The sequence below is a fragment of the Salvelinus fontinalis genome, chromosome 40 (genome assembly GCF_029448725.1).
Source record: "Salvelinus fontinalis isolate EN_2023a chromosome 40, ASM2944872v1, whole genome shotgun sequence".
Classification (NCBI taxonomy): domain Eukaryota; kingdom Metazoa; phylum Chordata; class Actinopteri; order Salmoniformes; family Salmonidae; genus Salvelinus; species Salvelinus fontinalis.
The window spans coordinates 3,790,026-3,861,917 of NC_074704.1; the positions used below are offsets into that span (position 1 = coordinate 3,790,026).

General features: G+C 45.6%; 2 protein-coding genes across 2 annotated transcripts; both read right to left on the reverse strand.

The window, feature by feature from the left end:
* Positions 1-4,462: 4,462 nt before the first annotated feature.
* On the reverse strand, positions 4,463-45,406 carry LOC129839841 (zinc finger and SCAN domain-containing protein 2-like). Its single transcript, XM_055907509.1, has 2 exons — positions 44,741-45,406; positions 4,463-9,328 (listed from the first exon to the last, which is right to left on the reverse strand). Exons 1-2 carry the CDS (start codon positions 45,126-45,128, stop codon positions 8,541-8,543), a joined length of 1,176 nt encoding a protein of 391 aa, XP_055763484.1. The 5' UTR covers positions 45,129-45,406; the 3' UTR covers positions 4,463-8,540.
* A 592-nt stretch (positions 45,407-45,998) lies between these two features.
* LOC129839839 (zinc finger protein ZFP2-like) lies at positions 45,999-58,594 on the reverse strand. Its single transcript, XM_055907507.1, has 2 exons — positions 57,871-58,594; positions 45,999-50,340 (listed from the first exon to the last, which is right to left on the reverse strand). Exons 1-2 carry the CDS (start codon positions 58,148-58,150, stop codon positions 49,352-49,354), a joined length of 1,269 nt encoding a protein of 422 aa, XP_055763482.1. The 5' UTR covers positions 58,151-58,594; the 3' UTR covers positions 45,999-49,351.
* Positions 58,595-71,892: the final 13,298 nt, after the last annotated feature.

A 71,892-nucleotide genomic window follows, 5' to 3' on the forward strand; every position in this document is an offset into this window, starting at 1 on the left:
GAGGTTCCCCATCTCCCAACATTATAACTCTCTACCCACGATGCCATGTGGTGTCTGTGTTGTTACTACTAGCCACCTAGTGATGTGATGAAGTCTTTAGCCCAGAGAGGTTCCCCATCTCCCAACATTATAACTCTCTACTAGCCACCTAGTGATGTGATGAAGTCTTTAGCCCAGAGAGGTTCTCCATCTCCCAACATTATAACTCTCTACTAGCCACCTAGTGATGTGATGAAGTCTTTAGACCAGAGAGGTTCCCCATCTCCCAACATTATAACTCTCTACTAGCCACCTAGTGATGTGATGAAGTCTTTAGCCCAGAGAGGTTCCCCCATCTCCCAACATTATAACTCTCTACTAGCCACCTAGTGATGTGATGAAGTCTTTAGCCCAGAGAGGTTCCCCATCTCCCAACATTATAACTCTCTACTAGCCACCTAGTGATGTGATGAAGTCTTTAGCCCAGAGAGGTTCCCCATCTCCCAACATTATAACTCTCTACTAGCCACCTAGTGATGTGATGAAGTCTTTAGCCCAGAGAGGTTTCCCATCTCCCAACATTATAACTCTCTACTAGCCACCTAGTGATGTGATGAAGTCTTTAGCCCAGAGAGGTTCCCCATCTCCCAACATTATAACTCTCTACTAGCCACCTAGTGATGTGATGAAGTCTTTAGCCCAGAGAGGTTCCCCATCTCCCAACATTATAACTCTCTACCCACAATGCCATGTGGTGTCTGTGTTGTTACTACTAGCCACCTAGGGATGTGATGAAGTCTTTAGCCCAGAGAGGTTCCCCATCTCCCAACATTATAACTCTCTACTAGCCACCTAGTGATGTGATGAAGTCTTTAGCCCAGAGAGATCCCCCATCTCCCAACATTATAACTCTCTACTAGCCACCTAGTGATGTGATGAAGTCTTTAGCCCAGAGAGGTTCCCCATCTCCCAACATTATAACTCTCTACTAGCCACCTAGTGATGTGATGAAGTCTTTAGCCCAGAGAGGTTCCCCCATCTCCCAACATTATAACTCTCTACTAGCCACCTAGTGATGTGATGAAGTCTTTAGCCCAGAGAGGTTCCCCATCTCCCAACATTATAACTCTCTACTAGCCACCTAGTGATGTGATGAAGTCTTTAGCCCAGAGAGGTTCCCCATCTCCCAACATTATAACTCTCTACTAGCCACCTAGTGATGTGATGAAGTCTTTAGCCCAGAGAGGTTCCCCATCTCCCAACATTATAACTCTCTACCCACGATGCCATGTGGTGTCTGTGTTGTTACTACTAGCCACCTAGTGATGTGATGAAGTCTTTAGCCCAGAAAGGTTCCCCATCTCCCAACATTATAACTCTCTACTAGCCACCTAGTGATGTGATGAAGTCTTTAGCCCAGAGAGGTTCCCCATCTCCCAACATTATAACTCTCTACTAGCCACCTAGTGATGTGATGAAGTCTTTAGACCAGAGAGGTTCCCCATCTCCCAACATTATAACTCTCTACTAGCCACCTAGTGATGTGATGAAGTCTTTAGCCCAGAGAGGTTCCCCATCTCCCAACATTATAACTCTCTACTAGCCACCTAGTGATGTGATGAAGTCTTTAGCCCAGAGAGGTTCCCCATCTCCCAACATTATAACTCTCTACCCACGATGCCATGTGGTGTCTGTGTTGTTACTACTAGCCACCTAGGGATGTGATGAAGTCTTTAGCCCAGAGAGGTTCCCCATCTCCCAACATTATAACTCTCTACTAGCCACCTAGTGATGTGATGAAGTCTTTAGCCCAGAGAGGTTCCCCATCTCCCAACATTATAACTCTCTACTAGCCACCTAGTGATGTGATGAAGTCTTTAGCCCAGAGAGGTTCCCCATCTCCCAACATTATAACTCTCTACTAGCCACCTAGTGATGTGATGAAGTCTTTAGCCCAGAGAGGTTCCCCCATCTCCCAACATTATAACTCTCTACTAGCCACCTAGTGATGTGATGAAGTCTTTAGCCCAGAGAGGTTCCCCATCTCCCAACATTATAACTCTCTACTAGCCACCTAGTGATGTGATGAAGTCTTTAGCCCAGAGAGGTTTCCCATCTCCCAACATTATAACTCTCTACTAGCCACCTAGTGATGTGATGAAGTCTTTAGCCCAGAGAGGTTCCCCATCTCCCAACATTATAACTCTCTACTAGCCACCTAGTGATGTGATGAAGTCTTTAGCCCAGAGAGGTTCCCCATCTCCCAACATTATAACTCTCTACCCACGATGCCATGTGGTGTCTGTGTTGTTACTACTAGCCACCTAGGGATGTGATGAAGTCTTTAGCCCAGAGAGGTTCCCCATCTCCCAACATTATAACTCTCTACTAGCCACCTAGTGATGTGATGAAGTCTTTAGCCCAGAGAGGTTCCCCATCTCCCAACATTATAACTCTCTACTAGCCACCTAGTGATGTGATGAAGTCTTTAGCCCAGAGAGGTTCCCCATCTCCCAACATTATAACTCTCTACTAGCCACCTAGTGATGTGATGAAGTCTTTAGCCCAGAGAGGTTCCCCATCTCCCAACATTATAACTCTCTACTAGCCACCTAGTGATGTGATGAAGTCTTTAGCCCAGAGAGGTTCCCCCATCTCCCAACATTATAACTCTCTACTAGCCACCTAGTGATGTGATGAAGTCTTTAGCCCAGAGAGGTTCCCCATCTCCCAACATTATAACTCTCTACTAGCCACCTAGTGATGTGATGAAGTCTTTAGCCCAGAGAGGTCCCCCATCTCCCAACATTATAACTCTCTACTAGCCACCTAGTGATGTGATGAAGTCTTTAGCCCAGAGAGGTTCCCCCATCTCCCAACATTATAACTCTCTACTAGCCACCTAGTGATGTGATGAAGTCTTTAGCCCAGAGAGGTTTCCCATCTCCCAACATTATAACTCTCTACTAGCCACCTAGTGATGTGATGAAGTCTTTAGCCCAGAGAGGTTCCCCATCTCCCAACATTATAACTCTCTACTAGCCACCTAGTGATGTGATGAAGTCTTTAGCCCAGAGAGGTTCCCCATCTCCCAACATTATAACTCTCTACCCACGATGCCATGTGGTGTCTGTGTTGTTACTACTAGCCACCTAGGGATGTGATGAAGTCTTTAGCCCAGAGAGGTTCCCCATCTCCCAACATTATAACTCTCTACTAGCCACCTAGTGATGTGATGAAGTCTTTAGCCCAGAGAGGTTCCCCATCTCCCAACATTATAACTCTCTACTAGCCACCTAGTGATGTGATGAAGTCTTTAGCCCAGAGAGGTTCTCCATCTCCCAACATTATAACTCTCTACTAGCCACCTAGTGATGTGATGAAGTCTTTAGCCCAGAGAGGTTCCCCCATCTCCCAACATTATAACTCTCTACTAGCCACCTAGTGATGTGATGAAGTCTTTAGCCCAGAGAGGTTCCCCATCTCCCAACATTATAACTCTCTACCCACGATGCCATGTGGTGTCTGTGTTGTTACTACTAGCCACCTAGGGATGTGATGAAGTCTTTAGCCCAGAGAGGTTCCCCATCTCCCAACATTATAACTCTCTACCGACGATGCCATGTGGTGTCTGTGTTGTTACTACTAGCCACCTAGTGATGTGATGAAGTCTTTAGCCCAGAGAGGTTCCCCCATCTCCCAACATTATAACTCTCTACTAGCCACCTAGTGATGTGATGAAGTCTTTAGCCCAGAGAGGTTCCCCATCTCCCAACATTATAACTCTCTACTAGCCACCTAGTGATGTGATGAAGTCTTTAGCCCAGAGAGGTTTCCCATCTCCCAACATTATAACTCTCTACTAGCCACCTAGTGATGTGATGAAGTCTTTAGCCCAGAGAGGTTCCCCATCTCCCAACATTATAACTCTCTACTAGCCACCTAGTGATGTGATGAAGTCTTTAGCCCAGAGAGGTTCCCCATCTCCCAACATTATAACTCTCTACTAGCCACCTAGTGATGTGATGAAGTCTTTAGCCCAGAGAGGTTCCCCATCTCCCAACATTATAACTCTCTACTAGCCACCTAGTGATGTGATGAAGTCTTTAGCCCAGAGAGGTTCCCCATCTCCCAACATTATAACTCTCTACTAGCCACCTAGTGATGTGATGAAGTCTTTAGCCCAGAGAGGTTCCCCATCTCCCAACATTATAACTCTCTACTAGCCACCTAGTGATGTGATGAAGTCTTTAGCCCAGAGAGGTTCCCCATCTCCCAACATTATAACTCTCTACCGACGATGCCATTTCAGGCTATAAAGATAGAGTAGCTAGCTTGTCTAACTGTCTTGGCTGACAGGCCTGCTGGTAAGGTTGGTCGACTTTTTTTAGAAAAGCAAACAATAACTAAATGTACTGAATAAGACTCACACATTTCAATCTATTAACCAGATTTTAGCAGCGATGCAGAGAAGCATATTTATGTTCTTTAACAAAAAGAGCCATCAGTCAGGAGGATACAGACCGATCAAGAGGTGTGGTGAGATATGCAGAAAAATAAACATATTTTTGACATAGAATTAAGCATAATGATTATGGCTCTAGATTACCCCCCCTCCCCCATCTCTCGCTCTCTCTCTCTGTCTCCCTCTCCCTCATTCTCAAACACATTTGCTTTTTAATTGTTTTATTTGTTACAATACTCAATTGAATAAAATAAAAATGATCGCCCTCAGGTTACATGGTGTGATTTGTATAAAACAAATACAGATTAAACTAAACTATAAGATAACTACATATTTATCAACAATATGACATTTGGAACTCTGTACATGTTAAGGGATATGTAGACCTGGTTCAATGTTCTGTTACCTGGTTCAATGTTCTGTTACCTGGTTCAATGTTCTGTTAGCCAGTTCAATGTTCTGTTACCTGGTTCAATGTTCTGTTAGCTGACTCAATGTTCTGTTAGCCAGTTCAATGTTCTGTTACCTGGTTCAATGTTCTGTTACCTGGTTCAATGTTCTGTTACCTGGTTCAATGTTCTGTTAGCCGGTTCAATGTTCTGTTACCTGGTTCAATGTTCTGTTACCTGGTTCAATGTTCTGTTACCTGGTTCAATGTTCTGTTACCTGGTTCAATGTTCTGTTACCTGGTTCAATGTTCTGTTAGCTGACTCAATGTTCTGTTACCTGGTTCAATGTTCTGTTACCTGGTTCAATGTTCTGTTAGCTGACTCAATGTTCTGTTACCTGGTTCAATGTTCTGTTAGCTGGTTCAATGTTCTGTTAGCTGACTCAATGTTCTGTTACCTGGTTCAATGTTCTGTTAGCCAGTTCAATGTTCTGTTACCTGGTTCAATGTTCTGTTACCTGGTTCAATGTTCTGTTAGCTGACTCAATGTTCTGTTAGCCAGTTCAATGTTCTGTTACCTGGTTCAATGTTCTGTTACCTGGTTCAATGTTCTGTTACCTGGTTCAATGTTCTGTTAGCTGGTTCAATGTTCTGTTAGCTGACTCAATGTTCTGTTAACCGGTTCAATGTTCTGTTACCTGGTTCAATGTTCTGTTACCTGGTTCAATGTTCTGTTACCTGGTTCAATGTTCTGTTAGCCGGTTCAATGTTCTGTTACCTGGTTCAATGTTCTGTTAGCCGGTTCAATGTTCTGTTACCTGGTTCAATGTTCTGTTAGCCGGTTCAATGTTCTGTTACCTGGTTCAATGTTCTGTTAGCCGGTTCAATGTTCTGTTACCTGGTTCAATGTTTTGTTACCTGGTTCAATGTTTTGTTACCTGGTTCAATGTTCTGTTACCTGGTTCAATGTTCTGTTACCTGGTTCAATGTTCTGTTACCTGGTTCAATGTTCTGTTAGCTGACTCAATGTTCTGTTAGCCGGTTCAATGTTCTGTTACCTGGTTCAATGTTCTGTTACCTGGTTCAATGTTCTGTTACCTGGTTCAATGTTCTGTTAGCCGGTTCAATGTTCTGTTACCTGGTTCAATGTTCTGTTACCTGACTTAATGTTCTGTTAGCCGGTTCAATGTTCTGTTACCTGGTTCAACGTTCTGTTAGCCGGTTCAATGTTCTGTTACCTGGTTCAACGTTCTGTTAGCCGGTTCAATGTTCTGTTAGCCGGTTCAATGTTCTGTTAGCCGACTCAATGTTCTGTTAGCTGGTTCAATGTTCTGTTACTTGACTCAATGTTCTGTTAGCTGGTTCAATGTTCTGTCAGCCGGTTCAATGTTCTGTTAGCCGGTTCAATGTTCTGTTAGCTGACTTACTGTTCTGTTAGCTGGTTCAATGTTCTGTTAGCTGACTCAATGTTCTGTTAGCTGACTCAATGTTCTGTTAGCTGGTTCAACGTTCTGTTACCTGGTTCAATGTTCCGTTAGCCGGTTCAATGTTCCGTTAGTCAGCCGGTTCAATGTTCTGTTAGTCGGTTGGTTCAATGTTCCGTTAGTCAGTCGGTTCAATGTTCCGTTAGTCGGTTCAATATTCCGTTAGTCGGTTCAATGTTCCGTTAGTTGGTTCAATGTTCCGTTAGTCGGTTCAATGTTCCGTTAGTTAGTCGGTTCAATGTTCCGTTAGTCGGTTCAATGTTCAGTTAGTCAGTCGGTTCAATGTTCCGTTAGTCGGTTCAATATTCAGTTAGTCGGTTCAATATTCAGTTAGTCAGTCGGTTCAATGTTCCGTTAGTTAGTCGGTTCAATGTTCCGTTAGTCGGTTCAATGTTCCATTAGTCGGTTCAATGTTCCGTTAGTCGGTTCAATGTTCCATTAGTCGGTTCAATGTTCCATTAGTCGGTTCAATGTTCCGTTAGTTAGAAGAGTTCACATTTCACAGATGTTGTCATATGTTCCTGATGTTTATTCTATAAAATGTCTCTATAAACGTTCAATGTTCCGTTAGTTAGTCGGTTCAATGTTCCGTTAGTCGGTTCAATGTTCCGTTAGTTGGTTGGTTCAATGTTCCGTTAGTTAGTCGGTTCAATGTTCCGTTAGTTGGTTGGTTCAATGTTCCGTTAGTCGGTTCAATGTTCCATGAGGCGTCATTACAGACACCCTGGTTCGAATCCAGGCTGTATCGCAGCGGTCTAAGGCACTGCATCTCAGTGCATGAGGCGTTACTACAGACACCCTGGTTTGAATCCAGGCTGTATCACAGCCGGCTGTGATTGGGAGTCCCATAGGGCAGCACACAATTGGCCCAGCATCGTCCGGGTTTGGCATTTCATTTTAAAATTAGAATATGTTCTTAACTGACTTTCCTAGTTAAATAAAGGTTCATTAACATTTTGGCTTAAATTTAAAACTACAGTTTGGGTCAAAATCCAATACAGCACAACATGTTTAGATGTTAAGAGTATTATTTAAGAAATACTGAAGGGTGAATCAAGTTGAACACATCAACAGTTATTCACAAAGATATCATTCAACACTCTGTGTTCTACTACCCAGGTCTGGTCATTCAACACTCTGTCTTCTACTACCCAGGTCTGGTGTTGGAGAACATTCTACACTCTGTGTTCTACTACCCAGGTCTGGTGTTGGAGATCATTCTACACTCTGTGTTCTACTACCCAGGTCTGGTGTTGGAGATCATTCTACACTCTGTGTTCTACTACCCAGGTCTGGTGTTGGTCATTCAACACTCTGTGTTCTACTACCCAGGTCTGGTGTTGGTCATTCCACACTCTGTGTTCTACTACCCAGGTCTGGTCATTCAACACTCTGTGTTCTACTACCCAGGTCTGGTGTTGGAGATCATTCCACACTCTGTGTTCTACTTCCCAGGTCTGGTCATTCTACACTCTGTGTTCTACTACCCAGGTCTGGTCATTCCACACTCTGTGTTCTACTACCCAGGTCTGGTGTTGGTCATTCCACACTCTGTGTTCTACTACCCAGGTCTGGTCATTCAACACTGTGTTTTACTACCCAGGTCTGGTCATTCCACACTCTGTGTTCTACTACTCAGGTCTGGTGTTGGAGATCATTCTACACTCTGTGTTCTACTATCCAGGTCTGGTGTTGGAGATCATTCCACACTCTGTGTTCTACTACCCAGGTCTGGTGTTGGTCATTCCCCACTCTGTGTTCTACTACCCAGGTCTGGTGTTGCAGATCATTCTACACTCTGTGTTCTACTACCCAGGTCTGGTGTTGGAGATCTTTCTACACTCTGTGTTCTACTACCCAGGTCTGGTAATTCTACACTCTGTGTTCTACTACCCAGGTCTGGTGTTGGAGATCATTCAACACTCTGTGTCCTACCACCCAGGTCTGGTGTTGCAGATCATTCCACACTCTGTGTTCTACTACCCAGGTCTGGTGTTGGAGGTCATTCCACACTCTGTGTTCTACTACCCAGGTCTGGTGTTGGTCATTCCCCACTCTGTGTTCTACTACCCAGGTCTGGTGTTGCAGATCATTCTACACTCTGTGTTCTACTACACAGGTCTGGTTTTGGAGATCATTCCACACTCTGTGTTCTACTACCCAGGTCTGGTGTTGGAGATCATTCCACACTCTGTGTTCTACTACCCAGGTCTGGTGTTGGAGATCATTCCACACTCTGTGTTCTACTACCCAGGTCTGGATCTTCATGTATTTTCTGATGTTTAATCAGAGACATTAGATGGGAGTATCTCTTCCCACATTGATCACAGCTATGAGGCTGTCCTACTGTGTGTGTTCGCTGGTGTTGTGTCAAGTTGCTTAAAGTAGCAAAACTTTTCCCGCAATCAGAGCAGTGGTAATGCTTCTCTCCTGTGTGTGTACGCTGGTGTGTTATCAGTGCACTTGAGGTGGTACAGCTCTTTCCACAGTCAGAGCAGTGGTAAGGCTTCTCTCCTGTGTGTGTTCGCTTGTGTGTTATCAATCCACTTGAGGTAGAAAAGCTCTTGGCGCAGTTGGAGCAGTGGTACGGTTTCTCACCCGTGTGTATTCTCTTGTGTACAGTCAGGTTTGCTGATTGACTGAATCTCTTCCCACACTGATCACAGCAATAAGGCTTTTCTCCTGTGTGTGTTTTCTGATGTCTTATCAGCTGGCTTGAGGTAGCAAAGCTCATTCCACAGTCAGAGCAGTGGTAAGGTTTTTCTCCGGTGTGTATTCTGTGGTGTGTAGCCAGGCCTCCTGCCTTAGCAAAACTCTTCCCACATTGATCACAGCTATGAGGCTTTTCTCCTGTATTGATTTTCTGATGTCTTTTAAGTTCAGTTGAATAGATGAATCTCTGCTGGTGTTTCTTCTTGATGTGTTCTGATGTGGAGAGACTCTTCTCAGCCTCGTCAGCATCATGAGGTTGTTGAGGCTCCCCAGAGGATCCACGATAGTCACGTCTCTCTCCTGTTTGAACAACAAAAGTCACACAAGTCAATGTAGTGAATATTTAAATTATTTGACAAACTTTTTTGGGGGGGGGACAATTTTCTTCTAACATTGAATGAATTTTCTTTGGGTATTTTGGACAAGGATAACCTTTTTACCTACTTTCCCAGTCAGATAAACTCACAGATACCATGTTGGTCTCTCTGTGTCCAGTATTGAGGTACGTTAGCGGTAGATTTGCGAGCTAATGCGTTAGCACAATGACTGGAAGTCTATGGGGGTATCTGCTAGCATACTAATAACTAATACTACTGAACTAATAAGACAGTAAGGTGAAGAACAACAGTCATATTTCGTCATTTCACATAGTAGTAATGTCTATTTATATTTATTTACTATAATAACACATTTAAATATATATATATATTCATCATCATGGCCTACCTGGTTAAACTATCATTATGACATCATGGCCACCTGGATAAATAAAGGTGATATATATATATATATATCACCTTTATTTATCCAGGTGGCCATGATGTCATAATGATAGTTTAACCAGGTAGGCCATGATGTCATAATGATAGTTTAACCAGATAGGCCATGATGTCATAATGATAGTTTAACCAGATAGGCCATGATGTCATAATGATAGTTTAACCAGGTAGGCCATGATGTCATAATGATAGTTTAACCAGGTAGGCCATGATGTCATAATGATAGTTTAACCAGATAGGCCATGATGTCATAATGATAGTTTAACCAGGTAGGCCATGATGTCATAATGATAGTTTAACCAGATAGGCCATGATATCATAATGATAGTTTAACCAGATAGGCCATGATGTCATAATGATAGTTTAACCAGGTAGGCTAGTTGAGAACAAGTTCTCATTTACAACTGCGACCTGGTCAAGAATAAAGCAAAGCAGTGTGACACAAAACAACAACACAGAGTTACACATGGAATAAACAAAATATACAGTCAATAATACAGTAGAAAAATAAGTCTATATACAGTATGTGCAAATGAGGTAGCATAAGAGAGGTAAGGCAATGACTAGGCCATAGTGGTTAAATAATTACAATATAGCCATTAAACACTGGAATGGTAGATGTGCAAAAGAGTGTGTGCAAGTAGAGACACTGGGGTGCAAAGGAGCAAAATAAATAAAAATAAATAAAAGTATGGGGATGAGGTAGTTGGATGGGCTATTTACAGATGGGCTATGTACAGGTACAGTGATCTGTGAGTTGCTCTGATAGCTGGGGCTTAAAGCTAGTGAGGGAGATATGAGTCTCCAGCTTCAGAGATTTTTTGCAGTTCGTTCCAGTCATTGGCAGCAGAGAACTGGAAGGAAAGGCGGCCGAAGGAGGAATTGGCTTTGGGGATGACCAGTGAAATGTACCTGCTGGAGCGCGTGCTACAGGTGGGTGCTGCTATGGTGACCAGTGAGCTCAGATAAGGCGGGGCTTTGCCTAGCAGAGACTTATAGATGACCTGGAGCCAGTGGGTTTGGCGACGAATATGAAGCGATGGCCAGCCAATGAGAGCACACAGGTCGCAGTGGTGGGTGGTATATGGGGCTTTGGTGACAAAACGGATGGCACTGTGATAGACTGCATCCAGTTTGCTGAGTAGAGTGTTGGAAGATATTTTGTAGATGACATCGCCAAAGTCGAGGATCCTCTCTGTCAGGTTGGATGGGGAGCTTTGCTACACAGCTATTTTCTGGTCTCTCCAGAGATGTTTGATTGGGTTCAAGTCCAGGCTCTGGCTACTCCGTTAATCTTTCCCTCAATCCTGACTAGTCTCCAAGTCCCTGCCGCTGAAAATCATCCCCACTGCATGATGCTGCCACCACTATGCTTCACCGTAGGGATGGTGCCAGGTTTCCTCCAGACATGATGCTTGACAATCAGGCCAAAGAGTTCAATCTTGGTTTCATCAGACCAGAGATTCTTGTTCCTCATGGTCTGGGAGTCCATTTAGGTGCCTTTTGGCAAACTCCAAGTGGGCTGTCATGTGCCTTTTAATGAGGAGTGGCTTCTGTCTGGCCACTCTACCATAAAGGCCTGATTGGTGGAGTGCTGCAGAGATGGTTGTCCTTCTGGAAGGTTCTCCCATCTCCACAAAGGAACTCTGGAGCTCTGTCAGAGTGACCATCGGGTTCTTGGTCACCTCACTGACCAAGGCCCTTCTCCCCAGATTGCTCAGTTTGGCCGGGTGACCAGCTCTAGGAAGAGTCTTGGTGGTTCTAAACTTCTTCCATTTAAGAATGATGGAGGCCACTGTGTTCTTGGGGACCTTCAATGCTGCAGACATGTTTTGGTTCCCTTTCCAAGATCTGTGCCTCGACACAATCCTGTCTTGGAGCTCTACGAACAATTCCTTCAACCTCATGGCTTGGTTTTTGCTCTGACATGTACTGTCAACTGTGGGACCTTATATAGACAGGTGTGTGCCTTTCCAAATCATGTTCAATCAATTGAATTTACCACAGGTGGACTCCAATCAAGTTGTAGAAACATCTCAAGGATGATCAATGGAAACAGGATGCACCTGAGCTCAATTTCCAGGTATGTCACAGAGCCTTTGTTGTAGAACTATGAGGAAGTCAAGGCAGGTCTTTTATATTCTATTGTTGGCTTCTGGGTCAAATTACAACGCATGTACACCTGGGTCTCACGCAAACTACCCAGAAGGCTGGAGGGTATACCACCTGGGTCTCACCCAAACTACCCAGAAGGCTGGAGGGTCTACCACCTGGGTCTCACCCAAACTACCCAGAAGGCTAGAGGGTATACCACCTGGGTCTCACGCAAACTACCCAGAAGGCTGGAGGGTATACCACCTGGGTCTCACCCAAACTACCCAGAAGGCTAGAGGGTCTACCACCTGGGTCTCAAACCAAACTACCCAGAAGGCTGGAGGGTCTACCACCTGGGTCTCACCCAAACTACCCAGAAGGCTAGAGGGTATACCACCTGGGTCTCACCCAAACTACCCAGAAGGCTGGAGGGTATACCACCTGGGTCTCACCCAAACTACCCAGAAGGCTAGAGGGTATACCACCTGGGTCTCACCCCAAACTACCCAGAAGGCTGGAGGGTATACCACCTGGGTCTCACCCAAACTACCCAGAAGGCTAGAGGGTATACCACCTGGGTCTCACCCCAAACTACCCAGAAGGCTAGAGGGTATACCACCTGGGTCTCACCCAAACTACCCAGAAGGCTAGAGGGTATACCACCTGGGTCTCACCCAAACTACCCAGAAGGCTGGAGGGTCTACCACCTGGGTCTCACCCAAACTACCCAGAAGGCTAGAGGGTATACCACCTGGGTCTCACCCAAACTACCCAGAAGGCTAGAGGGTATACCACCTGGGTCTCACCCCAAACCAGAAGGCTAGAGGGTCTACCACCTGGGTCTCACCCAAACTACCCAGAAGGCTAGAGGGTATACCACCTGGGTCTCACCCAAACTACCCAGAAGGCTAGAGGGTATACCACCTGGGTCTCACCCAAACTACCCAGAAGGCTGGAGGGTCTACCACCTGGGTCTCACCCCAAACTACCCAGAAGGCTGGAGAGTCTACCACCTGGGTCTCACCCAAACTACCCAGAAGGCTAGAGGGTATACCACCTGGGTCTCACCCAAACTACCCAGAAGGCTAGAGGGTATACCACCTGGGTCTCACCCAAACTACCCAGAAGGCTGGAGGGTATACCACCTGGGTCTCACCCCAAACTACCCAGAAGGCTGGAGAGTCTACCACCTGGGTCTCACCCCAAACTACCCAGAAGGCTGGAGGGTATACCACCTGGGTCTCACCCAAACTACCCAGAAGGCTAGACGGTATACCACCTGGGTCTCACCCAAACTACCCAGAAGGCTGGAGGGTATACCACCTGGGTCTCACCCAAACTACCCAGAAGGCTAGAGGGTATACCACCTGGGTCTCACCCAAACTACCCAGAAGGCTAGAGGGTATACCACCTGGGTCTCAAACTACCCAGAAGGCTAGAGGGTATATCACCTGGGTCTCACCCAAACTACCCAGAAGGCTGGAGGGTATACCACCTGGGTCTCACCCCAAACCAGAAGGCTAGAGGGTCTACCACCTGGGTCTCACCCAAACTACCCAGAAGGCTAGAGGGTATACCACCTGGGTCTCACCCAAACTACCCAGAAGGCTAGAGGGTATACCACCTGGGTCTCACCCAAACTACCCAGAAGGCTGGAGGGTCTACCACCTGGGTCTCACCCCAAACTACCCAGAAGGCTGGAGAGTCTACCACCTGGGTCTCACCCAAACTACCCAGAAGGCTAGAGGGTATACCACCTGGGTCTCACCCAAACTACCCAGAAGGCTAGAGGGTATACCACCTGGGTCTCACCCAAACTACCCAGAAGGCTGGAGGGTATACCACCTGGGTCTCACCCCAAACTACCCAGAAGGCTGGAGAGTCTACCACCTGGGTCTCACCCCAAACTACCCAGAAGGCTGGAGGGTATACCACCTGGGTCTCACCCAAACTACCCAGAAGGCTAGAGGGAATACCACCTGGGTCTCACCCAAACTACCCAGAAGGCTGGAGGGTATACCACCTGGGTCTCACCCAAACTACCCAGAAGGCTAGAGGGTATACCACCTGGGTATCACCCAAACTACCCAGAAGGCTAGAGGGTATACCACCTGGGTCTCAAACTACCCAGAAGGCTAGAGGGTATATCACCTGGGTCTCACCCAAACTACCCAGAAGGCTAGAGGGGATACCACCTGGATCTCACCCAAACTACCCAGAAGGCTAGAGGGTATACCACCTGGGTCTCACCCAAACTACCCAGAAGGCTGGAGGGTATCCCACCTGGGTCTCAAACCAAACTACCCAGAAGGCTGGAGGGTATCCCACCTGGGTCTCAAACCAAACTACCCAGAAGGCTGGAGGGTATCCCACCTGGGTCTCAAACCAAACTACCCAGAAGGCTGGAGGGTATCCCACCTGGGTCTCAAACCAAACTACCCAGAAGGCTGGAGGGTATCCCACCTGGGTCTCAAACCAAACTACCCAGAAGGCTGGAGGGTATACCACCTGGGTCTCACCCCAAACTAACCAGAAGGCTAGAGGGTATACCACCTGGGTCTCACCCAAACTACCCAGAAGGCTAGAGGGTATACCACCTGGGTCTCACCCAAACTACCCAGAAGGCTGGAGGGTATACCACCTGGGTCTCACCCCAACTACCCAGAAGGCTAGAGGGTATACCACCTGGGTCTCACCCAAACTACCCAGAAGGCTAGAGGGTATACCACCTGGGTCTCACCCAAACCAGAAGGCTGGAGGGTATACCACCTGGGTCTCACCCCAAACTACCCAGAAGGCTAGAGGGTATACCACCTGGGTCTCAAACCAAACTACCCAGAAGGCTAGAGGGTATACCACCTGGGTCTCAAACCAAACTACCCAGAAGGCTGGAGGGTATACCACCTGGGTCTCACCCAAACTACCCAGAAGGCTGGAGGGTATACCACCTGGGTCTCACCCAAACTACCCAGAAGGCTAGAGGGTATACCACCTGGGTCTCACCCCAAACTACCCAGAAGGCTAGAGGGTCTACCACCTGGGTCTCACCCAAACTACCCAGAAGGCTGGAGGGTCTACCACCTGGGTCTCACCCAAACTACCCAGAAGGCTGGAGGGTATACCACCTGGGTCTCACCCAAACTACCCAGAAGGCTAGAGGGTATACCACCTGGGTCTCACCCAAACTACCCAGAAGGCTGGAGGGTATACCACCTGGGTCTCACCCAAACTACCCAGAAGGCTAGAGGGTCTACCACCTGGGTCTCACCCAAACTACCCAGAAGGCTGGAGGGTATACCACCTGGGTCTCACCCAAACTACCCAGAAGGCTAGAGGGTATACCACCTGGGTCTCACCCAAACTACCCAGAAGGCTGGAGGGTATACCACCTGGGTCTCACCCAAACTACCCAGAAGGCTGGAGGGTATACCACCTGGGTCTCACCCCAACTACCCAGAAGGCTGGAGGGTATCCCACCTGGGTCTCACCCAAACTACCCAGATGGCTGGAGGGTATCCCACCTGGGTCTCACCCAAACTACCCAGAAGGCTGGAGGGTCTACCACCTGGGTCTCAAACCCAAACTACCCAGAAGGCTGGAGGGTATACCACCTGGGTCTCACCCAAACTACCCAGAAGGCTGGAGGGTATACCACCTGGGTCTCACCCAAACTACCCAGAAGGCTGGAGGGTATACCACCTGGGTCTCACCCAAACTACCCAGAAGGCTAGAGGGTATACCACCTGGGTCTCACCCAAACTACCCAGAAGGCTGGAGGGTCTACCACCTGGGTCTCACCCAAACTACCCAGAAGGCTAGAGGGTCTACCACCTGGGTCTCACCCCAAACTACCCAGAAGGCTGGAGGGTATCCCACCTGGGTCTCACCCAAACTACCCAGAAGGCTGGAGGGTCTACCACCTGGGTCTCACCCAAACTACCCAGAAGGCTGGAGGGTATACCACCTGGGTCTCACCCAAACTACCCAGAAGGCTAGAGGGTCTACCACCTGGGTCTCACCCAAACTACCCAGAAGGCTAGAGGGTATACCACCTGGGTCTCACCCAAACTACCCAGAAGGCTGGAGGGTCTACCACCTGGGTTCCAACCAAACTACCCAGAAGGCTAGAGGGTCTACCACCTGGGTCTCACCCAAACTACCCAGAAGGCTAGAGGGTATACCACCTGGGTCTCACCCAAACTACCCAGAAGGCTAGAGGGTATATCACCTGGGTCTCACCCAAACTACCCAGAAGGCTAGAGGGTATACCACCTGGGTCTCACCCCAAACTACCCAGAAGGCTGGAGGGTCTACCACCTGGGTCTCACCCAAACTACCCAGAAGGCTGGAGGGTCTACCACCTGGGTCTCACCCAAACTTCCCAGAAGGCTAGAGGGTCTACCACCTGGGTCTCACCCAAACTACCCAGAAGGCTGGAGGGTATACCACCTGGGTCTCACCCAAACTACCCAGAAGGCTGGAGGGTCTACCACCTGGGTCTCACCCAAACTACCCAGAAGGCTGGAGGGTCTACCACCTGGGTCTCAAACCAAACTACCCAGAAGGCTAGAGGGTCTACCACCTGGGTCTCACCCAAACTACCCAGAAGGCTAGAGGGTATACCACCTGGGTCTCACCCAAACTACCCAGAAGGCTAGAGGGTATACCACCTGGGTCTCACCCAAACTACCCAGAAGGCTGGAGAGTCTACCACCTGGGTCTCATCCCAAACTACCCAGAAGGCTGAAGGGTATACCACCTGGGTCTCACCCAAACTACCCAGAAGGCTGAAGGGTATACCACCTGGGTCTCACTCAAACTACCCAGAAGGCTGGAGGGTCTACCACCTGGGTCTCACCCCAAACTACCCAGAAGGCTGGAGGGTATACCACCTGGGTCTCACTCAAACTACCCAGAAGGCTAGAGGGTATACCACCTGGGTCTCACCCAAACTACCCAGAAGGCTGGAGGGTATACCACCTGGGTCTCACCCAAACTACCCAGAAGGCTGGAGGGTATCCCACCTGGGTCTCACCCCAAACTACCCAGAAGGCTAGAGGGTCTACCACCTGGGTCTCACCCCAACTACCCAGAAGGCTAGAGCGTTGGCTTTCTCACCCCCTCTCCAATTTCGCTCCAGTAGCGAGTCACTTCACGCGCTCAGGGCCCGGCCCAGCATGCATCTGTAGTCTGTTTACGTGCTGCTATTATCCCCTTGCTACTGTCACGGAGTTCACTAAATATTTTACATTTAGAAACTGATAAAACACACAGGTGCTAAATCAACAAAGAGCAAGAGATGGAGTGTGGTGATGTAGTGTCCACTACTAAAGAGAGGGAGTGTGGTGATGTAGTGTCCACTACTAAAGAGAGGGAGTGTGGTGATGTAGTGTCCACTACTAAAGAGAGGGAGTGTGGTGATGTAGTGTCCACTACTAAAGAAGAGAGGAAGTGGTGATGTAGTGTCCACTACTAAAGAAGAGAGGGAGTGTGGTGATGTAGTGTCCACTACTAAAGAAGAGAGGGAGTGTGGTGATGTAGTGTCCACTACTAAAGAAGAGATGGAGTGTGGTGATGTAGTGTCCACTACTAAAGAGAGGGAGTGTGGTGATGTAGTGTCCACTACTAAAGAAGAGAGGGTGTGGTGATGTAGTGTCCACTACTAAAGAGAGGGAGTGTGGTGATGTAGTGTCCACTACTAAAGAAGAGAGGAGGTGTGGTGATGTAGTGTCCACTACTAAAGAGAGGGAGTGTGGTGATGTAGTGTCCACTACTAAAGAAGAGAGGGAGTGTGGTGATGTAGTGTCCACTACTAAAGAAGAGAGGGAGTGTGGTGATGTAGTGTCCACTACTAAAGAAGAGAGGAAGTGTGGTGATGTAGTGTCCACTACTAAAGAAGAGATGGAGTGTGGTGATGTAGTGTCCACTACTAAAGAAGAGATGGAGTGTGGTGATGTAGTGTCCACTACTAAAGAAGAGATGAAGTGTGGTGATGTAGTGTCCACTACTAAAGAAGAGAGGAAGTGTGGTGATGTAGTGTCCACTACTAAAGAAGAGAGGGAGTGGGGTGATGTAGTGTCCACTACTAAAGCAGAGAGGGAGTGTGGTGATGTAGTGTCCACTACTAAAGAAGAGATGGAGTGGGGTGATGTAGTGTCCACAACTAAAGAAGAGAGGGAGTGTAATGTCCACTACTAAAGAAGAGATGGAGTGTGGGGATGTAGTGTCCACTACTAAAGAAGAGATGAAGTGTGGTGATGTAGTGTCCACTACTAAAGAAGAGATGGAGTGTGGTGATGTAGTGTCCACTACTAAAGAAGAGATGAAGTGTGGTGATGTAGTGTCCACTAATAAAGAAGAGCTGGAGTGTGGTGATGTAGTGTCCACTACTAAAGAAGAGATGGAGTGTGGTGATGTAGTGTCCACTACTAAAGAGAGGGAGTGTGGTGATGTAGTGTCCACTACTAAAGAAGAGAGGGAGTGTGGTGATGTAGTGTCCACTACTAAAGAGAGGGAGTGTGGTGATGTAGTGTCCACTACTAAAGAAGAGAGGGAGTGTGGTGATGTAGTGTCCACTACTAAAGAAGAGAGGGAGTGTGGTGATGTAGTGTCCACTACTAAAGAAGAGAGGGAGTGTGGTGATGTAGTGTCCACTACTAAAGAAGAGAGTGTGGTGATGTAGTGTCCACTACTAAAGAAGAGAGGGAGTGTGGTGATGTAGTGTCCACTACTAAAGAAGAGATGAAGTGGTGATGTAGTGTCCACTACTAAAGAAGAGAGGAAGTGGTGATGTAGTGTCCACTACTAAAGAAGAGAGGGAGTGTGGTGATGTAGTGTCCACTACTAAAGAAGAGAGGAAGTGTGGTGATGTAGTGTCCACTACTAAAGAAGAGATGAAGTGTGGTGATGTAGTGTCCACTACTAAAGAAGAGATGGAGTGTGGTGATGTAGTGTCCACTACTAAAGAAGAGATGGAGTGTGGTGATGTAGTGTCCACTACTAAAGAAGAGAGGGAGTGTGGTGATGTAGTGTCCACTACTAAAGAAGAGAGGAAGTGTGGTGATGTAGTGTCCACTACTAAAGAAGAGATGGAGTGTGGTGATGTAGTGTCCACTACTAAAGAGAGGGAGTGTGGTGATGTAGTGTCCACTACTAAAGAAGAGAGGGAGTGTGGTGATGTAGTGTCCACTACTAAAGAAGAGATGGAGTGTGGTGATGTAGTGTCCACTACTAAAGAAGAGATGAAGTGGTGATGTAGTGTCCACTACTAAAGAAGAGAGGAAGTGGTGATGTAGTGTCCACTACTAAAGAAGAGATGGAGTGTGGTGATGTAGTGTCCACAACTAAAGAAGAGATGGAGTGTGGTGATGTAGTGTCCACTACTAAAGAAGAGAGGGAGTGTGGTGATGTAGTGTCCACTACTAAAGAAGAGATGGAGTGTGGTGATGTAGTGTCCACTACTAAAGAAGAGAGGAAGTGTGGTGATGTAGTGTCCACTACTAAAGAAGAGATGGAGTGTGGTGATGTAGTGTCCACTACTAAAGAAGAGAGGAAGTGGTGATGTAGTGTCCACTAGTAAAGAAGAGATGGAGTGTGGTGATGTAGTGTCCACTACTAAAGAAGAGAGGAAGTGTGGTGATGTAGTGTCCACTACTAAAGAAGAGATGGAGTGTGGTGATGTAGTGTCCACTACTAAAGAAGAGAGGAAGTGGTGATGTAGTGTCCACTACTAAAGAGAGGGAGTGTGGTGATGTAGTGTCCACTACTAAAGAAGAGAGGGAGTGTGGTGATGTAGTGTCCACTACTAAAGAAGAGATGGAGTGTGGTGATGTAGTGTCCACTACTAAAGAAGAGAGGGAGTGTGGTGATATAGTGTCCACTACTAAAGAAGAGAGGGAGTGTGGTGATGTAGTGTCCACTACTAAAGAGAGGGAGTGTGGTGATGTAGTGTCCACTACTAAAGAAGAGATGAAGTGGTGATGTAGTGTCCACTACTAAAGAAGAGAGGGAGTGTGGTGATGTAGTGTCCACTACTAAAGAAGAGAGGGAGTGTGGTGATGTAGTGTCCACTAGTAAAGAAGAGATGGAGTGTGGTGATGTAGTGTCCACTACTAAAGAAGAGAGGAAGTGTGGTGATGTAGTGTCCACTACTAAAGCAGAGAGGGAGTGTGGTGATGTAGTGTCCACTACTAAAGAAGAGATGGAGTGTGGTGATGTAGTGTCCACTACTAAAGAAGAGAGGGAGTGTGGTGATGTAGTGTCCACTACTAAAGAAGAGATGGAGTGTGGTGATGTAGTGTCCACTACTAAAGAGAGGGAGTGTGGTGATGTAGTGTCCACTACTAAAGAAGAGAGGGAGTGTGGATATGTAGTGTCCACTACTAAAGAAGAGATGGAGTGTGGTGATGTAGTGTCCACTACTAAAGAAGAGATGAAGTGGTGATGTAGTGTCCACTACTAAAGAAGAGAGGAAGAGGTGATGTAGTGTCCACTACTAAAGAAGAGATGAAGTGTGGTGATGTAGTGTCCACTACTAAAGAAGAGAGGGAGTGTGGTGATGTAGTGTCCACTACTAAAGAAGAGATGGAGTGTGGTGATGTAGTGTCCACTACTAAAGAAGAGATGGAGTGTGGTGATGTAGTGTCCACTACTAAAGAAGAGAGGGAGTGTGGTGATGTAGTGTCCACTACTAAAGAGAGGGAGTGTGGTGATGTAGTGTCCACTACTAAAGAAGAGATGGAGTGTGGTGATGTAGTGTCCACTACTAAAGAGAGGGAGTGTGGTGATGTAGTGTCCACTACTAAAGAAGAGAGGAAGTGGTGATGTAGTGTCTACTACTAAAGAAGAGATGGAGTGTGGTGATGTAGTGTCCACTACTAAAGAGAGGGAGTGTGGTGATGTAGTGTCCACTACTAAAGAAGAGAGGGAGTGTGGTGATGTAGTGTCCACTACTAAAGAAGAGAGGGAGTGTGGTGATGTAGTGTCCACTACTAAAGAAGAGAGTGTGGTGATGTAGTGTCCACTACTAAAGAAGAGAGGGAGTGTGGTGATGTAGTGTCCACTACTAAAGAAGAGATGAAGTGGTGATGTAGTGTCCACTACTAAAGAAGAGAGGAAGTGGTGATGTAGTGTCCACTACTAAAGAAGAGAGGGAGTGTGGTGATGTAGTGTCCACTACTAAAGAAGAGAGGAAGTGTGGTGATGTAGTGTCCACTACTAAAGAAGAGATGAAGTGTGGTGATGTAGTGTCCACTACTAAAGAAGAGATGGAGTGTGGTGATGTAGTGTCCACTACTAAAGAAGAGATGGAGTGTGGTGATGTAGTGTCCACTACTAAAGAAGAGAGGGAGTGTGGTGATGTAGTGTCCACTACTAAAGAAGAGAGGAAGTGTGGTGATGTAGTGTCCACTACTAAAGAAGAGATGGAGTGTGGTGATGTAGTGTCCACTACTAAAGAGAGGGAGTGTGGTGATGTAGTGTCCACTACTAAAGAAGAGAGGGAGTGTGGTGATGTAGTGTCCACTACTAAAGAAGAGATGGAGTGTGGTGATGTAGTGTCCACTACTAAAGAAGAGATGAAGTGGTGATGTAGTGTCCACTACTAAAGAAGAGAGGAAGTGGTGATGTAGTGTCCACTACTAAAGAAGAGATGGAGTGTGGTGATGTAGTGTCCACAACTAAAGAAGAGATGGAGTGTGGTGATGTAGTGTCCACTACTAAAGAAGAGAGGGAGTGTGGTGATGTAGTGTCCACTACTAAAGAAGAGATGGAGTGTGGTGATGTAGTGTCCACTACTAAAGAAGAGAGGAAGTGTGGTGATGTAGTGTCCACTACTAAAGAAGAGATGGAGTGTGGTGATGTAGTGTCCACTACTAAAGAAGAGAGGAAGTGGTGATGTAGTGTCCACTAGTAAAGAAGAGATGGAGTGTGGTGATGTAGTGTCCACTACTAAAGAAGAGAGGAAGTGTGGTGATGTAGTGTCCACTACTAAAGAAGAGATGGAGTGTGGTGATGTAGTGTCCACTACTAAAGAAGAGAGGAAGTGGTGATGTAGTGTCCACTACTAAAGAGAGGGAGTGTGGTGATGTAGTGTCCACTACTAAAGAAGAGAGGGAGTGTGGTGATGTAGTGTCCACTACTAAAGAAGAGATGGAGTGTGGTGATGTAGTGTCCACTACTAAAGAAGAGAGGGAGTGTGGTGATATAGTGTCCACTACTAAAGAAGAGAGGGAGTGTGGTGATGTAGTGTCCACTACTAAAGAGAGGGAGTGTGGTGATGTAGTGTCCACTACTAAAGAAGAGATGAAGTGGTGATGTAGTGTCCACTACTAAAGAAGAGAGGGAGTGTGGTGATGTAGTGTCCACTACTAAAGAAGAGAGGGAGTGTGGTGATGTAGTGTCCACTAGTAAAGAAGAGATGGAGTGTGGTGATGTAGTGTCCACTACTAAAGAAGAGAGGAAGTGTGGTGATGTAGTGTCCACTACTAAAGCAGAGAGGGAGTGTGGTGATGTAGTGTCCACTACTAAAGAAGAGATGGAGTGTGGTGATGTAGTGTCCACTACTAAAGAAGAGAGGGAGTGTGGTGATGTAGTGTCCACTACTAAAGAAGAGATGGAGTGTGGTGATGTAGTGTCCACTACTAAAGAGAGGGAGTGTGGTGATGTAGTGTCCACTACTAAAGAAGAGAGGGAGTGTGGATATGTAGTGTCCACTACTAAAGAAGAGATGGAGTGTGGTGATGTAGTGTCCACTACTAAAGAAGAGATGAAGTGGTGATGTAGTGTCCACTACTAAAGAAGAGAGGAAGAGGTGATGTAGTGTCCACTACTAAAGAAGAGATGAAGTGTGGTGATGTAGTGTCCACTACTAAAGAAGAGAGGGAGTGTGGTGATGTAGTGTCCACTACTAAAGAAGAGATGGAGTGTGGTGATGTAGTGTCCACTACTAAAGAAGAGATGGAGTGTGGTGATGTAGTGTCCACTACTAAAGAAGAGAGGGAGTGTGGTGATGTAGTGTCCACTACTAAAGAGAGGGAGTGTGGTGATGTAGTGTCCACTACTAAAGAAGAGATGGAGTGTGGTGATGTAGTGTCCACTACTAAAGAGAGGGAGTGTGGTGATGTAGTGTCCACTACTAAAGAAGAGAGGAAGTGGTGATGTAGTGTCTACTACTAAAGAAGAGATGGAGTGTGGTGATGTAGTGTCCACTACTAAAGAGAGGGAGTGTGGTGATGTAGTGTCCACTACTAAAGAAGAGAGGAAGTGTGGTGATGTAGTGTCCACTACTAAAGAAGAGAGGGAGTGTGGTGATGTAGTGTCCACTACTAAAGAAGAGATGGAGTGTGGTGATGTAGTGTCCACTACTAAAGAAGAGAGGAAGTGTGGTGATGTAGTGTCCACTACTAAAGAAGAGAGGAAGTGGTGATGTAGTGTCCACTAGTAAAGAAGAGATGGAGTGTGGTGATGTAGTGTCCACTACTAAAGAAGAGAGGAAGTGTGGTGATGTAGTGTCCACTACTAAAGAAGAGATGGAGTGTGGTGATGTAGTGTCCACTACTAAAGAGAGGGAGTGTGGTGATGTAGTGTCCACTACTAAAGAAGAGAGGGAGTGTGGTGATGTAGTGTCCACTACTAAAGAAGAGAGGAAGTGGTGATGTAGTGTCCACTACTAAAGAAGAGATGGAGTGTGGTGATGTAGTGTCCACTACTAAAGAAGAGATGGAGTGTGGTGATGTAGTGTCCACTACTAAAGAGAGGGAGTGTGGTGATGTAGTGTCCACTACTAAAGAAGAGAGGGAGTGTGGTGATGTAGTGTCCACTAGTAAAGAAGAGAGGGAGTGTGGTGATGTAGTGTCCACTACTAAAGAATAGAGGGAGTGTGGTGATGTAATGTCCACTACTAAAGAAGAGATGGAGTGTGGTGATGTAGTGTCCACTACTAAAGAAGAGAGGAAGTGAGGTGATGTAGTGTCCACTATTAAAGAAGAGAGCGAGTGTGGTGATGTAGTGTCCACTACTAAAGAAGAGAGGGAGTGTGGTTATGTAGTGTCCACTACTAAAGAAGAGATGGAGTGTGGTGATGTAGTGTCCACTACTAAAGAGAGGGAGTGTGGTGATGTAGTGTCCACTACTAAAGAAGAGAGGGAGTGTGGTGATGTAGTGTCCACTACTAAAGAAGAGAGGGAGTGTGGTGATGTAGTGTCCACTACTAAAGAAGAGATGGAGTGTGGTGATGTAGTGTCCACTAGTAAAGAAGAGATGGAGTGTGGTGATGTAGTGTCCACTACTAAAGAAGAGATGAAGTGTGGTGATGTAGTGTCCACTACTAAAGAAGAGAGGGAGTGTGGTGATGTAGTGTCCACTACTAAAGAAGAGAGGGAGTGTGGTGATGTAGTGTCCACTACTAAAGAAGAGATGAAGTGGTGATGTAGTGTCCACTACTAAAGAAGAGAGGGAGTGTGGTGATGTAGTGTCCACTACTAAAGAAGAGAGGGAGTGGTGATGTAGTGTCCACTACTAAAGAAGAGAGGGAGTGTGGTGATGTAGTGTCCACTACTAAAGAAGAGTGGGAGTGGGGTGATGTAGTGTCCACTACTAAAGAAGAGAGGGAGTGTGGTGATGTAGTGTCCACTACTAAAGAAGAGAGGGAGTGGGGTGATGTAGTGTCCACTACTAAAGAAGAGAGGGAGTGTGGTGATGTAGTGTCCACTACTAAAGAAGAGATGGAGTGTGGTGATGTAGTGTCCACTACTAAAGAAGAGATGAAGTGTGGTGATGTAGTGTCCACTAATAAAGAAGAGCTGGAGTGTGGTGATGTAGTGTCCACTACTAAAGAAGAGATGGAGTGTGGTGATGTAGTGTCCACTACTAAAGAGAGGGAGTGTGGTGATGTAGTGTCCACTACTAAAGAAGAGAGGGAGTGTGGTGATGTAGTGTCCACTACTAAAGAGAGGGAGTGTGGTGATGTAGTGTCCACTACTAAAGAAGAGAGGGAGTGTGGTGATGTAGTGTCCACTACTAAAGAAGAGAGGGAGTGTGGTGATGTAGTGTCCACTACTAAAGAAGAGAGGGAGTGTGGTGATGTAGTGTCCACTACTAAAGAAGAGAGTGTGGTGATGTAGTGTCCACTACTAAAGAAGAGAGGGAGTGTGGTGATGTAGTGTCCACTACTAAAGAAGAGATGAAGTGGTGATGTAGTGTCCACTACTAAAGAAGAGAGGAAGTGGTGATGTAGTGTCCACTACTAAAGAAGAGAGGGAGTGTGGTGATGTAGTGTCCACTACTAAAGAAGAGAGGAAGTGTGGTGATGTAGTGTCCACTACTAAAGAAGAGATGAAGTGTGGTGATGTAGTGTCCACTACTAAAGAAGAGATGGAGTGTGGTGATGTAGTGTCCACTACTAAAGAAGAGATGGAGTGTGGTGATGTAGTGTCCACTACTAAAGAAGAGAGGGAGTGTGGTGATGTAGTGTCCACTACTAAAGAGAGGGAGTGTGGTGATGTAGTGTCCACAACTAAAGAGAGGGAGTGTGGTGATGTAGTGTCCACAACTAAAGAAGAGATGGAGTGTGGTGATGTAGTGTCCACTACTAAAGAAGAGAGGAAGTGTGGTGATGTAGTGTCCACTACTAAAGAAGAGATGGAGTGTGGTGATGTAGTGTCCACTACTAAAGAGAGGGAGTGTGGTGATGTAGTGTCCACTACTAAAGAAGAGAGGGAGTGTGGTGATGTAGTGTCCACTACTAAAGAAGAGATGGAGTGTGGTGATGTAGTGTCCACTACTAAAGAGAGGGAGTGGGGTGATGTAGTGTCCACAACTAAAGAAGAGAGGAAGTGTGGTGATGTAGTGTCCACTACTAAAGAAGAGATGGAGTGTGGTGATGTAGTGTCCACTACTAAAGAAGAGAGGAAGTGTGGTGATGTAGTGTCCACGACTAAAGAAGAGAGGGAGTGTGGTGATGTAGTGTCCACTACTAAAGAAGAGAGGGAGTGTGGTGATGTAGTGTCCACTACTAAAGAAGAGAGGGAGTGTGGTGATGTAGTGTCCACTACTAAAGAAGAGAGTGTGGTGATGTAGTGTCCACTACTAAAGAAGAGAGGGAGTGTGGTGATGTAGTGTCCACTACTAAAGAAGAGAGGGAGTGTGGTGATGTAGTGTCCACTACTAAAGAAGAGATGAAGTGGTGATGTAGTGTCCACTACTAAAGAAGAGAGGAAGTGGTGATGTAGTGTCCACTACTAAAGAAGAGAGGGAGTGTGGTGATGTAGTGTCCACTACCAAAGAAGAGATGGAGTGTGGTGATGTAGTGTCCACTACTAAAGAAGAGATGAAGTGGTGATGTAGTGTCCACTACTAAAGAAGAGAGGAAGTGGTGATGTAGTGTCCACTACTAAAGAAGAGAGGGAGTGTGGTGATGTAGTGTCCACTACTAAAGAAGAGAGGGAGTGTGGTGATGTAGTGTCCACTAGTAAAGAAGAGATGGAGTGTGGTGATGTAGTGTCCACTACTAAAGAAGAGAGGAAGTGTGGTGATGTAGTGTCCACTACTAAAGAAGAGATGGAGTGTGGTGATGTAGTGTCCACTACTAAAGAAGAGAGGAAGTGGTGATGTAGTGTCCACTAGTAAAGAAGAGATGGAGTGTGGTGATGTAGTGTCCACTACTAAAGAAGAGAGGAAGTGTGGTGATGTAGTGTCCACTACTAAAGCAGAGAGGGAGTGTGGTGATGTAGTGTCCACTACTAAAGAAGAGATGGAGTGTGGTGATGTAGTGTCCACTACTAAAGAAGAGAGGGAGTGTAATGTCCACTACTAAAGAAGAGAGGGAGTGTGGTGATGTAGTGTCCACTACTAAAGAGAGGGAGTGTGGTGATGTAGTGTCCACTACTAAAGAAGAGAGGGAGTGTGGTGATGTAGTGTCCACTACTAAAGAAGAGAGGGAGTGTGGTGATGTAGTGTCCACTACTAAAGAAGAGAGGGAGTGTGGTGATGTAGTGTCCACTACTAAAGAGAGGGAGTGTGGTGATGTAGTGTCCACTACTAAAGAGAGGGAGTGTGGTGATGTAGTGTCCACTACTAAAGAAGAGAGGGAGTGTGGTGATGTAGTGTCCACTACTAAAGAAGAGAGGGAGTGTGGTGATGTAGTGTCCACTACTAAAGAAGAAAGGGAGTGTGGGGATGTAGTGTCCACTACTAAAGAAGAGATGAAGTGTGGTGATGTAGTGTCCACTACTAAAGAAGAGAGGAAGTGGTGATGTAGTGTCCACTACTAAAGAAGAGAGGGAGTGTGGTGATGTAGTGTCCACTACTAAAGAAGAGAGGGAGTGTGGGGATGTAGTGTCCACTACTAAAGAAGAGAGGGAGTGTGGTGATGTAGTGTCCACTACTAAAGAAGAGAGGGAGTGTGGTGATGTAGTGTCCACTACTAAAGAAGAGATGGAGTGTGGTGATGTAGTGTCCACTACTAAAGAAGAGATGGAGTGTGGTGATGTAGTGTCCACTACTAAAGAAGAGATGGAGTGTGGTGATGTAGTGTCCACTACTAAAGAGAGGGAGTGTGGTGATGTAGTGTCCACTACTAAAGAAGAGATGGAGTGTGGTGATGTAGTGTCCACTACTAAAGAAGAGAGGAAGTGTGGTGATGTAGTGTCCACTACTAAAGAAGAGAGGGAGTGTGGTGATGTAGTGTCCACTACTAAAGAAGAGATGGAGTGTGGTGATGTAGTGTCCACTACTAAAGAAGAGAGGAAGTGTGGTGATGTAGTGTCCACTACTAAAGAAGAGAGGAAGTGGTGATGTAGTGTCCACTAGTAAAGAAGAGATGGAGTGTGGTGATGTAGTGTCCACTACTAAAGAAGAGAGGAAGTGTGGTGATGTAGTGTCCACTACTAAAGAAGAGATGGAGTGTGGTGATGTAGTGTCCACTACTAAAGAGAGGGAGTGTGGTGATGTAGTGTCCACTACTAAAGAAGAGAGGGAGTGTGGTGATGTAGTGTCCACTACTAAAGAAGAGAGGAAGTGGTGATGTAGTGTCCACTACTAAAGAAGAGATGGAGTGTGGTGATGTAGTGTCCACTACTAAAGAAGAGATGGAGTGTGGTGATGTAGTGTCCACTACTAAAGAGAGGGAGTGTGGTGATGTAGTGTCCACTACTAAAGAAGAGAGGGAGTGTGGTGATGTAGTGTCCACTAGTAAAGAAGAGAGGGAGTGTGGTGATGTAGTGTCCACTACTAAAGAATAGAGGGAGTGTGGTGATGTAATGTCCACTACTAAAGAAGAGATGGAGTGTGGTGATGTAATGTCCACTACTAAAGAAGAGATGGAGTGTGGTGATGTAGTGTCCACTACTAAAGAAGAGAGGAAGTGAGGTGATGTAGTGTCCACTATTAAAGAAGAGAGCGAGTGTGGTGATGTAGTGTCCACTACTAAAGAAGAGAGGGAGTGTGGTTATGTAGTGTCCACTACTAAAGAAGAGATGGAGTGTGGTGATGTAGTGTCCACTACTAAAGAGAGGGAGTGTGGTGATGTAGTGTCCACTACTAAAGAAGAGAGGGAGTGTGGTGATGTAGTGTCCACTACTAAAGAAGAGAGGGAGTGTGGTGATGTAGTGTCCACTACTAAAGAAGAGATGGAGTGTGGTGATGTAGTGTCCACTAGTAAAGAAGAGATGGAGTGTGGTGATGTAGTGTCCACTACTAAAGAAGAGATGAAGTGTGGTGATGTAGTGTCCACTACTAAAGAAGAGAGGGAGTGTGGTGATGTAGTGTCCACTACTAAAGAAGACAGGGAGTGTGGTGATGTAGTGTCCACTACTAAAGAAGAGATGAAGTGGTGATGTAGTGTCCACTACTAAAGAAGAGAGGGAGTGTGGTGATGTAGTGTCCACTACTAAAGAAGAGAGGGAGTGGTGATGTAGTGTCCACTACTAAAGAAGAGAGGGAGTGTGGTGATGTAGTGTCCACTACTAAAGAAGAGTGGGAGTGGGGTGATGTAGTGTCCACTACTAAAGAAGAGAGGGAGTGTGGTGATGTAGTGTCCACTACTAAAGAAGAGAGGGAGTGGGGTGATGTAGTGTCCACTACTAAAGAAGAGAGGGAGTGTGGTGATGTAGTGTCCACTACTAAAGAAGAGATGGAGTGTGGTGATGTAGTGTCCACTACTAAAGAAGAGATGAAGTGTGGTGATGTAGTGTCCACTAATAAAGAAGAGCTGGAGTGTGGTGATGTAGTGTCCACTACTAAAGAAGAGATGGAGTGTGGTGATGTAGTGTCCACTACTAAAGAGAGGGAGTGTGGTGATGTAGTGTCCACTACTAAAGAAGAGAGGGAGTGTGGTGATGTAGTGTCCACTACTAAAGAGAGGGAGTGTGGTGATGTAGTGTCCACTACTAAAGAAGAGAGGGAGTGTGGTGATGTAGTGTCCACTACTAAAGAAGAGAGGGAGTGTGGTGATGTAGTGTCCACTACTAAAGAAGAGAGGGAGTGTGGTGATGTAGTGTCCACTACTAAAGAAGAGAGGAAGTGTGGTGATGTAGTGTCCACTACTAAAGAAGAGATGAAGTGTGGTGATGTAGTGTCCACTACTAAAGAAGAGATGGAGTGTGGTGATGTAGTGTCCACTACTAAAGAAGAGATGGAGTGTGGTGATGTAGTGTCCACTACTAAAGAAGAGAGGGAGTGTGGTGATGTAGTGTCCACTACTAAAGAGAGGGAGTGTGGTGATGTAGTGTCCACAACTAAAGAGAGGGAGTGTGGTGATGTAGTGTCCACAACTAAAGAAGAGATGGAGTGTGGTGATGTAGTGTCCACTACTAAAGAAGAGAGGAAGTGTGGTGATGTAGTGTCCACTACTAAAGAAGAGATGGAGTGTGGTGATGTAGTGTCCACTACTAAAGAGAGGGAGTGTGGTGATGTAGTGTCCACTACTAAAGAAGAGAGGGAGTGTGGTGATGTAGTGTCCACTACTAAAGAAGAGATGGAGTGTGGTGATGTAGTGTCCACTACTAAAGAGAGGGAGTGGGGTGATGTAGTGTCCACAACTAAAGAAGAGAGGAAGTGTGGTGATGTAGTGTCCACTACTAAAGAAGAGATGGAGTGTGGTGATGTAGTGTCCACTACTAAAGAAGAGAGGAAGTGTGGTGATGTAGTGTCCACGACTAAAGAAGAGAGGGAGTGTGGTGATGTAGTGTCCACTACTAAAGAAGAGAGGGAGTGGTGATGTAGTGTCCACTACTAAAGAAGAGAGTGTGGTGATGTAGTGTCCACTACTAAAGAAGAGAGGGAGTGTGGTGATGTAGTGTCCACTACTAAAGAAGAGAGGGAGTGTGGTGATGTAGTGTCCACTACTAAAGAAGAGAGTGTGGTGATGTAGTGTCCACTACTAAAGAAGAGAGGGAGTGTGGTGATGTAGTGTCCACTACTAAAGAAGAGATGAAGTGGTGATGTAGTGTCCACTACTAAAGAAGAGAGGAAGTGGTGATGTAGTGTCCACTACTAAAGAAGAGAGGGAGTGTGGTGATGTAGTGTCCACTACTAAAGAAGAGATGGAGTGTGGTGATGTAGTGTCCACTACTAAAGAAGAGATGAAGTGGTGATGTAGTGTCCACTACTAAAGAAGAGAGGAAGTGGTGATGTAGTGTCCACTACTAAAGAAGAGAGGGAGTGTGGTGATGTAGTGTCCACTACTAAAGAAGAGAGGGAGTGTGGTGATGTAGTGTCCACTAGTAAAGAAGAGATGGAGTGTGGTGATGTAGTGTCCACTACTAAAGAAGAGAGGAAGTGTGGTGATGTAGTGTCCACTACTAAAGAAGAGATGGAGTGTGGTGATGTAGTGTCCACTACTAAAGAAGAGAGGAAGTGGTGATGTAGTGTCCACTAGTAAAGAAGAGATGGAGTGTGGTGATGTAGTGTCCACTACTAAAGAAGAGAGGAAGTGTGGTGATGTAGTGTCCACTACTAAAGCAGAGAGGGAGTGTGGTGATGTAGTGTCCACTACTAAAGAAGAGATGGAGTGTGGTGATGTAGTGTCCACTACTAAAGAAGAGAGGGAGTGTAATGTCCACTACTAAAGAAGAGAGGGAGTGTGGTGATGTAGTGTCCACTACTAAAGAGAGGGAGTGTGGTGATGTAGTGTCCACTACTAAAGAAGAGAGGGAGTGTGGTGATGTAGTGTCCACTACTAAAGAAGAGAGGGAGTGTGGTGATGTAGTGTCCACTACTAAAGAAGAGAGGGAGTGTGGTGATGTAGTGTCCACTACTAAAGAGAGGGAGTGTGGTGATGTAGTGTCCACTACTAAAGAGAGGGAGTGTGGTGATGTAGTGTCCACTACTAAAGAAGAGAGGGAGTGTGGTGATGTAGTGTCCACTACTAAAGAAGAGAGGGAGTGTGGTGATGTAGTGTCCACTACTAAAGAAGAAAGGGAGTGTGGGGATGTAGTGTCCACTACTAAAGAAGAGATGAAGTGTGGTGATGTAGTGTCCACTACTAAAGAAGAGAGGAAGTGGTGATGTAGTGTCCACTACTAAAGAAGAGAGGGAGTGTGGTGATGTAGTGTCCACTACTAAAGAAGAGAGGGAGTGTGGGGATGTAGTGTCCACTACTAAAGAAGAGAGGGAGTGTGGTGATGTAGTGTCCACTACTAAAGAAGAGAGGGAGTGTGGTGATGTAGTGTCCACTACTAAAGAAGAGATGGAGTGTGGTGATGTAGTGTCCACTACTAAAGAAGAGATGGAGTGTGGTGATGTAGTGTCCACTACTAAAGAAGAGATGGAGTGTGGTGATGTAGTGTCCACTACTAAAGAGAGGGAGTGTGGTGATGTAGTGTCCACTACTAAAGAAGAGAGGGAGTGTGGTGATGTAGTGTCCACTACTAAAGAAGAGATGGAGTGTGGTGATGTAGTGTCCACTACTAAAGAAGAGAGGGAGTGTGGTGATGTAGTGTCCACTACTAAAGAAGAGATGGAGTGTGGTGATGTAGTGTCCACTACTAAAGAGAGGGAGTGTGGTGATGTAGTGTCCACTACTAAAGAAGAGATGGAGTGTGGTGATGTAGTGTCCACTACTAAAGAAGAGAGGGAGTGTGGTGATGTAGTGTCCACTACTAAAGAATCTGAAAAGACACGCATCCTGCCTCCTCTAACCACTAGGATACACTGCCTCCTCTAACCACTAGGCTACGCTGCCTCCTCTAACCACTAGGATACACTGCCTCCTCTAACCACTAGGCTACGCTGCCTCCTCTAACCACTAGGCTACGCTGCCTCCTCTAACCACTAGGCTACGCTGCCTCCTCTAACCACTAGGCTACGCTGCCTCCTCTAACCACTAGGCTACGCTGCCTCCTCTAACCACTAGGATACACTGCCTCCTCTAACCACTAGGCTACGCTGCCTCCTCTAACCACTAGGCTACGCTGCCTCCTCTAACCACTAGGCTACGCTGCCTCCTCTAACCACTAGGCTACGCTGCCTCCTCTAACCACTAGGCTACGCTGCCTCCTCTAACCACTAGGCTACGCTGCCTCCTCTAACCACTAGGCTACGCTGCCTCCTCTAACCACTAGGCTACGCTGCCTCCTCTAACCACTAGGCTACGTGTGTCATTGTAGCAAACTATTTATAAACAACAACAAAAATCTGATCTCTTAAACATTTAGTTAATTTTTTGTTTTATTATCTATACTATAGGCCATAATTTATTTTTGGCCCAATAGGCCTGGCATATTCCCATGTTCAAGGAGCGCTTTCCGTTTTGATTAGGCTTGTTTTTTGCCTAAAAACCTTTAGGCTTATCTATAGAAAAATAACAAATCTGTCCAAGCTGTCAAGAGGGGCCAAATGGGTGTTTAGCTTCCCCAGTGTCTCTACGTCTCTGTCCAGCCTGTCAAGAGGGGCCAAATGGGTGTTTAGCTTCCCTAGTGTCTCTACGTCTCTGTCCAGCCTTTCAAGAGGGGCCAAATGGGTATTTAGCTTCCCCAGTGTCTCTATGTCTCTGTCCAGCCTGTCAAGAGGGGCCAAATGGGTGTTTAGCTTCCCCAGTGGCTCTGTAATTCTGTCCAGCCTGTCAAGAGGGGCCAAATGGGTGTTTAGCTTCCCCAGTGGCTCTGTAATTATTCCCAGCCTGTCAAGAGGGGCCAAATTGGTGTTTAGCTTCCCCAGTGGCTCTGTAATTCTGCCCAGCCTGTCAAGAGGGGCCAAATGGGTGTTTAGCTTCCCCAGTGGCTTTACGTCTCTGTCCAGCCTGTCAAGAGGGGCCAAATGGGGGTTTAGCTTCCCCAGTGTCTCTGTAATTCTGCCCAGCCTGTCAAGAGGGGCCAAATGGGTGTTTAGCTTCCCCAGTGGCTCTATGTCTCTGTCCAACCTGTCAAGAGGGGCCAAATGGGTGTTTAGCTTCCTCAGTGGCTCTGTAATTCTGCCCAGCCTGTCAAGAGGGGCCAAATGGGTGTTTAGAATTCCCCAGTGTCTCTACGTCTCTGTCCAGCCTGTCAAGAGGGGCCAAATGGGTGTTTAGCTTCCCCAGTGTCTCTACGTCTCTGTCCAGCCTGTCAAGAGGGGCCAAATGGGTGTTTAGCTTCCCCAGTGGCTTTACGTCTCTGCCCAGCCTGTCAAGAGGGGCCAAATGGGTGTTTAGCTTCCCCAGTGACTCTGCATCTCTAACCAGCCTGTCAAGAGGGGCCAAATGGGTGTTTAGCTTCCCCAGTGTCTCTACGTCTCTGTCCAGCCTGTCAAGAGGGGCCAAATGGGTGTTTAGCTTCCCCAGTGGCTCTAGGTCTCTGCCCAGCCTGTCAAGAGGGGCCAAATGGGTGTTTAGCTTCCCCAGTGTCTCTACGTCTCTGTCCAGCCTGTCAAGAGGGGCCAAATGGGTGTTTAGCTTCCCCAGTGTCTCTACATCTCTGCCCAGCCTGTCAAGAGGGGCCAAATGGGTATTTAGCTTCCCCAGTGTCTCTATGTCTCTGTCCAGCCTGTCAAGAGGGGCCAAATGGGTATTTAGCTTCCCCAGTGTCTCTGTAATTCTGTCCAGCCTGTCAAGAGGGGCCAAATGGGTGTTTAGCTTCCCCAGTGTCTCTACGTCTCTGTCCAGCCTGTCAAGAGGGGCCAAATGGGTGTTTAGCTTCCCCAGTGTCTCTACATCTCTGCCCAGCCTGTCAAGAGGGGCCAAATGGGTGTTTAGCTTCCCCAGTGGCTCTGTAATTCTGTCCAGCCTGTCAAGAGGGGCCAAATGGGTGTTTAGCTTCCCCAGTGTCTTTACGTCTCTGTCCAACCTGTCAAGAGGGGCCAAATGGGTGTTTAGCTTCCCCAGTGTCTCTACGTCTCTGTCCAGCCTGTCAAGAGGGGCCAAATGGGTGTTTTGCTTCCCCAGTGTCTCTGTCCAGCCTGTCAAGAGGGGCCAAATGGGTGTTTAGCTTCCCCAGTGTCTCTACGTCTCTGCCCAGCCTGTCAAGAGGGGCCAAATGGGTGTTTAGCTTCCCCAGTGTCTCTACATCTCTGCCCAGCCTGTCAAGAGGGGCCAAATGGGTGTTTAGCTTCCCCAGTGTCTCTACGTCTCTGTCCAGCCTGTCAAGAGGGGCCAAATGGGTGTTTAGCTTCCCCAGTGTCTCTACGTCTCTGTCCAGCCTGTCAAGAGGGGCCAAATGGGTGTTTAGCTTCCCTAGTGGCTCTACGTCTCTGCCCAGCCTGTCAAGAGGGGCCAAATGGGTGTTTAGCTTCCCCAGTGTCTCTACGTCTCTGTCCAGCCTGTCAAGAGGGGCAAAATGGGTGTTTAGCTTCCCTAGTGGCTCTACGTCTCTGCCCAGCCTGTCAAGAGGGGCCAAATGGGTGTTTAGCTTCCCCAGTGTCTCTACGTCTCTGTCCAGCCTGTCAAGAGGGGCCAAATGGGTGTTTAGCTTCCCCAGTGGCTCTGTAATTCTGTCCAGCCTGTCAAGAGGGGCCAAATGGGTGTTTAGCTTCCCCAGTGGCTCTGTAATTCTGCCCAGCCTGTCAAGAGGGGCCAAATGGGTGTTTAGCTTCCCCAGTGTCTCTACGTCTCTGTCCAGCCTGTCAAGAGGGGCCAAATGGGTGTTTAGCTTCCCCAGTGTCTCTACGTCTCTGCCCAGCCTGTCAAGAGGGGCCAAATGGGTGTTTAGCTTCCCCAGTGGCTCTGTAATTCTGCCCAGCCTGTCAAGAGGGGCCAAATGGGTGTTTAGCTTCCCCAGTGGCTCTGTAATTCTGCCCAGCCTGTCAAGAGGGGCCAAATGGGTGTTTAGCTTCCCCAGTGTCTCTGTAATTCTGTCCAGCCTGTCAAGAGGGGCCAAATGGGTGTTTAGCTTCCCCAGTGTCTCTACGTCTCTGTCCAGCCTATCAAGAGGGGCCAAATGGGTGTTTAGCTTCCCCAGTGGCTCTGTAATTCTGTCCAGCCTGTCAAGAGGGGCCAAATGGGTGTTTAGCTTCCCCAGTGGCTTTACGTCTCTACCCACCCTGTCAAGAGGGGCCAAATGGGTGTTTAGCTTCCCCAGTGTCTCTATGTCTCTGTCCAGCCTGTCAAGAGGGGCCAAATGGGTGTTTAGCTTCCCCAGTGTCTCTACGTCTCTGTCCAGCCTGTCAAGAGGGGCCAAATGGGTGTTTAGCTTCCCCAGTGGCTCTGTAATTCTGCCCAGCCTGTCAAGAGGGGCCAAATGGGTGTTTAGCTTCCCCAGTGTCTCTACATCTCTGTCCAGCATGTCAAGAGGGGCCAAATGGGTGTTTAGCTTCCCCAGTGTCTCTATGTCTCTACCCAGCCTGTCAATAGGGGCCAAATGGGTGTTTAGCTTCCCCAGTGGCTTTACGTCTCTGCCCAGCCTGTCAAGAGGGGCCAAATGGGTGTTTAGCTTCCCCAGTGTCTCTACGTCTCTGACCAGCCTGTCAAGAGGGGCCAAATGGGTGTTTAGCTTCCCCAGTGTCTCTACGTCTCTGTCCAGCCTGTCAAGAGGGGCCAAATGGGTGTTTAGCTTCCCCAGTGTCTCTATGTCTCTGCCCAGCCTGTCTAGAGGGGCCAAATGGGTGTTTAGCTTCCCCAGTGGCTCTGTAATTCTGCCCAGCCTGTCAAGAGGGGCCAAATGGGTGTTTAGCTTCCCCAGTGTCTCTACGTCTCTGTCCAGCCTGTCAAGAGGGGCCAAATGGGTGTTTAGCTTCCCCAGTGTCTCTACGTCTCTGTCCAGCCTGTCAAGAGGGGCCAACTGGGTGTTTAGCTTCCCCAGTGGCTCTGTAATTCTGCCCAGCCTGTCAAGAGGGGCTAAATGGGTGTTTAGCTTCCCCAGTGGCTCTGTAATTCTGCCCAGCCTGTCAAGAGGGGCCAAATGGGTGTTTAGCTTCCCCAGTGGCTCTGTAATTCTGCCCAGCCTGTCAAGAGGGGCCAAATGGGTGTTTAGCTTCCCCAGTGGCTTTACGTCTCTGTCCAGCCTGTCAAGAGGGGCCAAATGGGGGTTTAGCTTCCCCAGTGTCTCTGCAATTCTGACCAGCCTGTCAAGAGGGGCCAAATGGGTGTTTAGCTTCCCCAGTGGCTCTATGTCTCTGTCCAACCTGTCAAGAGGGGCCAAATGGGTGTTTAGCTTCCCCAGTGGCTCTGTAATTCTGCCCAGCCTGTCAAGAGGGGCCAAATGGGTGTTTAGCTTCCCCAGTGTCTCTACGTCTCTGCCCAGCCTGTCAAGAGGGGCCAAATGGGTGTTTAGCTTCCCCAGTGGCTCTGTAATTCTGTCCAGCCTGTCAAGAGGGGCCAAATGGGTGTTTAGCTTCCCCAGTGTCTCTACGTCTCTGTCCAGCCTGTCAAGAGGGGCCAAATGGGTGTTTAGCTTCCCCAGTGTCTCTACGTCTCTGCCCAGCCTGTCAAGAGGGGCCAACTGGGTGTTTAGCTTCCCCAGTGGCTCTGTAATTCTGTCCAGCCTGTCAAGAGGGGCCAAATGGGTGTTTAGCTTCCCCAGTGGCTCTGTAATTATGCCCAGCCTGTCAAGAGGGGCCAAATGGGTGTTTAGCTTCCCCAGTGGCTCTGTAATTCTGCCCAGCCTGTCAAGAGGGGCCAAATGGGTGTTTAGCTTCCCCAGTGGCTTTACGTCTCTGTCCAGCCTGTCAAGAGGGGCCAAATGGGGGTTTAGCTTCCCCAGTGTCTCTGTAATTCTGCCCAGCCTGTCAAGAGGGGCCAAATGGGTGTTTAGCTTCCCCAGTGGCTCTATGTCTCTGTCCAACCTGTCAAGAGGGGCCAAATGGGTGTTTAGCTTCCTCAGTGGCTCTGTAATTCTGCCCAGCCTGTCAAGAGGGGCCAAATGGGTGTTTAGAATTCCCCAGTGTCTCTACGTCTCTGTCCAGCCTGTCAAGAGGGGCCAAATGGGTGTTTAGCTTCCCCAGTGTCTCTACGTCTCTGTCCAGCCTGTCAAGAGGGGCCAAATGGGTGTTTAGCTTCCCCAGTGGCTTTACGTCTCTGCCCAGCCTGTCAAGAGGGGCCAAATGGGTGTTTAGCTTCCCCAGTGACTCTGCATCTCTAACCAGCCTATCGAGAGGGGCCAAATGGGTGTTTAGCTTCCCCAGTGTCTCTACGTCTCTGTCCAGCCTGTCAAGAGGGGCCAAATGGGTGTTTAGCTTCCCCAGTGGCTCTAGGTCTCTGCCCAACCTGTCAAGAGGGGCCAAATGGGTGTTTAGCTTCCCCAGTGGCTCTACGTCTCTGTCCAGCCTGTCAAGAGGAGCCAAATGGGTGTTTAGCTTCCCCAGTGTCTCTACGTCGCTGTCCAGCCTGTCAAGAGGGGCCAAATGGGTGTTTAGCTTCCCCAGTGTCTCTACGTCTCTGTCCAACCTGTCAAGAGGGGCCAAATGGGTGTTTAGCTTCCCCAGTGTCTCTATGTCTCTGTCCAGCCTGTCAAGAGGGGCCAAATGGGTGTTTAGCTTCCCCAGTGTCTCTGCCCAGCCTGTCAAGAGGGGCCAAATGGGTGTTTAGCTTCCCCAGTGTCTCTACGTCTCTGTCCAGCCTGTCAAGAGGGGCCAAATGGGTGTTTAGCTTCCCCAGTGTCTCTACATCTCTGCCCAGCCTGTCAAGAGGGGCCAAATGGGTGTTTAGCTTCCCCAGTGTCTCTATGTCTCTGTCCAGCCTGTCTAGAGGGGCCAAATGGGTGTTTAGCTTCCCCAGTGGCTCTGTAATTCTGCCCAGCCTGTCAAGAGGGGCCAAATGGGTGTTTAGCTTCCCCAGTGTCTCTACGTCTCTGTCCAGCCTGTCAAGAGGGGCCAAATGGGTGTTTAGCTTCCCCAGTGTCTCTACGTCTCTGTCCAGCCTGTCAAGAGGGGCCAACTGGGTGTTTAGCTTCCCCAGTGGCTCTGTAATTCTGCCCAGCCTGTCAAGAGGGGCTAAATGGGTGTTTAGCTTCCCCAGTGGCTCTGTAATTCTGCCCAGCCTGTCAAGAGGGGCCAAATGGGTGTTTAGCTTCCCCAGTGGCTCTGTAATTCTGCCCAGCCTGTCAAGAGGGGCCAAATGGGTGTTTAGCTTCCCCAGTGGCTTTACGTCTCTGTCCAGCCTGTCAAGAGGGGCCAAATGGGGGTTTAGCTTCCCCAGTGTCTCTGCAATTCTGCCCAGCCTGTCAAGAGGGGCCAAATGGGTGTTTAGCTTCCCCAGTGGCTCTGTAATTCTGCCCAGCCTGTCAAGAGGGGCCAAATGGGTGTTTAGCTTCCCCAGTGTCTCTACGTCTCTGCCCAGCCTGTCAAGAGGGGCCAAATGGGTGTTTAGCTTCCCCAGTGGCTCTGTAATTCTGTCCAGCCTGTCAAGAGGGGCCAAATGGGTGTTTAGCTTCCCCAGTGTCTCTACGTCTCTGTCCAGCCTGTCAAGAGGGGCCAAATGGGTGTTTAGCTTCCCCAGTGTCTCTACGTCTCTGCCCAGCCTGTCAAGAGGGGCCAACTGGGTGTTTAGCTTCCCCAGTGGCTCTGTAATTCTGCCCAGCCTGTCAAGAGGGGCCAAATGGGTGTTTAGCTTCCCCAGTGGCTCTGTAATTCTGTCCAGCCTGTCAAGAGGGGCCAAATGGGTGTTTAGCTTCCCCAGTGGCTCTGTAATTATGCCCAGCCTGTCAAGAGGGGCCAAATGGGTGTTTAGCTTCCCCAGTGGCTCTGTAATTCTGCCCAGCCTGTCAAGAGGGGCCAAATGGGTGTTTAGCTTCCCCAGTGGCTTTACGTCTCTGTCCAGCCTGTCAAGAGGGGCCAAATGGGGGTTTAGCTTCCCCAGTGTCTCTGTAATTCTGCCCAGCCTGTCAAGAGGGGCCAAATGGGTGTTTAGCTTCCCCAGTGGCTCTATGTCTCTGTCCAACCTGTCAAGAGGGGCCAAATGGGTGTTTAGCTTCCTCAGTGGCTCTGTAATTCTGCCCAGCCTGTCAAGAGGGGCCAAATGGGTGTTTAGAATTCCCCAGTGTCTCTACGTCTCTGTCCAGCCTGTCAAGAGGGGCCAAATGGGTGTTTAGCTTCCCCAGTGTCTCTACGTCTCTGTCCAGCCTGTCAAGAGGGGCCAAATGGGTGTTTAGCTTCCCCAGTGGCTTTACGTCTCTGCCCAGCCTGTCAAGAGGGGCCAAATGGGTGTTTAGCTTCCCCAGTGACTCTGCATCTCTAACCAGCCTATCGAGAGGGGCCAAATGGGTGTTTAGCTTCCCCAGTGTCTCTACGTCTCTGTCCAGCCTGTCAAGAGGGGCCAAATGGGTGTTTAGCTTCCCCAGTGGCTCTAGGTCTCTGCCCAACCTGTCAAGAGGGGCCAAATGGGTGTTTAGCTTCCCCAGTGGCTCTACGTCTCTGTCCAGCCTGTCAAGAGGAGCCAAATGGGTGTTTAGCTTCCCCAGTGTCTCTACGTCTCTGTCCAGCCTGTCAAGAGGGGCCAAATGGGTGTTTAGCTTCCCCAGTGTCTCTACGTCTCTGTCCAACCTGTCAAGAGCGGCCAAATGGGTGTTTAGCTTCCCCAGTGTCTCTATGTCTCTGTCCAGCCTGTCAAGAGGGGCCAAATGGGTGTTTAGCTTCCCCAGTGTCTCTGCCCAGCCTGTCAAGAGGGGCCAAATGGGTGTTTAGCTTCCCCAGTGTCTCTACGTCTCTGTCCAGCCTGTCAAGAGGGGCCAAATGGGTGTTTAGCTTCCCCAGTGTCTCTACATCTCTGCCCAGCCTGTCAAGAGGGGCCAAATGGGTGTTTAGCTTCCCCAGCGTCTCTATGTCTCTGTCCAGCCTGTCAAGAGGGGCCAAATGGGTGTTTAGCTTCCCCAGTGTCTCTGTAATTCTGTCCAGCCTGTCAAGAGGGGCCAAATGGGTGTTTAGCTTCCCCAGTGTCTCTACGTCTCTGTCCAGCCTGTCAAGAGGGGCCAAATGGGTGTTTAGCTTCCCCAGTCTCTCTACATCTCTGCCCAGCCTGTCAAGAGGGGCCAAATGGGTGTTTAGCTTCCCCAGTGGCTCTGTAATTCTGTCCAGCCTGTCAAGAGGGGCCAAATGGGTGTTTAGCTTCCCCAGTGTCTTTACGTCTCTGTCCAACCTGTCAAGAGGGGCCAAATGGGTGTTTAGCTTCCCCAGTGTCTCTACGTCTCTGTCCAGCCTGTCAAGAGGGGCCAAATGGGTCTTTAGCTTCCCCAGTGTCTCTGTCCAGCCTGTCAAGAGGGGCCAAATGGGTGTTTAGCTTCCCCAGTGTCTCTACGTCTCTGCCCAGCCTGTCAAGAGGGGCCAAATGGGTGTTTAGCTTCCCCAGTGTCTCTACATCTCTGCCCAGCCTGTCAAGAGGGGCCAAATGGGTGTTTAGCTTCCCCAGTGTCTCTACGTCTCTGTCCAGCCTGTCAAGAGGGGCCAAATGGGTGTTTAGCTTCCCCAGTGTCTCTACGTCTCTGTCCAGCCTGTCAAGAGGGGCCAAATGGGTGTTTAGCTTCCCTAGTGGCTCTACGTCTCTGCCCAGCCTGTCAAGAGGGGCCAAATGGGTGTTTAGCTTCCCCAGTGTCTCTACGTCTCTGTCCAGCCTGTCAAGAGGGGCAAAATGGGTGTTTAGCTTCCCTAGTGGCTCTACGTCTCTGCCCAGCCTGTCAAGAGGGGCCAAATGGGTGTTTAGCTTCCCCAGTGTCTCTACGTCTCTGTCCAGCCTGTCAAGAGGGGCCAAATGGGTGTTTAGCTTCCCCAGTGGCTCTGTAATTCTGTCCAGCCTGTCAAGAGGGGCCAAATGGGTGTTTAGCTTCCCCAGTGGCTCTGTAATTCTGCCCAGCCTGTCAAGAGGGGCCAAATGGGTGTTTAGCTTCCCCAGTGTCTCTACGTCTCTGTCCAGCCTGTCAAGAGGGGCCAAATGGGTGTTTAGCTTCCCCAGTGTCTCTACGTCTCTGCCCAGCCTGTCAAGAGGGGCCAAATGGGTGTTTAGCTTCCCCAGTGGCTCTGTAATTCTGCCCAGCCTGTCAAGAGGGGCCAAATGGGTGTTTAGCTTCCCCAGTGGCTCTGTAATTCTGCCCAGCCTGTCAAGAGGGGCCAAATGGGTGTTTAGCTTCCCCAGTGTCTCTGTAATTCTGTCCAGCCTGTCAAGAGGGGCCAAATGGGTGTTTAGCTTCCCCAGTGTCTCTACGTCTCTGTCCAGCCTATCAAGAGGGGCCAAATGGGTGTTTAGCTTCCCCAGTGGCTCTGTAATTCTGTCCAGCCTGTCAAGAGGGGCCAAATGGGTGTTTAGCTTCCCCAGTGGCTTTACGTCTCTACCCACCCTGTCAAGAGGGGCCAAATGGGTGTTTAGCTTCCACAGTGTCTCTATGTCTCTGTCCAGCCTGTCAAGAGGGGCCAAATGGGTGTTTAGCTTCCCCAGTGTCTCTACGTCTCTGTCCAGCCTGTCAAGAGGGGCCAAATAGGTGTTTAACTTCCCCAGTGGCTCTGTAATTCTGCCCAGCCTGTCGAGAGGGGCCAAATGGGTGTTTAGCTTCCCCAGTGGCTCTGTAATTCTGCCCAGCCTGTCGAGAGGGGCCAAATGGGTGTTTAGCTTCCCCAGTGTCTCTACGTCTCTGTCCAGCCTGTCAAGAGGGTCCAAATGGGTGTTTAGCTTCCCCAGTGGCTCTGTAATTCTGCCCAGCCTGTCAAGAGGGGCCAAATGGGTGTTTAGCTTCCCCAGTGTCTCTACATCTCTGTCCAGCCTGTCAAGAGGGGCCAAATGGGTGTTTAGCTTCCCCAGTGTCTCTATGTCTCTACCCAGCCTTTCAATAGGGGCCAAATGGGTGTTTAGCTTCCCCAGTGGCTTTACGTCTCTGCCCAGCCTGTCAAGAGGGGCCAAATGGGTGTTTAGCTTCCCCAGTGTCTCTACGTCTCTGTCCAGCCTGTCAAGAGGGGCCAAATGGGTGTTTAGCTTCCCCAGTGTCTCTATGTCTCTGCCCAGCCTGTCTAGAGGGGCCAAATGGGTGTTTAGCTTCCCCAGTGGCTCTGTAATTCTGCCCAGCCTGTCAAGAGGGGCCAAATGGGTGTTTAGCTTCCCCAGTGTCTCTACGTCTCTGTCCAGCCTGTCAAGAGGGGCCAACTGGGTGTTTAGCTTCCCCAGTGGCTCTGTAATTCTGCCCAGCCTGTCAAGAGGGGCTAAATGGGTGTTTAGCTTCCCCAGTGGCTCTGTAATTCTGCCCAGCCTGTCAAGAGGGGCCAAATGGGTGTTTAGCTTCCCCAGTGTCTCTACGTCTCTGTCCAGCCTGTCAAGAGGGGCCAACTGGGTGTTTAGCTTCCCCAGTGGCTCTGTAATTCTGCCCAGCCTGTCAAGAGGGGCTAAATGGGTGTTTAGCTTCCCCAGTGGCTCTGTAATTCTGCCCAGCCTGTCAAGAGGGGCCAAATGGGTGTTTAGCTTCCCCAGTGGCTCTGTAATTCTGCCCAGCCTGTCAAGAGGGGCCAAATGGGTGTTTAGCTTCCCCAGTGGCTTTACGTCTCTGTCCAGCCTGTCAAGAGGGGCCAAATGGGGGTTTAGCTTCCCCAGTGTCTCTGCAATTCTGCCCAGCCTGTCAAGAGGGGCCAAATGGGTGTTTAGCTTCCCCAGTGGCTCTATGTCTCTGTCCAACCTGTCAAGAGGGGCCAAATGGGTGTTTAGCTTCCCCAGTGGCTCTGTAATTCTGCCCAGCCTGTCAAGAGGGGCCAAATGGGTGTTTAGCTTCCCCAGTGTCTCTACGTCTCTGTCCAGCCTGTCAAGAGGGGCCAAATGGGTGTTTAGCTTCCCCAGTGTCTCTACGTCTCTGTCCAGCCTGTCAAGAGGGGCCAAATGGGTGTTTAGCTTCCCCAGTGTCTCTACGTCTCTGTCCAGCCTGTCAAGAGGGGCAAAATGGGTGTTTAGCTTCCCTAGTGGCTCTACGTCTCTGCCCAGCCTGTCAAGAGGGGCCAAATGGGTGTTTAGCTTCCCCAGTGTCTCTACGTCTCTGCCCATCCTGTCAAGAGGGGCCAAATGGGTGTTTAGCTTCCCCAGTGTCTCTACGTCTCTGCCCAGCCTGTCAAGAGGGGCCAAATGGGTGTTTAGCTTCCCCAGTGGCTCTGTAATTCTGTCCAGCCTGTCAAGAGGGGCCAAATGGGTGTTTAGCTTCCCCAGTGTCTCTACGTCTCTGTCCAGCCTGTCAAGAGGGGCCAAATGGGTGTTTAGCTTCCCCAGTGTCTCTACGTCTCTGCCCAGCCTGTCAAGAGGGGCCAACTGGGTGTTTAGCTTCCCCAGTGGCTCTGTAATTCTGCCCAGCCTGTCAAGAGGGGCCAAATGGGTGTTTAGCTTCCCCAGTGGCTCTGTAATTCTGCCCAGCCTGTCAAGAGGGGCCAAATGGGTGTTTAGCTTCCCCAGTGGCTTTACGTCTCTGTCCAGCCTGTCAAGAGGGGCCAAATGGGGGTTTAGCTTCCCCAGTGTCTCTGTAATTCTGCCCAGCCTGTCAAGAGGGGCCAAATGGGTGTTTAGCTTCCCCAGTGGCTCTATGTCTCTGTCCAACCTGTCAAGAGGGGCCAAATGGGTGTTTAGCTTCCCCAGTGGCTCTGTAATTCTGCCCAGCCTGTCAAGAGGGGCCAAATGGGTGTTTAGCTTCCCCAGTGTCTCTACGTCTCTGTCCAGCCTGTCAAGAGGGGCCAAATGGGTGTTTAGCTTCCCCAGTGTCTCTACGTCTCTGTCCAGCCTGTCAAGAGGGGCCAAATGGGTGTTTAGCTTCCCCAGTGTCTCTACATCTCTGTCCAGCCTGTCAAGAGGGGCCAAATGGGTGTTTAGCTTCCCCAGTGTCTCTATGTCTCTGTCCAGCCTGTCAAGAGGGGCCAAATGGGTGTTTAGCTTCCCCAGTGTCTCTACGTCTCTGTCCAGCCTGTCAAGAGGGGCCAAATGGGTGTTTAGCTTCCCCAGTGGCTCTGTAATTCTGCCCAGCCTGTCAAGAGGGGCCAAATGGGTGTTTAGCTTCCCCAGTGGCTCTGTAATTCTGCCCAGTCTGTCAAGAGGGGCCAAATGGGTGTTTAGCTTCCCCAGTGGCTCTGCGTGTGTGGAGAGGATATTCTCCAGGCACCATGAGCCTGAAGCCCCAGACTGGCCAAACTTGTGTTTCTTAAAACGGCACTTCAGTCATTTTTTTTGTTTAATTTGTATTTAACTCTAAAAAAGTCACAGGCTATCTATACAGTTCAGACTGAAATGATTTAATAGAATGAAATGTTGTTTAAATGCTGAGTGTATTTCTTTTGTAGGCTATATAGCCTTTAAATTATTTAAATTATATAGCCTACATTATTATTATTATTTTTTTAAATAAAGTTTAGCTCATGAAGCATTTATAAGTTCTATTCTTCAAGAATCAACGGCTATATATAGTCCAACAACAGATGTCGGAACTAAAGATTGGCCCTTTAAAATCACACATCAGTTCAACTGCAGACTAAGTGACCCCGTTCTTAAGACGGTACTTACTGGTGTTAATCAGGTCTCCTGTCTCCTCCTCCTCTTCTTCCTCCAATGTGACAGTTATCTCCCCGTCTTTCTCCTTCTTCACTCCAAAAACCGCATCCTCCTCTTTCTCTTCCTCCTCCTCTTCTTTCACTGTAACATCCTCCTCCTCTTTCACTCTGAACGCGTCTTCCTCTTCTTTCACTGAAACATCTTTCTCTTCTTCTTTCACGGTAACAGCCTCACCCTCTACTTCTTCTTTCACTGTAACATCCTCATCCTCTACTTTTGTTACTGTGACATCCTCTTCTTCCTTCTCCTCTTTCACGACAACGTTCAGCCACAGACCTTCTTTCTCCGTCCAGCAGACCTCCTCTTCTTCAACAGGAGGCGAGTAGCTTGGTGAACTCATGGTCAAGGATGATAGCTAGCTAGTTAGCATTAGCGAGTGGTAGGCCCATTTATCAAGCAAGCTACCTGATTAATAACAACAGAGTAAATATGAACTTAAACGGGATAACTAAGGTAGACGACAGAAGTGTGTTTAAAATACCGGTGGCTAATATACACCGAAACATGTGTAAAGAGCGTCAATATTTCGTTTTTATTTTGGCTAGCAAGCTACCGAGGCAGTATAGAACCAGTAGCCGTGTTGTTGTTGTGGACGCGTTCCGTCCACTAGATTATACGTCACACCGGCGGCACCAAATTAATGATCCACATCGCCGTCCGGTGAACGGAGTGGGAGACCGTTTATTTTATTTTCAGACAAAAAAAAGTGAATCACTTTAAATTATTTAAGAATATATATATTTTTTAACATTACAACATACAGTATAATGGTAATGAGTTGATTAATGCAACATACCAGTAAACACATACGGTAAGAAACGGTAGGAAAACACACGGTGTGTTCTGATTGGATAAGGAGTTGATTAATGCAACATACCAGTACAAACACACACGATCCTCCACTCTCCACCCCCCCCCCCCCCCCCCCCGTACTAAACACATGTAGTGGACTGATTCTGTCCCTCCCCCAGTACTAAACACATGTAGTGGACTGATTCTGTCCCCCCCCCAGTACTAAACACATGTAATGGACTGATTCTGTCCCCACCCCCCCCCCCCCAGTACTAAACACATGTAGTGGACTGATTCTGTCCCCCCCCCCAGTACTAAACACATGTAGTGGACTGATTCTGTCCCCCCCCCCCCCCCCCCCCCCCCCCCAGTACTAAACACATGTAGTGGACTGATTCTGTCCCCCCCCCAGTACTAAACACATGTAGTGGACTGATTCTAGCAGAGTCTGGGGGTTATGCAAAATGTTTACACACAGAAAATAATCCCGTAAAGCACTGCGTTATTTTGGAGTTTGCTCAATTTAACGTAAAAGAATGGACAGGTGTACCTAATTATATTTCACGTGCATTTTATTTATGGCAGATTTTTTGACTTGACACTTGTAACAGATAAAATACTTTCCAAATTAAATGTTTAACTGTTATTTGGGTTTATATCGTGTAAAACGACAGGGGGGGATTTGGCAATTTGAATGTCATGCTTATTTTTTTTATTTAAAAGTGGAACATGAATTGAATCATTCAAGTTACAATTGTGTCCCTGAAGTTGATGGGCGTGTCCCTGAAGTTGATGGGCGTGTCCCTGAAGTTGATGGGCGTGTCCCTGAAGTTGATGGGCGTGTCCCGAAGTTGATGGGCGTGTCCCGAAGTTGATGGGCGTGTCCCGAAGTTGATGGCCGTGTCCCTGAAGTTGATGGGCGTGTCCCTGAAGTTGATGGGCGTGTCCCTGAAGTTGATGGGCGTGTCCCTGAAGTTGATGGGCGTGTCCCTGAAGTTGATGGGCGTGTCCCTGAAGTTGATGGGCGTGTCCCTGGAGTTGATGGGCGTGTCCCGAAGTTGATGGGCGTGTCCCTGAAGTTGATGGGCGTGTCCCTGAAGTTGATGGGCGTGTCCATGAAGTTGGAGAGGTTGAAAATGTCAGTGAAGACACTTGCCAATTGGTCAGTGCATGCTCAGAGTACACATCCTGGTAATCCATCTGGTCCTGTGGCCTTGTGAATGTTGACCTGTTTAAAGGTCTTACTCACATCGGCTGCGGCACAGTCTTCCAGAACAACCGGTGCTCTCACTATGATTATTATTTGACCATGCTGGTCATTTATGAACATTTGAACATCTTGGCCATGTTCTGTTATAATCTCCACCCGGCACAGCCAGAAGAGGACTGGCCACCCCTCATAGCCTGGTTTCTCTCTAGGTTTCTTCCTAGGTTTAGGCCTTTCTAGGGAGTTTTTCCTAGCCACCGTGCTTCTACACCTGCATTGCTTGCTGTTTGGGGTTTTAGGCTGGGTTTTTGTACAGCACTTCGAGATATTAGCTGATGTACGAAGGGCTATATAAAATAAACTTGATTTGATGCATGTTTCAGTGTTATTTGCCTTGAAGAGAGCATAGAGGTAGTTTAACTCGTCTGGTAGGCTCGTGTCACTGGGCAGCTCTCGGCTGTGCTTCCCTTTGTAGTTTGTAATAGTTGTCAAGCCCTGAGCATCCGACGAGCGTCAGAGCCGGTGTAGTACGATTCGATGTTAGTCCTGTATTGATGCTTTGCCTGTTTGATGGTTCATCGGAGGGCATAGCGGGATTTCTTATAAGCTTCCGGGTTAAGTCCCGCTCCTTGAAAGCGGCAGCTCTAGCCTTTATCTCAATAATTCATGGCTTCTGGTTGGGGTATGGGGTTGGGGTATGTCACTGTGGGGACGACGTCCTCAATGCACTTATTGATAAAGCTAGTGACTGATGTGGTGTTCTCCTCAATGCCATCGGAGGAATCCCAGAACATATTCCAGTTTGTGCAAACCTGTAGCTTAGCATCTGACCACTTTTTTATTGATCTAGTCACTGGTGCTTCCTGCTTTTATTTATTTATTTATTTTATTTAACCTTTATTTAACCAGGTAGGCAAATTGAGAACACGTTCTCATTTACAATTGCGACCTGGCCAAGATAAAGCAAAGCAGTTCGACACATACAACAACACATAGTTACACATGGAGTAAAAACAAACATATAGTCAATAATACAGTGAAAAAAAATAAGTCTATATACAATGTGAGCAAGTGAGGTGAGATAAGGGAGGTGAAGGCAAACAGATATATGTATAAATAAATAAAAATATAAAAAGGCCATGGAGGCGAAGTGAGTACAACACAGCAAGTAAAATAAAAACTAAAAAAAAACACTGGAATGGTTGGTTTGCATTGGAAGAAAGTGCAAAGTAGAGACAGAAATAATGGGGTGCAAAGGAGCAAAATAAATTAATAAATAAATACAGTAGGTAAAGAGGTAGTTGTTTGGGCTAAATTGTAGATGGGTTATGTACAGGTGCAGTAATCTATGAGCTGCTCTGACAGCTGGTGCTTAAAGCTAGTGAGGGAGATAGGTGTTACCAGTTTCAGAGATTTTTGTAGTTCATTCCAGTCACTGTAGCTTAGCATCTGATCAGTTTTTTATTTATCTAGTCACTGGTGCTTCCTGCTTTCATTTTTGCTTGTAAGCAGAAATCAGGAGGATAGAGTTGTGGTCAGATTTGCCAACTGGAGGGTGAGGGAGAGCTTTGTGCGTGTCTCTATGTGTGGAAAAAAGGTGATCTAGAATTTTTTTCTCCCTCTGGTTGAAAATTTAACATGCTGATAGAAATGTGGTAAAGCTGATTTAAGTTTCCCTGCATTAAAGTCCTCGGCTACTGGAAGCGCCGCCTCTGGGTGAGCTTATGGCGGAATACAGCTCATTCAATGCTGTCTTAGTGCCTCTAGCTGTTTACAGTTAAAGAATATAGATTAAAACTCTCTAGGTAGATAGTGTGGTCTACAGCTTATCATGAGATACTCTACCTCAGGTGAGCAATAGCTCGAGATTTCCTTAGATTTCGTGCACCAGCTGTTATTTACAAAAAATACATAGTCCGCCGCACTATCCTGCCGGTGCAGTAACCAGCCAGCTGTATGTTGATAATGTCATCGTTCCACGACTCAGTAAAGCATCAGATATTACAGTTTTGAATTACACCTGAATGTCTCGTTGGTAGTTTAATCTTGGTCATCTATTTTATTCTCCAGAGAAAAAGCATGTTTGCTAGCAGAATGCAAGGAAGTGGGGGTTTATTCGATCGCCTACGAATTCTCAGAAGGCAGCCCGCCCTCTGGCCCCTTTTTCTCCCCCTCCTCTTCACGCAAATCACGGGGATCTGGGCCTGTTCCCGAGAAAGCAGTATATCGTCGCTCGTCTATTCTGCTAGTCCGTGGTGAGTAATAGCAGTCCTGATGTCGAGAAGTTATTAAATGTCATAAGAGAGCAACATTATGTACAAAATAAGTTTAAAAAAATAAGTTACAAACAACAAAACACAATTGGTTGGAGGCTTCTTCTCCGGCGCCATTCCACTCTGTGTTCTACTACCCAGGTCTGGTGTTGGAGGTCGTTCTACACTCTGTGTTCTACTACCCAGGTCTGGTGTTGGAGATCATTCCACACTCTGTGTTCTACTACCCAGGTCTGGTGTTGGAGATCCTTCTACACTCTGTGTTCTACTACCCAGGTCTGGTGTTGGAGGTCATTCTACACTCTGTGGATCTCCTGCATGTATTTTCTGATGTTTAATCAGGTATCTTTTATCAGAGTATCTCTTCCCACATTGAACACAGATATAAGGTTTCTCTCCTGTGTGTGTTCTCTGGTGTGATATCAAGTTGCCTGATGTAGTAAAACTCTTCCCACATACAGCACAGCCGTAAGGTTTCTCTCCTGTGTGGATTCGCTTGTGACGTGTTAAAGTCCCAATAAAAGGGAAACTCTTCCCACAGTCAGAGCAGTGGTGAGGCCTCTCTTGAGTGTGTGTTAGCTTGTGTATAGTCAGGCTTCCTGACTGAGTGAATGTCTTCCCACACTGATCACAGCTATAAGGCTTCTCTCCGGTGTGAGTTCTCTGGTGTGAAGCCAGAGTACCGATTTGAGTGAATCCCTTCCCACACTGATCACAGACATATGGCTTGGCTCTTGTGTGTGTTCTCTGGTGGGATTTTAAATGTTCTGACCTAACAAACCTCTTGCCACAGTCAGAGCAGTGGTAAGGTCTTTCTCCAGTGTGGGTTCGCTGGTGTACAGCCAGAGATGCTGACGTAACACAATATTTCCCACATACATCACAGCTATAAGGCTTCTCTCCTGTGCATTCTCTCTGGTGTTGTTTTAGGCTGCTTGATGAAACAAATCTCTTCCCACGGTCAGAGCAGTGGTATGGCTCTCTGGAATGCGTGTGGTGTGTTCTCTGGTGTAAAATCAGTTCACTCGAGGAAGTAAAGGTCATTCCACATACATCACAGTCATAGGTTCCCTCTCCAGTGTGAATTGCTTGGTGATATTGTAATGACTGTGATGTTGAAAAACTCTTCCCACAGTCAGAGCAGCGGTGAGGTTTCTTTCCTGTGGATCTCTGCAGGTGTTTATTGAGGAGTTCTGATCTGGAGAGACTCTTCTCTGCCTCGTCAGCATCATGAGGTTGTTGAGGCTCCCCAGAGGATCCACGATAGTCACGTCTCTCTCCTGTGTGAACAACAAAGTCAGACAGATTGCCATGTAAAATGTTATTGCCACAGTAAAATCAACCATTTTGTCTATCTAGCGTCTGTGACAGCCATCACAAAATCCTACAGGGACTAAACAACAAGTCTTGTGAATCAAGTTGACTATTTCGGTTAGAAGCATTCGATTTTTTTGCTAAAATAATTATTTTGTGATTTGTGTGCCCACTAAAAAACACTAAAACGTGACGTAGTCACCAGTGCATTCACCAGATCTTCATACCAAATACTTCAAGATCCAGGAGTCAATATCTATGCCTAATGTAACTGTTAAAACCTTCATGATACAATGACAACACATAAAATAAAATATTATTTTATAAAATAAAAGCAATGAAAGTCAACTAGTGTTTAATGCCACAGCATTGTTGTCAAATTCATCAAGACACCGACCATGATAAAGGGTTTAGGTATTAAATTAAAATGTGTGAATTTGAATTGTAGCTGTCGTTGTATCTTAAAGCCTCATGCAGTCTTTTCTAATTTGGTATATATTTGGTATATAAATAGATTGCCTAAATATATTTGTAAATATTTTTGCCCCCCCCCCCTGATCTTCCTTGGAGTTGTGAGTTCCGAGTTCCGAGTTGTGAGTTCCGAGTTCCCGAGTGACCGTGTGACCAATAAAATTTGATCACCAACTGTTACTCAAAGAGTTCTGACGAGGTCACTAGGTTTAGGGTTAAGGTTGCTACAATAGCTTTTCTCTATGAACTTGAGAGAGTGGTTACATTTCTCCAGCCACCACGACCTCAGTTGTTTACCAAAACATGTGACGGGGCGGCCATTTTGTTTCTGTTCTAATCCTCGGTTGCCCCTTTGAAAAAAAGCCACATCAATCACTCTGCAGTTCAAACAATAAAACAGACTGGTTTTCTACTGTAGCAGGACAATGGATTTACAGACTGTGGTTTTCTACTGTAGCAATGGATTTACAGACTGTGGTTTTCTACTGTAGCAATGGATTTACAGACTGTGGTTTTCTACTGTAGCAGGGCAATGGATTTACAGACTGGTTTTCTACTGTAGCAATGGATTTACAGACTGTGGTTTTCTACTGTAGCAATGGATTTACAGACTGTGGTTTTCTACTGTAGCAATGGATTTACAGACTGTGGTTTTCTACTGTAGCAGGACAATGGATTTACAGACTGTGGTTTTCTACTGTAGCAATGGATTTACAGACTGTGGTTTTCTACTGTAGCAATGGATTTACAGACTGTGGTTTTCTACTGTAGCAATGGATTTACAGACTGTGGTTTTCTACTGTAGCAATGGATTTACAGACTGTGGTTTTCTACTGTAGCAATGGATTTACAGACTGTGGTTTTCTACTGTAGCAATGGATTTACAGACTGTGGGTTTCTACTGTAGCAATGGATTTACAGACTGTGGTTTTCTACTGTAGCAGGACAATGGATTTACAGACTGTGGTTTTCTACTGTAGCAATGGATTTACAGACTGTGGTTTTCTACTGTAGCAATGGATTTACAGACTGTGGTTTTCTACTGTAGCAGGACAATGGATTTACAGACTGTGGTTTTCTACTGTAACAATGGATTTACAGACTGTGGTTTTCTACTGTAGCAGGACAATGGATTTACAGACTGTGGTTTTCTACTGTAGCAATGGATTTACAGACTGTGGTTTTCTACTGTAGCAGGACAATGGATTTACAGACTGTGGTTTTCTACTGTAGCAATGGATTTACAGACTGTGGTTTTCTACTGTAGCAATGGATTTACAGACTGTGGTTTTCTACTGTAGCAATGGATTTACAGACTGTGGTTTTCTACTGTAGCAATGGATTTACAGACTGTGGTTTTCTACTGTAGCAATGGATTTACAGACTGTGGTTTTCTACTGTAGCAGGACAATGGATTTACAGACTGTGGTTTTCTACTGTAGCAATGGATTTACAGACTGTGGTTTTCTACTGTAGCAGGACAATGGATTTACAGACTGTGGTTTTCTACTGTAGCAATGGATTCACAGACTGTGGTTTTCTACTGTAGCAATGGATTTACAGACTGTGGTTTTCTACTGTAGCAATGGATTTACAGACTGTGGTTTTCTACTGTAGCAATGGATTTACAGACTGTGGTTTTCTACTGTAGCAATGGATTTACAGACTGTGGTTTTCTACTGTAGCAATGGATTTACAGACTGTGGTTTTCTACTGTAGCAGGACAATGGATTTACAGACTGTGGTTTTCTACTGTAGCAATGGATTTACAGACTGTGGTTTTCTACTGTAGCAATGGATTTACAGACTGTGGTTTTCTACTGTAGCAATGGATTTACAGACTGTGGTTTTCTACTGTAGCAATGGATTTACAGACTGTGGTTTTCTACTGTAGCAATGGATTTACAGACTGTGGTTTTCTACTGTAGCAATGGATTTACAGACTGTGGTTTTCTACTGTAGCAATGGATTTACAGACTGTGGTTTTCTACTGTAGCAATGGATTTACAGACTGTGGTTTTCTACTGTAGCAATGGATTTACAGACTGTGGTTTTCTACTGTAGCAATGGATTTACAGACTGTGGTTTTCTACTGTAGCAATGGATTTACAGACTGTGGTTTTCTACTGTAGCAATGGATTTACAGACTGTGGTTTTCTACTGTAGCAATGGATTTACAGACTGTGGTTTTCTACTGTAGCAATGGATTTACAGACTGTGGTTTTCTACTGTAGCAATGGATTTACAGACTGTGGTTTTCTACTGTAGCAATGGATTTACAGACTGTGGTTTTCTACTGTAGCAGGACAATGGATTTACAGACTGTGGTTTTCTACTGTAGCAATGGATTTACAGACTGTGGTTTTCTACTGTAGCAATGGATTTACAGACTGTGGTTTTCTACTGTAGCAATGGATTTACAGACTGTGGTTTTCTACTGTAGCAGGACAATGGATTTACAGACTGTGGTTTTCTACTGTAGCAGGACAATGGATTTACAGACTGTGGTTTTCTACTGTAGCAATGGATTTACAGACTGTGGTTTTCTACTGTAGCAATGGATTTACAGACTGTGGTTTTCTACTGTAGCAATGGATTTACAGACTGTGGTTTTCTACTGTAGCAATGGATTTACAGACTGTGGTTTTCTACTGTAGCAGGGCAATGGATTTACAGACTGTGGTTTTCTACTGTAGCAGGACAATGGATTTACAGACTGTGGTTTTCTACTGTAGCAGGACAATGGATTTACAGACTGTGGTTTTCTACTGTAGCAGGACAATGGATTTACAGACTGTGGTTTTCTACTGTAGCAATGGATTTACAGACTGTGGTTTTCTACTGTAGCAATGGATTTACAGACTGTGGATTTCTAATGTAGCAGGACAATGGATTTACAGACTGTGGTTTTCTACTGTAGCAGGGCAATGGATTTACAGACTGTGGTTTTCTACTGTAGCAATGGATTTACAGACTGTGGTTTTCTACTGTAGCAGGACAATGGATTTACAGACTGTGGTTTTCTACTGTAGCAATGGATTTACAGACTGCGGTTTTCTACTGTAGCAATGGATTTACAGACTGTGGTTTTCTACTGTAGCAATGGATTTACAGACTGTGGTTTTCTACTGTAGCAATGGATTTACAGACTGTGGTTTTCTACTGTAGCAATGGATTTACAGACTGTGGTTTTCTACTGTAGCAATGGATTTACAGACTGTGGTTTTCTACTGTAGCAATGGATTTACAGACTGTGGTTTTCTACTGTAGCAATGGATTTACAGACTGTGGTTTTCTACTGTAGCAATGGATTTACAGACTGTGGTTTTCTACTGTAGCAATGGATTTACAGACTGTGGTTTTCTACTGTAGCAGGACAATGGATTTACAGACTGTGGTTTTCTACTGTAGCAATGGATTTACAGACTGTGGTTTTCTACTGTAGCAGGACAATGGATTTACAGACTGTGGTTTTCTACTGTAGCAGGACAATGGATTTACAGACTGTGGTTTTCTACTGTAGCAATGGATTTACAGACTGTGGTTTTCTACTGTAGCAATGGATTTACAGACTGTGGTTTTCTACTGTAGCAATGGATTTACAGACTGTGGGTTTCTACTGTAGCAATGGATTTACAGACTGTGGTTTTCTACTGTAGCAATGGATTTACAGACTGTGGTTTTCTACTGTAGCAATGGATTTACAGACTGTGGTTTTCTACTGTAGCAATGGATTTACAGACTGTGGTTTTCTACTGTAGCAATGGATTTACAGACTGTGGTTTTCTACTGTAGCAGGACAATGGATTTACAGACTGTGGTTTTCTACTGTAGCAATGGATTTACAGACTGTGGTTTTCTACTGTAGCAATGGATTTACAGACTGTGGTTTTCTACTGTAGCAATGGATTTACAGACTGTGGTTTTCTACTGTAGCAATGGATTTACAGACTGTGGTTTTCTACTGTAGCAATGGATTTACAGACTGTGGTTTTCTACTGTAGCAGGACAATGGATTTACAGACTGTGGTTTTCTACTGTAGCAATGGATTTACAGACTGTGGTTTTCTACTGTAGCAGGACAATGGATTTACAGACTGTGGTTTTCTACTGTAGCAATGGATTCACAGACTGTGGTTTTCTACTGTAGCAATGGATTTACAGACTGTGGTTTTCTACTGTAGCAATGGATTTACAGACTGTGGTTTTCTACTGTAGCAATGGATTTACAGACTGTGGTTTTCTACTGTAGCAATGGATTTACAGACTGTGGTTTTCTACTGTAGCAATGGATTTACAGACTGTGGTTTTCTACTGTAGCAGGACAATGGATTTACAGACTGTGGTTTTCTACTGTAGCAATGGATTTACAGACTGTGGTTTTCTACTGTAGCAATGGATTTACAGACTGTGGTTTTCTACTGTAGCAGGACAATGGATTTACAGACTGTGGTTTTCTACTGTAGCAATGGATTTACAGACTGTGGTTTTCTACTGTAGCAATGGATTTACAGACTGTGGTTTTCTACTGTAGCAATGGATTTACAGACTGTGGTTTTCTACTGTAGCAATGGATTTACAGACTGTGGTTTTCTACTGTAGCAATGGATTTACAGACTGTGGTTTTCTACTGTAGCAATGGATTTACAGACTGTGGTTTTCTACTGTAGCAATGGATTTACAGACTGTGGTTTTCTACTGTAGCAATGGATTTACAGACTGTGGTTTTCTACTGTAGCAATGGATTTACAGACTGTGGTTTTCTACTGTAGCAATGGATTTACAGACTGTGGTTTTCTACTGTAGCAATGGATTTACAGACTGTGGTTTTCTACTGTAGCAATGGATTTACAGACTGTGGTTTTCTACTGTAGCAATGGATTTACAGACTGTGGTTTTCTACTGTAGCAATGGATTTACAGACTGTGGTTTTCTACTGTAGCAGGACAATGGATTTACAGACTGTGGTTTTCTACTGTAGCAATGGATTTACAGACTGTGGTTTTCTACTGTAGCAATGGATTTACAGACTGTGGTTTTCTACTGTAGCAATGGATTTACAGACTGTGGTTTTCTACTGTAGCAGGACAATGGATTTACAGACTGTGGTTTTCTACTGTAGCAGGACAATGGATTTACAGACTGTGGTTTTCTACTGTAGCAATGGATTTACAGACTGTGGTTTTCTACTGTAGCAATGGATTTACAGACTGTGGTTTTCTACTGTAGCAATGGATTTACAGACTGTGGTTTTCTACTGTAGCAATGGATTTACAGACTGTGGTTTTCTACTGTAGCAGGGCAATGGATTTACAGACTGTGGTTTTCTACTGTAGCAGGACAATGGATTTACAGACTGTGGTTTTCTACTGTAGCAGGACAATGGATTTACAGACTGTGGTTTTCTACTGTAGCAGGACAATGGATTTACAGACTGTGGTTTTCTACTGTAGCAATGGATTTACAGACTGTGGTTTTCTACTGTAGCAATGGATTTACAGACTGTGGATTTCTAATGTAGCAGGACAATGGATTTACAGACTGTGGTTTTCTACTGTAGCAGGGCAATGGATTTACAGACTGTGGTTTTCTACTGTAGCAATGGATTTACAGACTGTGGTTTTCTACTGTAGCAGGACAATGGATTTACAGACTGTGGTTTTCTACTGTAGCAATGGATTTACAGACTGCGGTTTTCTACTGTAGCAATGGATTTACAGACTGTGGTTTTCTACTGTAGCAATGGATTTACAGACTGTGGTTTTCTACTGTAGCAATGGATTTACAGACTGTGGTTTTCTACTGTAGCAATGGATTTACAGACTGTGGTTTTCTACTGTAGCAATGGATTTACAGACTGTGGTTTTCTACTGTAGCAATGGATTTACAGACTGTGGTTTTCTACTGTAGCAATGGATTTACAGACTGTGGTTTTCTACTGTAGCAATGGATTTACAGACTGTGGTTTTCTACTGTAGCAATGGATTTACAGACTGTGGTTTTCTACTGTAGCAGGACAATGGATTTACAGACTGTGGTTTTCTACTGTAGCAATGGATTTACAGACTGTGGTTTTCTACTGTAGCAGGACAATGGATTTACAGACTGTGGTTTTCTACTGTAGCAGGACAATGGATTTACAGACTGTGGTTTTCTACTGTAGCAATGGATTTACAGACTGTGGTTTTCTACTGTAGCAATGGATTTACAGACTGTGGTTTTCTACTGTAGCAATGGATTTACAGACTGTGGGTTTCTACTGTAGCAATGGATTTACAGACTGTGGTTTTCTACTGTAGCAATGGATTTACAGACTGTGGTTTTCTACTGTAGCAATGGATTTACAGACTGTGGTTTTCTACTGTAGCAATGGATTTACAGACTGTGGTTTTCTACTGTAGCAATGGATTTACAGACTGTGGTTTTCTACTGTAAAATGTATAACCAAACACAAACCATTGATTTACACGGAGACTGTGGTTTTCTACTGTAAAATGTATACCAAACACAAACCATTGATTTACACTGAGACTCCGATTTCTACTGTAAAATGTATAACCAAACATAAACCATTGATTTACACGGAGACTCCGATTTCTACTGTAAAATGTATAACCAAACATAAACCATTGATTTACACTGAGACTCCGATTTCTACTGTAAAATGTATAACCAAACACAAACCATTGATTTACACGTTTTTAAAACCCCACACATCAGTTCCACAACTGCAGTTTGTGCCCCTTTAAAACCCCACACATCAGTTCCACAACTGCAGATCTCCCCTTTAAAACCCACACATCAGTTCCACAACTGCAGTTTGTGCCCCTTTAAAACCCCACACATCAGTTCCACAACTGCAGATCTCCCCTTTAAAACCCACACATCAGTTCCACAACTGCAGATCGCCCCTTTAAAACCCCACACATCAGTTCCACAACTGCAGATCGACCCCTTTAAAAACCCACACAACTGCAGTTTGTGCCCGTTTTTAAGATTAGTATTTACTGGTGTGCTAATCTTACCTCCCGTTTCCTCCTGCTCTTTTTTCGATGTGACAGCTACCTCCCCCTCCTCTGCAAACACTGCTTCCCCCTCTTTCACTCTGAACGCGTCTTCCTCTTCTTTCACTGAAACGTCTTTCTCTTCTTCTTTCACTGTAACAGCCTCATCCTCTACTTTTGTTACTTTCACATCCTCTTCTTCCTTCTCCTCTTTCACGACAACGTTCAGCCACAGACCTTCTTTCTCCGTCCAGCAGACCTCCTCTTCTTCAACAGGAGACGAGTAGCTTGGTGAACTCATGGTCGGGGATGTTAGCTAACAGCTAGCTAGCTAGGCTAATGCTAACTTAACGAGACAGCTAGCTAGCTAGGCTAATGCTAACTTAACGAGACAGCTAGCTAGCTAGGCTAATGCTAACTTAACGAGACAGCTAGCTAGCTAGGCTAATGCTAACTTAACAAGCCCGCTAGCTGACTAATAACAACACCGTAAATATGAAATCGGATAACTAACTAACTAGACGACAGAAGTGGGGTTAAAACACAGTGACTAATATACACTAAAGCGTCTAAAGAGCTTTATTGTTTCGGTTATATTGGCTAGCAAGCTACCGAGGTGGCCGAATAACTAGCTAGCTAACTTCTTCTTCTCTAGTATATTAGCGCTCAGCAAGCAAACGTTTAAGGTGCATACTGCCACCTGCTGGAGTACACGATCAATCACGGTTTGCTTAATTCTGTACCATTTTTGTAAATTTAAATAAACAAAAAAATCCCTACTAACGTATAACATACAGCCCCCCCCCCCCCCTAAACCCCCAACCAATTTCCCTCGATCATGCTTAGAAATGGTGACCAGAATCAGAGACTATGCTCACAGGACTGCTTTGCTATCGCTGATTGGAATATGTTTCGAGACTCTGCTGATAAAAGGACAGGGCTACCACACACAGAGCTATCGTAGACAACCCTGATGTTACCACACAGAGCTACCACAAACAACCCTGATGCTACCACACACAGAGCTATCCCAGACAACCCTGATGCTACCACACACAGAGCTACCACAAACAACCCTGATGCTACCACACACAGAGCTACCACAAACAACCCTGATGCTACCACACACAGAGCTATCCCAGACAACCCTGATGCTACCACACACAGGGCTACCACAAACAACCCTGATGCTACCACACACAGAGCTACCACAAACAACCCTGATGCTACCACACACAGAACTATCACAGACAACCCTGATGCTACCACACACAGAGCTACCACAAACAACCCTGATGCTACCACACACAGAGCTATCCCAGACAACCCTGATGCTACCACACACAGAGCTATCCCAGACAACCCTGATGCTACCACACACAGTGCTATCGTAGACAACCCTGATGCTACCACACACAGAGCTACCACAAACAACCCTGATGCTACCACACACAGAACTATCCCAGACAACCCTGATGCTACCACACACAGAGCTATCCCAACCCTGATGCTACCACACACAGAGCTATCGTAGACAACCCTGATGCTACCACACACAGAGCTATCCCAGACAACCCTGATGCTACCACACACAGAGCTATCACAACCCTGATGCTACCACACACAGAGCTATCACAGACAACCCTGATGCTACCACACACAGAGCTATCATAGACAACCCTGATGCTACCACACACAGAGCTACCACAGACAACCCTGATGCTACCACACACAGAGCTATCACAGACAACCCTGATGCTACCACACACAGAGCTACCACAGACAACCCTGATGCTACCACACACAGAGCTATCATAGACAACCCTGATGCTACCACACACAGAGCTATCATAGACAACCCTGATGCTACCACACACAGAGCTATCACAGACAACCCTGAGACTACCACACACAGAGCTATCGTAGACAACCCTGATGCTACCACACACAGAGCTATCACAGACAACCCTGATGCTACCACACACAGAGTTATCCCAGACAACCCTGATGCTACCACACACAGAGCTATCCCAGACAACCCTGATGCTACCACACACAGAGCTATCCCAGACAACCCTGATGCTACCACACACAGAGCTATAGAGATATCAGCTGATGTACGAAGGGCTATATAAAATAAATTTGATTTGATTTGAGCCATGACCAGCCTTTCAAAGCACTTCATGGCTACAGACGTGGGTGCAACGGGTCTGTTACTGGTCAGTAGTCATTTAGGCAGGTTACCTTTGCTTCCTTGGTCACAGGGACTATGGTGGTCTGCTTGAAACATGTTGGTATTACAGACTCAGTCAGGGACAGGTTGAAAATGTCAGTGAAGACACTTGCCAGTTGGTCTGCGCATCTTGTAAGCAGGAATCAGGAAGATGGAATTATGGTCAGATTTGCCAAATGGAGGGCGAGGGAGAGCTTTGTACGCGTCTCTGTGTGTGGAGTAAAGGTTTTTTCCCTCTGGTTGCACATTTAACATGCTGGTAGAAATGAGGTAAAACTGATTTAAGTTTCCCTGCATTAAAGTCCCCCGGCCTCTAGGAGCACTGCTTCTGGATGAGCATGTTCTTGTTTGCTTGTGGCCTTATAGAGTTGTTCTTAGTTCTTAGTAGTAGTTCTTAGTAGTTCTTTTCTCTTGGTAAATAGTGTGGTCTACAGCTTATCATGAGGTACTCTATCTCAGGTGAGCAATACCTCGAGACTTATTTACTATTAGACATCACCAGCTGAGCCCTTCTACTCTGAACCATAGAGGTCCTATAACGTACTGTACTGCTCTAAAGACTTATTTACTATTAGACATCACCAGCTGACCCCTTCTACTCTGACCCATAAAGGTCCTATAACATACTGTACTGCTCTAAAGACTTATTTACTATTAGACATCACCAGCTGACTCCTTCTACTCTGACCCATAGAGGTCCTATAACATACTGCTCTAAAGACTTATTTACTATTAGACATCACCAGCTGACTCCTTCTACTCTGACCCATAGAGGTCCTATAACATACTGTACTGCTCTAAAGACTTATTTACTATTAGACATCACCAGCTGACTCCTTCTACTCTGACCCATAGAGGTCCTTTAACATACTGCTCTAAAGACTTATTTACTATTAGACATCACCAGCTGACTCCTTCTACTCTGACCCATAGAGGTCCTACAACATACTGCTCTAAAGACTTATTTACTATTAGACATCACCAGCTGACTCCTTCTACTCTGACCCATAGAGGTCCTACAACATACTGCTCTAAAGACTTATTTACTATTAGACATCACCAGCTGACTCCTTCTACTCTGACCCATAGAGGTCCTTTAACATACTGCTCTAAAGACTTATTTACTATTAGACATCACCAGCTGACTCCTTCTACTCTGACCCATAGAGGTCCTACAACATACTGCTCTAAAGACTTATTTACTATTAGACATCACCAGCTGACTCCTTCTACTCTGACCCATAGAGGTCCTTTAACATACTGCTCTAAAGACTTATTTACTATTAGACATCACCAGCTGACTCCTTCTACTCTGACCCATAGAGGTCCTACAACATACTGCTCTAAAGACTTATTTACTATTAGACATCACCAGCTGACTCCTTCTACTCTGACCCATAGAGGTCCTATAACATACTGCTCTAAAGACTTATTTACTATTAGACATCACCAGCTGACTCCTTCTACTCTGACCCATAGAGGTCCTATAACATACTGCTCTAAAGACTTATTTACTATTAGACATCACCAGCTGACTCCTTCTACTCTGACCCATAGAGGTCCTATAACATACTGCTCTAAAGACTTATTTACTATTAGACATCACCAGCTGACTCCTTCTACTCTGACCCATAGAGGTCCTTTAACATACTGCTCTAAAGACTTATTTACTATTAGACATCACCAGCTGACTCCTTCTACTCTGACCCATAGAGATCCTATAACATACTGTACTGCTCTAAAGACTTATTTACTATTAGACATCACCAGCTGACTCCTTCTACTCTGACCCATAGAGGTCCTATAACATACTGTACTGCTCTAAAGACTTATTTACTATTAGACATCACCAGCTGAGCCCTTCTACTCTGACCCATAGAGGTCCTATAACATACTGCTCTAAAGACTTATTTACTATTAGACATCACCAGCTGACTCCTTCTACTCTGACCCATAGAGGTCCTATAACATACTGTACTGCTCTAAAGACTTATTTACTATTAGACATCACCAGCTGACTCCTTCTACTCTGACCCATAGAGGTCCTATAACATACTGTACTGCTCTAAAGACTTATTTACTATTAGACATCACCAGCTGACCCCTTCTACTCTGACCCATAGAGGTCCTATAACATACTGCTCTAAAGACTTATTTACTATTAGACATCACCAGCTGACTCCTTCTACTCTGACCCATAGAGGTCCTATAACATACTGCTCTAAAGACTTATTTACTATTAGACATCACCAGCTGACCCCTTCTACTCTGACCCATAGAGGTCCTATAACATACTGTACTGCTCTAAAGACTTATTTACTATTAGACATCACCAGCTGACTCCTTCTACTCTGACCCATAGAGGTCCTATAACATACTGCTCTAAAGACTTATTTACTATTAGACATCACCAGCTGACTCCTTCTACTCTGACCCATAGAGGTCCTATAACATACTGCTCTAAAGACTTATTTACTATTAGACATCACCAGCTGACTCCTTCTACTCTGACCCATAGAGGTCCTTTAACATACTGCTCTAAAGACTTATTTACTATTAGACATCACCAGCTGACTCCTTCTACTCTGACCCATAGAGGTCCTATAACATACTGCTCTAAAGACTTATTTACTATTAGACATCACCAGCTGACTCCTTCTACTCTGACCCATAAAGGTCCTATAACATACTGCTCTAAAGACTTATTTACTATTAGACATCACCAGCTGACTCCTTCTACTCTGACCCATAGAGGTCCTTTAACATACTGTACTGCTCTAAAGACTTATTTACTATTAGACATCACCAGCTGACTCCTTCTACTCTGACCCATAGAGGTCCTATAACATACTGCTCTAAAGACTTATTTACTATTAGACATCACCAGCTGAGCCCTTCTACTCTGACCCATAGAGGTCCTTTAACACACTGTACTGCTCTAAAGACTTATTTACTATTAGACATCACCAGCTGACTCCTTCTACTCTGACCCATAGAGGTCCTATAACATACTGCTCTAAAGACTTATTTACTATTAGACATCACCAGCTGACTCCTTCTACTCTGACCCATAGAGGTCCTATAACATACTGTACTGCTCTAAAGACTTATTTACTATTAGACATCACCAGCTGACTCCTTCTACTCTGACCCATAGAGGTCCTATAACATACTGCTCTAAAGACTTATTTACTATTAGACATCACCAGTTGACTCCTTCTACTCTGACCCATAGAGGTCCTATAACATACTGCTCTAAAGACTTATTTACTATTAGACATCACCAGCTGACCCCTTCTACTCTGACCCATAGAGGTCCTTTAACATACTGTACTGCTTTAAAGACTTATTTACTATTAGACATCACCAGCTGAGCCCTTCTACTCTGACCCATAGAGGTCCTATAACATACTGTACTGCTCTAAAGACTTATTTACTATTAGACATCACCAGCTGACTCCTTCTACTCTGACCCATAGAGGTCCTATAACATACTGCTCTAAAGACTTATTTACTATTAGACATCACCAGCTGACTCCTTCTACTCTGACCCATAGAGGTCCTATAACATACTGCTCTAAAGACTTATTTACTATTAGACATCACCAGCTGACTCCTTCTACTCTGACCCATAGAGGTCCTTTAACATACTGTACTGCTCTAAAGACTTATTTACTATTAGACATCACCAGCTGACTCCTTCTACTCTGACCCATAGAGGTCCTATAACATACTGCTCTAAAGACTTATTTACTATTAGACATCACCAGCTGACCCCTTCTACTCTGACCCATAGAGGTCCTATAACATACTGCTCTAAAGACTTATTTACTATTAGACATCACCAGCTGACCCCTTCTACTCTGACCCATAGAGGTCCTATAACATACTGCTCTAAAGACTTATTTACTATTAGACATCACCAGCTGACTCCTTCTACTCTGACCCATAGAGGTCCTATAACATACTGCTCTAAAGACTTATTTACTATTAGACATCACCAGCTGACCCCTTCTACTCTGACCCATAGAGGTCCTATAACATACTGCTCTAAAGACTTATTTACTATTAGACATCACCAGCTGACTCCTTCTACTCTGACCCATAGAGGTCCTATAACATACTGCTCTAAAGACTTATTTACTATTAGACATCACCAGCTGACCCCTTCTACTCTGACCCATAGAGGTCCTATAACATACTGTACTGCTCTAAAGACTTATTTACTATTAGACATCACCAGCTGACTCCTTCTACTCTGACCCATAGAGGTCCTTTAACATACTGTACTGCTCTAAAGACTTATTTACTATTAGACATCACCAGCTGACTCCTTCTACTCTGACCCATAGAGGTCCTATAACATACTGTACTGCTCTAAAGACTTATTTACTATTAGACATCACCAGCTGACTCCTTCTACTCTGACCCATAGAGGTCCTATAATATACTGTACTGCTCTAAATACTTATTTACTATTAGACATCACCAGCTGACCCCTTCTACTCTGACCCATAGAGGTCCTATAATATACTGCTCTAAAGACTTATTTACTATTAGACATCACCAGCTGACTCCTTCTACTCTGACCCATAGAGGTCCTTTAACATACTGCTCTAAAGACTTATTTACTATTAGACATCACCAGCTGAGCCCTTCTACTCTGACCCATAGAGGTCCTATAACATACTGTACTGCTCTAAAGACTTATTTACTATTAGACATCACCAGCTGACTCCTTCTACTCTGACCCATAGAGGTCCTTTAACATACTGTACTGCTCTAAAGACTTATTTACTATTAGACATCACCAGCTGACTCCTTCTACTCTGACCCATAGAGGTCCTATAACATACTGCTCTAAAGACTTATTTACTATTAGACATCACCAGCTGACTCCTTCTACTCTGACCCATAGAGGTCCTATAACATACTGCTCTAAAGACTTATTTACTATTAGACATCACCAGCTGACTCCTTCTACTCTGACCCATAGAGGTCCTATAACATACTGCTCTAAAGACTTATTTACTATTAGACATCACCAGCTGACCCCTTCTACTCTGACCCATAGAGGTCCTATAACATACTGTACTGCTCTAAAGACTTATTTACTATTAGACATCACCAGCTGACTCCTTCTACTCTGACCCATAGAGGTCCTATAACATACTGCTCTAAAGACTTATTTACTATTAGACATCACCAGCTGACTCCTTCTACTCTGACCCATAGAGGTCCTTTAACATACTGTACTGCTCTAAAGACTTATTTACTATTAGACATCACCAGCTGAGTCCTTCTACTCTGACCCATAGAGGTCCTATAATATACTGTACTGCTCTAAAGACTTATTTACTATTAGACATCACCAGCTGAGCCCTTCTACTCTGACCCATAGAGGTCCTATAACATACTGTACTGCTCTAAAGACTTATTTACTATTAGACATCACCAGCTGACTCCTTCTACTCTGACCCATAGAGGTCCTATAACATACTGCTCTAAAGACTTATTTACTATTAGACATCACCAGCTGACTCCTTCTACTCTGACCCATAGAGGTCCTTTAACATACTGCTCTAAAGACTTATTTACTATTAGACATCACCAGCTGACTCCTTCTACTCTGACCCATAGAGGTCCTATAACATACTGTACTGCTCTAAAGACTTATTTACTATTAGACATCACCAGCTGACTCCTTCTACTCTGACCCATAGAGGTCCTTTAACATACTGCTCTAAAGACTTATTTACTATTAGACATCACCAGCTGACTCCTTCTACTCTGACCCATAGAGGTCCTATAACATACTGCTCTAAAGACTTATTTACTATTAGACATCACCAGCTGACTCCTTCTACTCTGACCCATAGAGGTCCTATAACATACTGCTCTAAAGACTTATTTACTATTAGACATCACCAGCTGACTCCTTCTACTCTGACCCATAGAGGTCCTATAACATACTGCTCTAGAGACTTATTTACTATTAGACATCACCAGCTGACTCCTTCTACTCTGACCCATAGAGGTCCTATAACATACTGCTCTAAAGACTTATTTACTATTAGACATCACCAGCTGACTCCTTCTACTCTGACCCATAGAGGTCCTTTAACATACTGTACTGCTCTAAAGACTTATTTACTATTAGACATCACCAGCTGACTCCTTCTACTCTGACCCATAGAGGTCCTTTAACATACTGCTCTAAAGACTTATTTACTATTAGACATCACCAGCTGACTCCTTCTACTCTGACCCATAGAGGTCCTATAACATACTGCTCTAAAGACTTATTTACTATTAGACATCACCAGCTGACTCCTTCTACTCTGACCCATAGAGGTCCTATAACATACTGCTCTAAAGACTTATTTACTATTAGACATCACCAGCTGACTCCTTCTACTCTGACCCATAGAGGTCCTTTAACATACTGTACTGCTCTAAAGACTTATTTACTATTAGACATCACCAGCTGAGCACTTCTACTCTGACCCATAGAGGTCCTATAACATACTGCTCTAAAGACTTATTTACTATTAGACATCACCAGCTGACTCCTTCTACTCTGACCCATAGAGGTCCTATAACATACTGTACTGCTCTAAAGACTTATTTACTATTAGACATCACCAGCTGACTCCTTCTACTCTGACCCATAGAGGTCCTATAACATACTGCTCTAAAGACTTATTTACTATTAGACATCACCAGCTGACTCCTTCTACTCTGACCCATAGAGGTCCTATAACATACTGTACTGCTCTAAAGACTTATTTACTATTAGACATCACCAGCTGAGCACTTCTACTCTGACCCATAGAGGTCCTATAACATACTGTACTGCTCTAAAGACTTATTTACTATTAGACATCACCAGCTGACCCCTTCTACTCTGACCCATAGAGGTCCTTTAACATACTGTACTGCTTTAAAGACTTATTTACTATTAGACATCACCAGCTGAGCCCTTCTACTCTGACCCATAGAGGTCCTATAACATACTGCTCTAAAGACTTATTTACTATTAGACATCACCAGCTGACCCCTTCTACTCTGACCCATAGAGGTCCTATAACATACTGTACTGCTCTAAAGACTTATTTACTATTAGACATCACCAGCTGACCCCTTCTACTCTGACCCATAGAGGTCCTATAACATACTGTACTGCTCTAAAGACTTATTTACTATTAGACATCACCAGCTGACTCCTTCTACTCTGACCCATAGAGGTCCTATAACATACTGCTCTAAAGACTTATTTACTATTAGACATCACCAGCTGACTCCTTCTACTCTGACCCATAGAGGTCCTATAACATACTGCTCTAAAGACTTATTTACTATTAGACATCACCAGCTGACTCCTTCTACTCTGACCCATAGAGGTCCTTTAACATACTGTACTGCTCTAAAGACTTATTTACTATTAGACATCACCAGCTGACTCCTTCTACTCTGACCCATAGAGGTCCTTTAACATACTGCTCTAAAGACTTATTTACTATTAGACATCACCAGCTGACTCCTTCTACTCTGACCCATAGAGGTCCTATAACATACTGCTCTAAAGACTTATTTACTATTAGACATCACCAGCTGAGCCCTTCTACTCTGACCCATAGAGGTCCTTTAACATACTGCTCTAAAGACTTATTTACTATTAGACATCACCAGCTGACTCCTTCTACTCTGACCCATAGAGGTCCTATAACATACTGTACTGCTCTAAAGACTTATTTACTATTAGACATCACCAGCTGACTCCTTCTACTCTGACCCATAGAGGTCCTTTACCATACTGTACTGCTCTAAAGACTTATTTACTATTAGACATCACCAGCTGACTCCTTCTACTCTGACCCATAGAGGTCCTTTAACATACTGCTCTAAAGACTTATTTACTATTAGACATCACCAGCTGACTCCTTCTACTCTGACCCATAGAGGTCCTATAACATACTGCTCTAAAGACTTATTTACTATTAGACATCACCAGCTGACTCCTTCTACTCTGACCCATAGAGGTCCTATAACATACTGCTCTAAAGACTTATTTACTATTAGACATCACCAGCTGAGCCCTTCTACTCTGACCCATAGAGGTCCTTTAACATACTGCTCTAAAGACTTATTTACTATTAGACATCACCAGCTGACTCCTTCTACTCTGACCCATAGAGGTCCTATAACATACTGTACTGCTCTAAAGACTTATTTACTATTAGACATCACCAGCTGAGCCCTTCTACTCTGACCCATAGAGGTCCTTTAACATACTGTACTGCTTTAAAGACTTATTTACTATTAGACATCACCAGCTGACTCCTTCTACTCTGACCCATAGAGGTCCTATAACATACTGCTCTAAAGACTTATTTACTATTAGACATCACCAGCTGACTCCTTCTACTCTGACCCATAGAGGTCCTGTAACATACTGTACTGCTCTAAAGACTTATTTACTATTAGACATCACCAGCTGACTCCTTCTACTCTGACCCATAGAGGTCCTATAACATACTGCTCTAAAGACTTATTTACTATTAGACATCACCAGCTGACTCCTTCTACTCTGACCCATAGAGGTCCTATAACATACTGCTCTAAAGACTTATTTACTATTAGACATCACCAGCTGACTCCTTCTACTCTGACCCATAGAGGTCCTATAACATACTGTACTGCTCTAAAGACTTATTTACTATTAGACATCACCAGCTGACTCCTTCTACTCTGACCCATAGAGGTCCTATAACATACTGCTCTAAAGACTTATTTACTATTAGACATCACCAGCTGACTCCTTCTACTCTGACCCATAGAGGTCCTATAACATACTGCTCTAAAGACTTATTTACTATTAGACATCACCAGCTGACTCCTTCTACTCTGACCCATAGAGGTCCTATAACATACTGTACTGCTCTAAAGACTTATTTACTATTAGACATCACCAGCTGACTCCTTCTACTCTGACCCATAGAGGTCCTATAACATACTGTACTGCTCTAAAGACTTATTTACTATTAGACATCACCAGCTGACTCCTTCTACTCTGACCCATAGAGGTCCTATAACATACTGCTCTAAAGACTTATTTACTATTAGACATCACCAGCTGACTCCTTCTACTCTGACCCATAGAGGTCCTATAACATACTGCTCTAAAGACTTATTTACTATTAGACATCACCAGCTGACTCCTTCTACTCTGACCCATAGAGGTCCTATAACATACTGCTCTAAAGACTTATTTACTATTAGACATCACCAGCTGACTCCTTCTACTCTGACCCATAGAGGTCCTATAACATACTGTACTGCTCTAAAGACTTATTTACTATTAGACATCACCAGCTGACTCCTTCTACTCTGACCCATAGAGGTCCTATAACATACTGCTCTAAAGACTTATTTACTATTAGACATCACCAGCTGACTCCTTCTACTCTGACCCATAGAGGTCCTATAACATACTGTACTGCTCTAAAGACTTATTTACTATTAGACATCACCAGCTGACTCCTTCTACTCTGACCCATAGAGGTCCTATAACATACTGTACTGCTCTAAAGACTTATTTACTATTAGACATCACCAGCTGACTCCTTCTACTCTGACCCATAGAGGTCCTATAACATACTGCTCTAAAGACTTATTTACTATTAGACATCACCAGCTGACTCCTTCTACTCTGACCCATAGAGGTCCTATAACATACTGTACTGCTCTAAAGACTTATTTACTATTAGACATCACCAGCTGACTCCTTCTACTCTGACCCATAGAGGTCCTATAACATACTGCTCTAAAGACTTATTTACTATTAGACATCACCAGCTGACTCCTTCTACTCTGACCCATAGAGGTCCTATAACATACTGCTCTAAAGACTTATTTACTATTAGACATCACCAGCTGACTCCTTCTACTCTGACCCATAGAGGTCCTATAACATACTGCTCTAAAGACTTATTTACTATTAGACATCACCAGCTGACTCCTTCTACTCTGACCCATAGAGGTCCTATAACATACTGCTCTAAAGACTTATTTACTATTAGACATCACCAGCTGACTCCTTCTACTCTGACCCATAGAGGTCCTATAACATACTGTACTGCTCTAAAGACTTATTTACTATTAGACATCACCAGCTGACTCCTTCTACTCTGACCCATAGAGGTCCTATAACATACTGCTCTAAAGACTTATTTACTATTAGACATCACCAGCTGACTCCTTCTACTCTGACCCATAGAGGTCCTATAACATACTGTACTGCTCTAAAGACTTATTTACTATTAGACATCACCAGCTGACTCCTTCTACTCTGACCCATAGAGGTCCTATAACATACTGTACTGCTCTAAAGACTTATTTACTATTAGACATCACCAGCTGACTCCTTCTACTCTGACCCATAGAGGTCCTATAACATACTGCTCTAAAGACTTATTTACTATTAGACATCACCAGCTGACTCCTTCTACTCTGACCCATAGAGGTCCTATAACATACTGTACTGCTCTAAAGACTTATTTACTATTAGACATCACCAGCTGACTCCTTCTACTCTGACCCATAGAGGTCCTATAACATACTGCTCTAAAGACTTATTTACTATTAGACATCACCAGCTGACTCCTTCTACTCTGACCCATAGAGGTCCTATAACATACTGCTCTAAAGACTTATTTACTATTAGACATCACCAGCTGACTCCTTCTACTCTGACCCATAGAGGTCCTATAACATACTGCTCTAAAGACTTATTTACTATTAGACATCACCAGCTGACTCCTTCTACTCTGACCCATAGAGGTCCTTTAACATACTGTACTGCTCTAAAGACTTATTTACTATTAGACATCACCAGCTGACTCCTTCTACTCTGACCCATAGAGGTCCTATAACATACTGCTCTAAAGACTTATTTACTATTAGACATCACCAGCTGACTCCTTCTACTCTGACCCATAGAGGTCCTATAACATACTGCTCTAAAGACTTATTTACTATTAGACATCACCAGCTGACTCCTTCTACTCTGACCCATAGAGGTCCTTTAACATACTGCTCTAAAGACTTATTTACTATTAGACATCACCAGCTGACTCCTTCTACTCTGACCCATAGAGGTCCTATAACATACTGTACTGCTCTAAAGACTTATTTACTATTAGACATCACCAGCTGACTCCTTCTACTCTGACCCATAGAGGTCCTATAACATACTGCTCTAAAGACTTATTTACTATTAGACATCACCAGCTGACTCCTTCTACTCTGACCCATAGAGGTCCTATAACATACTGTACTGCTCTAAAGACTTATTTACTATTAGACATCACCAGCTGACTCCTTCTACTCTGACCCATAGAGGTCCTATAACATACTGTACTGCTCTAAAGACTTATTTACTATTAGACATCACCAGCTGACTCCTTCTACTCTGACCCATAGAGGTCCTTTAACATACTGTACTGCTCTAAAGACTTATTTACTATTAGACATCACCAGCTGACTCCTTCTACTCTGACCCATAGAGGTCCTATAACATACTGCTCTAAAGACTTATTTACTATTAGACATCACCAGCTGACTCCTTCTACTCTGACCCATAGAGGTCCTATAACATACTGCTCTAAAGACTTATTTACTATTAGACATCACCAGCTGACTCCTTCTACTCTGACCCATAGAGGTCCTATAACATACTGCTCTAAAGACTTATTTACTATTAGACATCACCAGCTGACTCCTTCTACTCTGACCCATAGAGGTCCTAT

Coding starts and splice junctions, on each gene's coding strand:
- LOC129839841 (XM_055907509.1), bottom strand. CDS start 45,128: ATGAGTTCACCAAGCTACTCGCCTCCTGTTGAAGAAGAGGAGGTCTGC. Junction 9,329..44,740: donor AGGAGACCTGATTAACACCA/GTAAGTACCGTC, acceptor TTGTTCAAACAG/GAGAGAGACGTGACTATCGT.
- LOC129839839 (XM_055907507.1), bottom strand. CDS start 58,150: ATGAGTTCACCAAGCTACTCGTCTCCTGTTGAAGAAGAGGAGGTCTGC. Junction 50,341..57,870: donor AGAGCAGGAGGAAACGGGAG/GTAAGATTAGCA, acceptor TTGTTCACACAG/GAGAGAGACGTGACTATCGT.